Here is a 53,496-nt window from a genome sequence, read left to right as displayed (position 1 = left end):
CAGTGATCGACAGCATGTTTACCCTGGAGAAGATAGCTGATGCACACAGACACATAGAAGCCAATAGAAACCAGGGAAAGATTGTCATCAATGTCATGAACCCACAATGATGGGACCTCCAGTGACATCTCTCCATCTACTACCAAACTGAACATAGTTGTTTCACACCAAACGTTACATTTGGTTGATCAACTTGGTTGATAATGCACATGACCTGAATGTTATGTGATTCTTATTATGTCGATATTTGTATCACATTCTATTTAGTGTTCTATCAAATTATTCTTATTTCTTTACTTAGTAGGCTGAAACAGAAATAGGTTGTTATTGGTATAATACAAATAGTTTGGCGCATCTGTGTTTTCATAAGGCATCAAGAATAAACTGTATTTTTTTCAACAAGAACAATTAACATTGTTTGTAATAATGTAATGCTGTTACGTGTTCTACTATATGTGTTCCATTTTCCATGTGTCGCGGATAGAAACACAGGACAAAGATTAAATGCATATGGCCGCAATTACATTCCAGTACAACTTAAGCGCGTGTGTGATTTTTATGCGCAAACCCGCCACAAGCGAACCCGGCGACTACAAACCGGAATTGGCAGGCTATAATGAAATGTTCTACTTCCTGAAGTCACCGGCAAGTTTTGTTTTGGGAGATTTTGATTCTGTGAGTCTACACTTGTTATTTTTAATATAATAATAATAATAATTGTGCCACGGACACCAGGAGACTATCGACCCTCGTCGAAACAAAGTGGGTAGAATGTGGCGGTGTGTGATTATTTGTGGGTTATGCACTTGACTTCCTCATGCATAGTTTATCTAACCAACTGAAAGCGTAACTTTCTGACAGTCTGTTTCAGGATCAGTCTTTAATGGCAGATCAATTGTTTTATTTTCTCAAATTAATAAACTACCGAGGTTAATTCAACGAGCATGTGTGAATGGTTATGCTGTAGGTCAGTACTGGGTGCGTTAGAGATGTCGACGATGAATATCAAGTGTTTGTTCGCTAACGCCCAGGAAGATCCTATTCAAACTCCCATCAGACTGCTCTACAAGCATTATAATGTCAAAAGCAGTGGTGTAGGCAGAAATTCGTTAATGTCAGGGCCAGCAAAAATATAGGTGTGCCGAAATGTGGACACTCAAATTATCATAAAAGCATAGGCCACGCTATACTCTACTGTAATCGATCGCACCCAACAAACCATCTAAAATGTGATTTCGCATTACAGACCAATAGTCTTGTAGGCCTACGTAAATCCACTACTCTTACAAAACATGCGACTCACATAGACCTACACATAATACGCCATAGGCCTATAATTAATGAGAATAGAACATAATACCCTGATGTAACAGTAATAATCACAATAGGCTTGGCAATCTCTTACAGGCTCAACCAGGAGATAGTTGGCTAGGCAGCCACAAATGTAACCATTTAACACTAGGAGAGCTGAGAGCATCATATTGACTTTAAGTACTCTGCCATTTTAAAGTTATGTCCTCCCTGTCCTTGACTTTTCCTAAATATGTCTAACACACTATCTTTGTTAGAATCTTAATATCACAAGCAATTTATGTTATAAGCAGTTTAAGAAGTCATGTTACCCCCCCCCCCCCCCCCTCCCCCCAATGGGGTCCATTTCACGCCATATGTATTGAATTCAAAATAAAATACATCGTTAACATGAAAAACAAAGTTGAGAATGTAAACATTTTTGTGGATGGGTGAAATAATGGATGTTGAAATCAAAAACCAAACAACTGAAAGCAAAATGTATAGAATTGTAAACAAAAGTAAGACCTCAAAAGCAAAAACCCCAAATTTTTAAGCAAATAATTTTAAATGTCATGTTTAAAAATATATATATTTGAAAACGAATGCAAAAATCGTTTTCGGTTAAACTTTCCCAGCAACCAATCCTATTGAATACATTTTGCCTACGCTTTTGCCCGCATGAACTACTTCTTGATTACGCTACTCGTATCTTTGCTTTCACTGCCAGTGTTTTAGATTTGCGATTTTTGGCATTATTTTTCCGTGAAGTTCGGGGTTTAGAGGGAGGTGTAGAAAATGAGTTTCCATTGGTCCGCTAGTTTTGGAGTGACGGTTCGCCTTAACCCAATCAATGATTTATTGTGTCACTGGCTCTGACCCTTCTAACTACTTAGGTAAACATATGAATGACCTGTTGCACAACGTTCGGCGCAGGTGTGGGTAACTGGTTCGCCATTGTTTAGAACGGGGGGATTCTCTCCTGTCTGAGGCAACACTGATTGCTACGCAAATGGTTGTCGCACCTCAATTTAGCAAGGAACACAGCCGCCAGAGGAAAATGAAGATATTCCATGATGAGATCTCTCAAGATGAGACAGCTCGGGACAGTGCAGCAACGATGTTTTGGGAACACAGTGTTTTTTTTTTACTGCTATGGACAACATCATAAGTGACTTGGACACTAGGTTCCACACCACTGCAAAAATTGTAGAATAATTTTCTGCTGTTCTGAAAGTTGGGCAGATTAGTGAGGATAAAGTCCATTCTGTGTACCAACCACTGATCATGGAGTATTCCAGAGATCTTACACCACAGTTTCAAAATGAAGTAAGACACCTGGACACTGTAAATGCTGCCACTTTCCCCCCCTAACTTGTCCCCTCTTGGTCACCTGAATACAATTTGTAAGATGCAGCTGTAAAGCATTTTTGGAGAAGTGTGCATTGCTTTACGTATATTTTGCACACTGCCTGTGACTGTTGCGGATAGAGCTTTCAGTAAGCTAAAACTGATGAACTATTTGAGGTCCCAGGACAGGCTTTGCAGTCTTGCCATGATGTCCATTGAAAGTCAGTTAGCTAGAAAGCTGGACTTCAAAGACTTAATCAGTGACTTTGCTAGCAAGAAGGCTTTTTTTGGGGCGCTGGGTTAACGCTGAGCAAAGGCCAGTGGTTAACTGTTAAATGGCATGGCTATGGATATTGGATCACTACACACATGATGCCCACAGGCTGAGAACAAGACTGAGAACAGACTGAGAACAAGATGTATCTCAAAGTAATGGCTAGATTGCCATAAAATTAGTTATGCACAATCAAGACCCCAAGTGGAAGAAAACAATTGATTTGGTGACCTCTTGACCTTTCCTCTAGCGCCACCATCAGGCATTTTCACTTCCATTTTGTTTTCCATTTCCACTTTTACAGCTGCTTATTTTCTAGTTGGTATGTAATACTTAGTTCAAAAATCTGCTGCTGATTTTATTATTTTGTTTGTCATGTCATTCTATAGATTATGATGTTAATTTATTTTAATTGAAGAGGTTAATGTATATTTAAGTTATATTTATTTTAAGTTATTCATTCATTTTAAGAGAATTTTCCATTCAAGAATTTTACAATTTAGACTGTAAAAAATGGCCTTTAGCACATTTCTTATAGAGGGTATCAGTCTTGCATCAAATAGTGAATTCCACTTTATGCAGAATGTTGCATGCATGTCTGCACAGTGTTATATTTTCACAGCTCACTGTCAGTAAATATCGTACAATAAATATTGGACTACAAGAGAGTTGCAAGCCTGCAAAGGTAGAGTTATTTAAAGCTTTGACTGGGTCGATTGGGTTCTGGAGGTGTGTGGTTACAGCAATTGCGCAGGGTTGGTGTGGCCTTTGGTGGTGGGGCCCAATGTGATATCTTTTCATGGGGCCCAAAATCCCTCGTGGCGTGCCCCTGACTACACCAAAACTATATTGAAACTAATTTCACACGTACACTGAGATTACATAACATTAAGAACACCTGTTCTTTCCATGACATAGCCTATCCTTGCCAAACAACTCTTAAAAATGAACCCTTGAGGTCTATTTCAAAATATATATTTTTGGGGGCTGAATTACTTACTCAAAATATGCCATTCTGTTCCTTTGAAATGCATTTTCTTAAATTCATAAATGAAATCCCAAAGACCTGCCCTTAACAAAGTAATAAATAATGATCTTTGTGATGGTGTTTATTTAAAGTAATACTTCTGGATTTTGGCAACGAGGCCCTTTATCTACTTCCCCAGAGTCAGATTAACTAGTGGAGACCTTTTTTATGTCTTTGTGTCCAGTATGAAGGAAGTTAAGAGAGAAGAGTCAGGCCATGCTTTTATCATCAACATCTCTAACACACACGGTGGGGTTAATGTGTAATTGATGGGGTCGAATGCAGGCTGGTGACAGACAGAAACATAATGTGGCACATTTTTTGCATCCTTGTGTCATGAGCTAAAACACAAGCAAAGCCTATGATCTTTCACTATATCCTCATGGCATACCAGTCATAGCTGTTGTATTTATCATTGTTGCAGATCTAAAACATGGCGGAACCAAACCAAAGGCCTCAACGTAAGATGTCCACCACAGGTGACAGTCTATACAATATACTTGAACTGGAGAAAGGAGCATCCGCAGGAGAAATAAAGAAGGCATACAGGTATAAACGGGTGAAAGTAGATCACATTTTTTCCTGGTACGAGACCTCCTATATGTGCAGCAAAACATTTTATGGGCCTAATCATGGAACTACATATAGAGTCCCTGTTAATTCAATAGGATCTCTGTGGGCCTAGTCGTAAAGATTTGTCATTTAACTTTTAAAATGTATTACCTTTTATTGTGTCATAAACACAACCAGTCATGATGCTTTTTATCTGATTGTCAAACGATCACTTCAAAGGGCTCCTTTACTAGGCTACTCGCAACTCATCCACTCGCAACACATTTCCAGCCTCCAAACAGTGGTGAATGGAAAGAGGCGATTGTCATTAGGCCGCACGCGCCCCTCTGTCTCGCCCATCATCTCTGCCTTGGCAAAATGTCAGTGTTCTTGTCACATTATAGTGTAGGCTATACCACCTGTTGTCATTAGCTCATTTGTCATGCCTCTGACATACGGTAATAATAAATAGTGGTGTAATAGCCTACAGTTTCCTTGACATTTCTATTTAATTATTGTGATGTTTTACTGGTACGGCATACACCCACTATTTATTTTGCCGGACCATACCGCCTTACTTTCACCCCTGGTTATAAAACTCTCAACCACAGACAAATGCTTTGAGAAAGACTACAGAACAGTTAAAAACACGTATGTTTTCTTAATGAAAGCACCATTAAGTGAAACTATAGCATAGGCTGTCCTTACTCTTTTTGGAAGATTTCTAGTAGATATAAAACAAAAGACATATTTGCATACTATTAACCTGATTACCTGCTCTGTGTTTTTTGCAAATAAGGTCAAATGATTCTCCTATTATATTTCCTAACTCAAACTTTCCCATGACTTACTCATGTGAATAAAAGCAGAGCACGACTTTAAGTTTCCCTGTGACAATATAAATAAAAGTCCTCCTCCTCCCAGGAAACTAGCACTGAGGAATCATCCTGACAAGAACCCAGACAATCCAGAGGCAGCTGAGAAGTTTAAAGAGATCAACAATGCCAACTCCATCCTTAACGACGAGACCAAGAGGAAGGTCTACGATGAGTACGGCTCCATGGGCCTCTATGTGGCCGAGCAGTTTGGAGACGAGAGCGTTAAATATTACTTCCTCATTCACAAGTGCTGGTTTAAGGTGAGAAGTCTTTTAGGGCTTACACATTTTCATATGTATACACTTTGCAGACGCTTCTACCCAAAAGTGACTTATTGTACAGTGAGTGCATACTGTACATTTTTACTAAGCGTATGTGATCCCGTTAGAAATTAACTCACGACCTTGGCGTTGCTAAATTGTACTGCATGTTAATCATTAAGGTCATTATAGTTTTCTAACACTTACAAGTGTATGCATGACAACTTATGTCAATTATGCCCTGTGTGAAACAAATCCCTTCTTTATTTCCCAGACCCTGATGGTGTGCTGTGGGATCTTCACCCTCTGCTGCTGCTGTTGCTGCTGCTTTTTCTGCTGTGGCAGGTGCAAGCCACTGGAGGAGGAGCACGGATACGTAGACCCAGACGACCTGGAGGCTCAGATCAGAGCTGAGCAGGACAGGGGTGAGTGTGGGCAAGGCCTGGGGGGAGGCGAGGCCTGGGGGGAGGCGAGGTCTGGGGGGAACTAGATAGTCCTTTAAGTATTAGGCAGAGGCTGCGGATTCATATAGGTAACCGCACCGCCCCTTGGATCCATTTTCCCAGAACTGAAGATACGATTCATGTTCTGCGCATAAGTGTTTCATTACCTCTACTTTACACAAATATTTGTTTTGGTTACCCTCCCTTCACATTTCTCACTGTCAATCGTGAATTATAATTATAAAGTTCTACCGGTGAAACGTCCATGCAGAATCTACATACCAACCATTTGATCTTAGTCAGTTTTAGGGGATATGCATTTAGATCTTGAGTTATACAGTGTTGTTTTGAATGATGTAGAGTGAATGAGCAAACTGTAGCATAACCTACCTGTGATTAACGCACATATTTTGCTACTGGGGCATGCTGTTGAGTTTTGGCCACATGAGAAAAATGCGACCAATCGCACAACCATCCTAAAATCTCATAAGAAATTAGGTGGTGTTTTTTGTCTTACAGTAACGTTACACTATGCTTATGTCGTGTCTTTACTATCATTAAACTGAAGACTTTGTTTTTATCAAAGATTTTCTGTAATTAGTTACTCAATTAAACTGAATAATCATGTAACTGTAATTAACTAGGAAGTTGGGGCACCAAGGAAAGTATTCAGATTACAAAGTTATAATTTCCCAATATAACCTTTCAGATATTTTCATATCTGATCAATAGTCTTCTGATTAATGATTTATTTATTTTACCTCACGTTAGTCTCATTCCAAACGTTGTAAATTGTTGGTTATCTGCACGAATCCAGTCTTCACTATGAGTCATCCATACATCAATTGTCTTAAATAATTTATTTATTACTAACTAAGTAATTCACAGAAATGCATAAACAAACAGTAAATATGCTTACATGAAATGATAGAATGTGCCCTAGTGGGCTGAACCGGCATGGCGGCTTGTTAGACAAAGGGGCAATGGGGGGTCGACTAAGAAGTCCCTACAGAGTTAATTATAACAATTAAAATGCTAATCCCTTACACATGAACGCTCAATAATTCGGGAACAATTGCAATCAATATATATATTTACGCTCAGTGTGTCGTCTTGATCGCTGGTGAAAAGTCTTTATTTTGTAGAATTGTCCGTCTCTCTCTCTCTCTCTCTCTTATTCTGTCGGTAACGATAGTCTTAAGAGTTTAACCACGTGGTATGGTTAAAAGATTCTACAACCTTTAGCCATCTCGTAATTGAGGTAAGCTTGGTCTACAACCTTTGTCCCCCTCCTAATGGAGAAAAACATGGTCTGCTGATAATTTCTCAAAGTTGGGTTTAATTCAGAATGGCAGAAAAGGGCTGTCCCAGGATGTCTGCCTCTAACTGGGCTCAGGGGCGGTCCTCTGATTTAGTTCAAATCCAATTAGGAATTGTATTTTTCTTCATTAAACAGTCCACAATCATATTACACCATCATCCAAACAGTATCATACTCACTCATTCATCTTCTGAGGCTATTATATAAACAGTGTTATGGTAATGTTGCCACACTGTCTCTCTTGAGCTTCCCAAGTTGTGACAAACGCACCAGTTCGTAGCTGGATTCTTCACCGATCTTTTACACTTTCTCTGGAACATGAAATTTGTTCGTACCTCAAGTTCTGTGAGGTGGAAGGATTTACCCTCTCTCTAATAATGTGTGGCCTTGAGGCAGGGTCTTCTGAGGAATTTACGACCTCTGACCACAGTAGTCTGGTTGTAGAAGCAGAGAGCGGGGGATGGTGCTCGCTGTACTCATAGTGGCCAACGTCATGACACTTATTATATTTGTATAATACGTCATGACACTTATATATTTCTGTTATGTTATGTAGAATACTATCAATGTGATTTTGCAGACATGTATTTTTTGCAACTGTAGCCACAAGTAATGCGTAAAGTAGAGAATCCTGCATAACCTTTGTGGCCTTTAGCCATTTTGGGGCAGGAGGTAGCCTAGTTGGTGGATCGAATCCCCGAGCTGCCAAGGTAAAAATCTGTAATTCTGCTCCTGAACAAGGCAGTTAACCCACTAGGCCATCATTGTAAATAAGAATTTGTTCTAACTGACTTGCCTAGTTAAGTAAAATAAATAAATACAAATTGGGAAGAGGGGTTCAGAAAAGTCCGATCTGCAGCCACTCCATAAGTATGATGTCTGTGTGGGTCAAACAATACATCTTTAGAAGCTAGCCTCTTTGTTTAGAGCAACCAGGACATCACTTTTAAGATGGTCCAGCGCACACTGAAGTAGGAGTCTGAAAATGTTTTTAAAATGTCACAGCCGGTGGCGAGACTTTAATAATAATGGCTCAGCCAGGCCCTAGGGCAACCTCTGGCAACTCAGTTGAAACTCCAAACTGCGTCGGCTTTAACACTCTTTGTATACTGTATATCGTGCTTACTGCTTACGCCCATTGATTAGTGCTATTGTGGGCCAGCAGCTTATGCTTTTCACCATATGCTTTTGGCAATTGGAAATTGAGCTCCGAATGTGCTCACTAACTCTAACTATGCCAGTGTGCTTATCACTGTGATTACTTTTGTTGTTGGTACCTTTCTTTAGTCTTTCATGCTACAGCTCTATCTAAAAAGCTTGTCGTGTTCCTTCACACCACTAGCTGAACTAATTCCAATTCCAATACTTTCCCCCATTGCCAACCATGCGTTCTTTGTGATGTTGACATGATTAAGGTCATGCTTTAATGTTGTTCTGTTAATCAATGGCTGTTTACACAGGCAGCCCAATTATTGTCAAAAAAAGCTGATCTGATTGGTCAAAAGACCAATTAGTGGAAAAATAATGCAGCCTATGTTTATGTAACAGTATAGACTTTACGTCCGTCCCCTCGCCCCGACCTGGGCGCGAACCAGGGACGCTCTGGACACGTCAACAGTCACCCTCGAAGCATCGTTACCCATCGCTCCACAAAAGCCTTGGCCCTTGCAGAGCAAAGGGAACAACTACTTCAAGGTCTCAGAGCGAGTGACGTCACCGATTGAAACGCTACCAGCGCGCACCACCGCTCACTAGCTAGCCATTTCACATCGGCTACATTTACAAAACATGTTTATTATCATTACTAATAGGAAGGGTTGGTTCATAAAAGCAGAATACACATTTTTATTTCACATGGACTAATAAAAGTATATTTTTCTAATAGGTCATTTCTGCCTGCTTGTGTCCTGGCTTGAAGAGCTCAGTGAATTAACAGTACATCTCTGTTCTCCCTGCAGGGGAACAAGAACCCATTGTGATCCAGCCTCATGCTGCTGCTAATGAGAAGACCGAGTTCGATCACGACCAATCTGCAGCCAAACCACTCTGACCCTATACTCACCACAGCGGACCAGTAAGAACCTGTCAGCGAGACGTCTTCCCATAGCTTGGTCCCAGATCTGTTTGTGCTGTCTTGCCAACTCGTATGGTCATTAGGACTTGGCAAGACAGCACAAACTGATATGGGACCAGGCTGGTCTACCCACTCTAGTTACTCCCAACTAGGGTTGTAAACTTTCCCAAAATTCACAGGTTTTCCCGAAATAAGGAGGGAATAAGCAGGAAATCTGGAATCCTCCATCCAGGATTTCTGGAAAACCAGGAAATGTGACATTACTGTGATCAGTTTCTGTGGTTCGTTTTTTAATCTGTGGCTGGTGCTTAAATCATGCAGTCGACCCACCGTACTATATGTGGCCAAAGCCTTATATTTGGATATATATTTTTATGTCTCAATATAAGGGTCTGTATGTGGCTCATTTGAATTATAAATTGGGGTCTATGTTTACAAGAATCGTACATTCTTATGATTGTGCCAAATGCCAAGTTTACCTTAATGCTGAGGCGATCTTTCTTTGTAGATTGAAAAATATAGCATTTTTTAATAGTACAGAACAATATGTGCAGAGTAATGGCTTCTATGCATGCTCAATGGAGAGTGTAGGGAAGGTGTTTGAATAGAAACTGATGTGCCTCCCAAATGACACCATAGTCCCTATGTGTAACACACTACTTTTGACCAGAGCTATGTAGTGCACTACTTTTGACCAGGGCCCATAGGTCTCTGGTCCAAAGTAGTGCACTATATATAGGGAATAGGAAGCTATTTGTGAAGAAAGGGAAGGGAAAGCGCAGCCTGAGTCTAAAGTTGCAAACGAATGTGCACTTTAAACGCCTTGTGGGTCGTTCAACAAAATGTGTCAATTTTGGGTAGGGTAACTTGGTAAAAACGTTCACATAATTCTGTCATAAAGAGCACATGTTCAACTTAATAAAAAACACATTTTCCCGGTTCAAGGTTAAATGGGTTCAAATCTTCCTAGAAGTCACAGAGGGTGCACAAAGGGACATGCCAAAATGCTGAATCTTTGCACTTTAGAAAGTCTTTATTAATATGAATAAACAGCTGTATTGAAAGTTGTGGTCTACATTAAATGGCACTTATTGGTGCACAATTTCTACTTTAAATATTAAAGGAATGCAGAAGGGACTCATTTTGTGGAACGACCCTTCTAAGCATAATGATCCAGTTATAATAAGGGTCTGCTGTGGACTGCCACTACCCCTTGTGTGGGAGCCAATAGCTGCAGCTTTAACCTATGAACCAATGTGAATCGACGCCAAAAGTTTAAATGTGTTTATATGTTTGTTTTTAGGCAATATTTTTGTACTGTCAAGCTTTATTTTCAATTTTCCAAAACTTATGATTCCATACATGTGCTCACTTTTTTCATTTTCTCATATGCCTCTCTTATACCTCCCTCTCTACATGGAATAATATCGGAGTTCTTGTAATTTAAACATGTCTACCTGACCCATATGACTTCCCATTTCTTCTGATGATGTCTGTCCTCTTGTGTGACCTGGATTCAGTGTCAAATTCTGTTTCTGTGCAGTATAGTGTACATTATATTGAGCATTTCCTGAGCACACCTGCTCAACTTTTTAAACACTTGGACACCAAATAATGCAATTTGTTGAAAGCCATTGTCTCACATACCAGCAATTCTCAGATTTTTAAAGTGGGTTTCTTTTGTAGTTCAGCAGGATCACATTCAGTGAAAACTGGGGAAAAAAAAGATATATAACGCAGTTAAAACATTGCTGTGATTATTTGTCCATTGACTTTAATTTATCTCACTGAGGATTTAACTGTGGTGGCTTTGTGTCAAATGCTGTTGATATATTTAATCCATAACTCTTTAATTTCCCCAACCTAATATGCAGGATTCGTCAAAGGCTTTATTTTTGAATTAATGTGTTACTATCATTCTCCTTTTAATAAAAATGTTTCCCTTTTGTTTTGATCCTACTTTCTACTTTATATACTGTTAATACTGTAAAATATTTATATAAATGTATATTGAATAAATTGGGGGTTATGTAAAGAATTGTCTGCCTATTCTGCTCATTTATTTCTCACAGAAATTCTACATAAACTTATTTTTCAGGAAAATACAATACTTCTACAGTATATGTACGTATGTAAAGTTCCTTGTAGAAAACCACACCTGATGAACAGGTGGCAGGTTTTTAACAGACGCAGGCATGAATCAGACCAACGTTAAGAGACTGGCATTGTTCATTTGGAGATTTGTGTTGTAAACTTAGAGGCAGCAATGCCATAAGGACAGTGGTGTTTCCTTTTAGTTTAAGCAGGCACTTTTTAGCCTGTTTGATTCTTTCTAAACTTTCAGTAGCTGTTTTAGGAGGATAATTAAATGTTCTGATGATTGATTTGAGAAACACCATCTTATTGAGGATGATACTACACACTCAATTACATTACTGGGGTATGTAGCACTGGCTTACCGGACCCCCCGCAATGAGGGGAGCCCACAAGCTCTGGGGGCCCATGCGCCTGTCACGATGTCTATTTTTATTTAATAAACCGTTTTGACAGTAACCCTCAAAAGTAATTCAGAAACCTTTGTAATTTCCATATGTAATAGGAAGATAAGTGTTTGTTTCTTGGGCTTGAAGAATGGAACTAAAAAATAAACTAATTGAAAGTACAGTATGAGTGGATGTCAGTGAACAAACGTGGCCAACGCTACCACGGGGCCATTGCAATGAGTGGAGCTTACTCCGGTGTTCAAAAACACAGCCTAATGCTTCTTAGGTAGTTTTTTGAGTTTTACTTTAGAAAACGATCTCTCCGCAGATGTGACAGTTTCAGGTGTGGTAAAAACAGCTTGATTGCTGTAGCAACAACAGGGAAACTGGGCAGAAGGGAGTTGTTCTGTAACATCTTTAATTGAGGCGCTCATTCTCCTTAATTGCCGGCCTCGACACGTTACGGAAAGAGTAACTGTATAGGACGCTCTGTGGACAGATTGTCTGGATACTGGACAGCCAATAAATTGGCAGATGCAAACCGGTTATCTTTAGCAGAAAACAGTTCTTGAGGACTTGAACATAAAAAGATGTTTGCGATTTCTTTCAAACTGGTGAACTGCCGTAAGAGTTGTGTAGATGCAATATCAACAGTCTCTTATCTCTGGTATATCTTGTCATGCATCATTCAAGACTAAGTTTAAATTGTGTGCAGCGCAATGGACATATAGTGCATTCTGAAAGTATTCCAGTCAAAATGAGCAATCGGAGGAGAAGGGCCTTGGTCAGGGAGGTGACCAAGAACCCGATGGTCACTCTGACAGAGCTCCAGAGTACCTCTGGGGATGGGATAACCTTCCAGAATCAAATCATCAAAACAAATTGTCACATGCGCCGAATACAACAGGTGAAATGCTTACTTATACAAGCCCTTAACCAACAATGCTTTAAGATGTTAAGTAAAAAATTTAAAATAAAAGTAACATAATTCAACATTAGCAGTAAAATATCAAGCAAGGCTATATATAGGGGGTACAAGTACAGAGTCAATGTGCGGGGCAACCGGTTAGTTGAGGTAATTGAGGTAATATGTACACGTAGGTAGAGTTAAAGTGACTATGCATATATTATAAACAGAAAGAAGCAGCAATGTAAAAGAGGGGTCTGGGAAGCCCTTTGATTAGATGTTCAGGAGTCTTATGGCTTGGAGGTAGAAGCTGTTAAGAAGCCTTTTGGACCTAGACTTGGTGCTCCGGTAACGCTTGCGGTGCGGTAGCAGAGAGAACAGTCTATGACTAGGGTGGCTGGAGTCTGACAATTTTTAGGGCCTTCCTCTGACACCACCTGATATAGAGGTCCTTGATGGCAGGAAGCTTGGCCCCAGTGATGTACTGGGCCGTATGCACCACCCTCTGTAGTGCCTTGTGATCGGAGGCCAAGCAGTTGCCATACCAGGCAGTGATGCAACCAGTCAGGATGCTCTCGATGGTGCAGCTGTAGAACCTTTTGAGGATCTGAGGACCCATGCCAAATATTTTCAGTCTCCTGAGGGGGAATGAGAAGGACAGCCATCTCTGCTGCACAACACCAATCAGGCATTTATGGTAGAGTGGCCAGATAGAAGCCACTCCTCAGTAAAAGGCACATGACAGCCTCCTTGGAGTTTGCCAAAAGGCACCTAAAGGACTCTCAGACCATGAGAAACAAGATTCTCTGGCCTGATGAAACCAAGATTGAACTCTTTGACCTGAATTCCAAGCGTCACATCTGGAGGAAACTGGCACCATCCCTACGGTGAAGCATGGTGTTGGCAGCATCATGCTGTAGGGATGTTTTTCAGTGGCAGGGACTGGGAGACTTGTCAGGATAGAGGGAAAGATGAACGGAGCAAAGTACAGCGAGATACTTGATGAAGATCTGCACCAGAGCGCTCAGGACCTCAGACTGGGGCGAAGGTTCACCTTCCAACAGGACAACAACCCTAAGCACACAGCCAAGACAATGCAGGAGTGGCTTCGGGACAAGTCTCAATGTCCTTGAGTGGCCCAGCCAGAGCCCAGACTTGGACATATATTTTATGTTACACTAAAATACCAATTATACTTATTTTATGACATAGGAAAATCAGAAGAAAGATATCACATTGTTTCAGGTTACATCAACATGTCAAGAGTCCTTCAGTTTTAATACAGTGAAGAAAACATGTTTAAATGTCCTTTTGTACTCTTGATGCCATTTTATCTTCATTACAAAGAGTAACAATTCCTGACTGTCCTCTTGGGATACATGCAGATCACCAGGTGGTCTGCTGACTTGCAGAAGGGTCTGGTTTATGTTTTCTGACGTACTCAGGGCCATTCAGAGTTGTAAAGTGATAAAGGGAGAGCAGTTTATTGGTCTTGTTGAAAGGGGGTGGTGTCAATTACAGAACTGTACATCTTGGCCTGGAATGTGGTACTCTGTCCACTCATTACAACAACACTTTCTAACTGGGTTAAAATTAGACTGTAGTATTTTTTTCATAACACCCGCAACCCATTAAAAACTTCCTGCGACCCAAATTAGGGTCGCAACCCACCCGTTGAGAATTGCTAGTTTACTGCATGTAGTACCAGGAACCCATGGACTGACACCACTATCACTATGAGGGTTGAGACTGAACTAAAGGGACCACTATGGGGGAATGACAACGCATTATGGGTTCTGTCATAGGGAGATCTTACTGCTGTACTCAACATGAACCCAGAACAAAATCTAGCTTGTACTGGCTAGCTGCTTGAATAACATTTATGTTAACAGTGAGTGACAAGTTACTCTCTAATACTTGTCACTATACTCCTGATTGTAAAATATACAATTCAATCTCTGTAAAATTGCTGTTTTAAAGCAGGAACATTTCTGAACGACCACCATAATTTGGTTTTATGTAGCAAAATTTGAAATGTTTTATTTTTTTTTTACATTGGATAAAAGTTGTGACTCAGAGCTAGAAAATTGTATATCATACACTGCAGTTGAAGAACAATAGGAAAGTAATTCTGCTTTGAAAGTTGATAAACTTCGAATCCCACTTGAGAAAATGGCCCTTGAATGTTTTGGTACCCCTACTAGAGCGCTCTTCTTTGTTTACACCCATTCAAAATTAGAAACGTATAATATCTGAAAATATAGCTAGACTCTTGCCCTTATACATGGATGAACGCTTCATGACAGACTGGAAACATTTAACTAACATTTAACAGCTACATCTTGTTTTGCCAGCGTTGTGTCAAGTTACTCCAGAAAGTAGCAAATCACTTTTTTCTAACTGATCTGTCGATGGCGCCTGCTAAATTCAGGGCATCAATGTTGTTGAGAAAACCCTTGTAGTTCTCAATGGCTAACGTTATAGATTTCAAAAACTGTGTGGTAGAAATTACTATCAACACATACAGAGCAGCTCACGTCATAAACAGAAGCATGCTACATGGTAGACCAATCCAAACTCATCTCCCGGCATGTCCAGACCATCCATTATCTCAGCCAATCATGGCTAGCGGGAAGGTTCCGGTCTTTCCGTCACTAAACTAACTAGGCTTGTAATTTAACAATTTCCGGATGGAATACAAGTTTGTTATTAAGGCACATGAAAGTTCACATGTTCCAGAAGGCATTTCTGCCCCAAAAAAGTATATTCAAATGACTCTCCTGTGAAGTAGTGACGTGCGACATACACCTAGTTTCCTGAAACGAGTCACATTTGTCCGTAAAGAATGTCGTGCTACTGTAATTTAATGAAAAAGCCATTGCTGTGTTTCTATGGTTTTCTCCAGGTTATGCTATAAGGTAGTGTTCCTGGTGTAGCACTTCTGTGGGAAAGCTCCTGTTTCTTTCAATACCTTTTTTCCTATTAAGATAACAGACAGGGTCTACCAAAACTAAATATATTGTCTGGTGTCGTTGTAACACATAATTTACATGTAGCACAAGGAATGTAGCACAAGAAATCTGATCATATTTATTTAAAGAAATACATTTGTCATATTTATTTAGCTTGTTACATAACAGATGTTGGATATGAACATAAAAACTGTTTTTTAAACTCTACACCTCAACTCCTAGGCATACACAGTCCAAAAGCAGCTCTAACTTGAAAGTCTTTATAAATGCTGTTCAGTTTGCAGGCCTTTCGGTTGCCTTATTTCCCTCTACATCCTTGCTGATATAACACCAAGGTGACACAGTGGTGACTTTCAGGAACTTCACCCAAGAGGGTGAGATTCAATCCAAGGCCTCTTATAGAGCAGAGCACTGGACAGCTGACCATTGAAAGGAAATTTCCCTGACGCTCGCGGAGATCACATTCATGGTAAACACTGTGCATGTCAGCTCCCCGGGCCCCGAAGACGTGGATGCCGATTATGGCAGCCCCCCCCCCGCACCTCTCTGATTCAGAGGGGTTGGGTTAAATGCGGAAGACACATTTCAGTTGAATGTATTCAGTTGTACAACTGACTAAGTATCCCCCTTTCCCTTAAGCGTAAATTACCTTTAAAAAGGTCAAGAGCCATGCACTACTATGTAACATGCCTTGGATTGAAACCCAGACTTGGTTGTTCAGGCTCTGAGTAATGTCTTGAGCCTAGGGAACAGGCGCAGGGCATTCTGTGTCGTCACCTCCATCACCGTTTCCAAGGGAACCCCTTTGATTTTACTGATGTACTCAGCACAGACAGAGATATTCTTTGGCTCATTTCTCACCTATGTTTAAGATGCAAAAGCATGACTAGTGTTAGTAATACCATCTCTAAAATATATTCTTAGATGCATCAATCACTTTCAAACATTACTTGATGTACAACCACTTTCAAACCAGGATAAAGTCAATGGCATATGGATTTCAATCTACACTGAACAAAAATATAAACGCAACAGGCAACAATTTCTAATATTTTACTGAGTTATAGTTCATATAAGTAAATCAGTCAATTGAAATAAATTCATTAGGCCATAATCTACGTGACTGTGAATACAGATATGCATCCGTTGGTCACAGATAACTTTAAAAAACGGTAGGGGCGTGGATCAGAAAATCAGTCACTGTCTGGTGTGACCTCTCATTTTCATAGAATTGATCAGGCTGTTGACAGTGGCCTGTGGAATGTTGTCTCACTCCTCTTCAATGGCTGTGCGAAGTTGCTGGATATTGGCGGGAACTGGAACACGCTGTCGTACACGTCGATCCGGAGCATCCCAAACATGCTCAATGGGTGACATGTCTGCTGAGCATGCAAGCCTTGGAAGAACTGGGACATTTTCAGCTTCCAGGAATTGTGTACAGATCCTTGCGACATGGGGCTCTGCATTATCATGCTGAAACATGAGGTGATGGCAGCGGATGAATGGCACGACACTGGGCCTCAGGATCTAGTCACGGTATCTCTGTGCATTCAAATAGCCTTTGACAAAATGCAATTGTGTTTGTTGTCCGTAGCTTACAGTGCATTTGGAAAGTATTCAAGCCCCTTGAATTTTTCCACATTTTGTTACATTACGGCCTTAATCTAAAATCGATTAAATTGTTTGTTTTTCTTCTCATCAATCTACACACAATACCCCATAATGACAAAGTAAAAACAGGTTTTATAAATGTTTGCAAATGTATAAAATATAAAACCCTGAAATATCACATTTACACAATTATTCAGACCCTTTACGCATTTATAGCCTCAAGTCTTCTTGGGTATGATGCTACAAGCTTTGCACACCTGCATTTTAATATACATTTACCCGATTTCACTTTGTCATTATGGGATATTGTGTGCAAATTAAAGAGGATAAAAAAATATATATATATTTTAGAATAAGACAAACGTAACAAAATGCGGAAAAAGTCAAGGGGTCTGAATACTTTCCGAATGCACTGTATGCCTGCCCATACCATAACCCCACCGCCACCATGGGGCACTCTGTTCACAATTTTCACATCAGCAAACCTCTTGCCCACACAACGCCATACACGTGGTCTGCGGATGTGAGGCCAGTTGAACCTACTGCCAAATGGTAGAGAAATTAACATTGAATGATCTGGCAACAGCTCTGCAGTCAGTATGTCAATTGCACGCTCCCTCAAAACTTGAGACATCCGTGGCATTGTGTTCATTGTTTTGTGTGACAAAACTGCACATTTTAGAGATGCCTTTTATTGTACCCAGCACAAGATGCAACTGTGCAATGATCATGCTGTTTAATCCGCTTCTTGATCTGCCACACCTGTCCTGTGGATGTATTATCTTGGCAAAGGAGAAATGCTCACTAACAGGGATGTAAAAACATTTGTGCACAACAATTGAGAGAAATATAATTTTAGTGTGGTTGGAGGGTTGGATCTTTTTAGTTCAGCTCATGAAATATGAGGTCACTTAGAAATGTCCTTGTTTTACATGTTGCGTTTATATTTTTGTTCAGTATATATACTGTGTTATGTTTTATATACACTAACGTTCAAAAGTTTGGGGTCACTTAGAAATGTCCTTGTTTTTGAAAGAAACGCTACATTTTTGTCCATTAAAATAGCATCCCGGAGTCTATTTACTACTACTAATGAAGCTGCCAGTTGAGGATTTGTGAAGCGTCTGTTTCTCAAACTAGACACTAATGTACTTGTCCTCTTGCTCAGAGTGGGGGCCTCCCACTCCTCTTTCTATTCTGGTTAGAGACAGTTTGCTTTGTTCTGTGAAGGGAGTAGTACAAAGAGTTGTACAAGATCTTCAGTTGCTTGGCAATTTCTCGCATGGAATAGCCTTCATTTCTCAGAACAAGAATAGCCTGACAAGTTTCAGATCTTTGTTTCTGGCCATTTGGAGCCTGTAATCGAGCCCACAAATGCTGATGCTCCAGATACTCAACTTGTCTAAAGAAGGCCAGTTTTATTGTTTTTTTATATCAGGACAACCGTTTTCAGCTGTGCTAACATAATTGAAAAAGGGTTTTCTAATGATCAATTAGACTTTTAAATTGATGAACTTGGATTAGCTAACACAACGTGCCATTGGAACACAGGAGAAATGGTTGCTGATAATGGACCTCTGTATGCCTGTGTAGATATTCCATTTAAAAAAGAAATCTGCCGTTTCAAGCTAAAATAGTAACTTACAACATTAATTAACAATGTCTACACTGTATTTCTGATCAATTTGATGTTATTTAATGGACAAAAATGTGCTTTTCTTTCAAAACAAGGACATTTCTAAGTGACCCCAAACTTTTGAACGGTAGTGTATATTGCGTTTTGTTTTTGAGTGTAAATAAATAAGTTAGCAATCCTACCTGTTTCTCTGGACCCAAGGCAGGTGAATCGGTTTCTAGACACATGCTCTCCAACGGCAGCTGTTTCACTAGCTTCTGCTTCTTGTGAGAAAACATTATTTTTTTTTAAGTAAGAGACATAAATTCAAATTAGCACATTAAGTGACATAGTTCAGACTGTACAAGACTCACATCGGTTCAGATAAAATGCATCAACCTTTTTTTTTTTTTTTAAACAACGAGCAAACAAGTGCTGTAGTGTTAGTACTACTTAGTGTGAGAATACAAATCAAATCCCAATTCATTTCAAGTGAATTTAACAAAAGCCTTAATACACTTACAGAAAAATAAAGTTATAATTATAAAACTCTTTACCTGTTCACTTCTTACTATAGATGGAGGAATGGAGAAGAAATACCCAGCCTTCACTCCCTCCATGGCAACTGAGGGTTTCCCATCAAAAGCATGAAGAAGAGCTTTCTCAACACCTAGTGGAAAGTCAAAGTCAATCACATTTATTTATAAAGCCCTTCTTACATCGGCTGATGTCAAAGTGCTGTACAGAATTCAAACCTAAAACCCCAAACAGCAAGCAATGCAGGTGTAGAAGCACGATGGCAAGGAAACACTCCCTAGAAAGGCCAGAACCTAGGAAGAAACCTAGAGAGGAACCAGGCTATGAGGTGGGTGGCCAGTCCTCTTCTGGCTGTGCCGGTTGGAGATTATAACAGAACATAGCCAAGATGTTCAAATGTTCATAGATGATCAGCAGGGTCAAATAATAATAATCACAGTGGTTGTGCAACAGGACAGCACCTCAGGAGTAAATGTCAGTTGGCTTTTCATAGCCAATCATTCAGAGTATCTCTACCGCTCCTGCTGTCTCTAGATAGTTGAAAACAGCAGGTGTGGGACAGGACAGGGTTCCGTAGGCGCAGGCAGAACATTTGAAACTGGAGCAGCAGCATGGCCAGGTGGAGTGGGGACAGCTAGGAGTCATCAGGCCAGGTAGTCCTGAGACATGCATTGTTTACTATATGAATTAACTTGGCAGATTCCGTGCCTTCAGAAAGTATTCACACCCTTTGACTTTTTACACATTTTGTTGTGTTACAAGGTGGGATTAAAATGGGTTTGTCATTTTTTGTCAACGATCTACACAAAATACTCTATCAAAGTGGAAGAACAATTTGAGCCTTTGTAAAAAAATAAAACACTAATATATTACATATGGATTCAACCCCTGAGTCAATACATGTTAGACACCTTTGGCAGTGATTACAGCTGCGAGTATTTCTGGGTAAGTCTAAAAGCCTAGCACACCTGGATTGTACAATATTTGCAAATCACTATTTTAAAAAATTATTCAAACTCTGAAGTTGGTGGTTGATCATTGCTATTCGGCCATTTTCAAGTCTTGCCATAGATTTTCAAGCCAATTTAAGTCAAAACTGTAGCTAGGCCACTCAGGAATATTCAACTTCGGCTTGCTTGGTAAGCAACTCCCAGGGTCTGTTGGAAAGCAGACTGAACCTGTTTTTTTTCTTGGATTTTGCATGTGCTTAGTTCTATTCCATTTCGTTTCATCCCAAAAAACTCCCTAGTCCTTGCCGATGACAAGCATACCCATAACATTATTCAGCCACCATCATGCTTGAAAATATGATGAGCCCTACTCTGTGATGCGTTGCGTTGTATTTGCCCCAAACATAACCCTTTGTATTCAGGACATGAAGTTCATTTTTTGCAGTATTACTTACATGCCTTGTTGCAAACAGAATGTATGTTGTGGAATATTTTTACTCTGTACAGGTTTCCTTCTTTTCACTCTGTCATTTAAGTTAGTTTTGTGGAGTAACTACAATGTTGTTGATCCATCCTCAGTTTTCTATCACCGCTATTAAACTCTAACTGTTTTAAAGTCACCATTGGTGAATTTTGAAGTGTCTGTCCTATGTCTACAGTATTTTCAGAAAGTATTCAGACTCCTTGACTTTTTCCACATTTTGTTTCATTACAGCCTTATTTTAAAATGCCTCAAGTCTATGACGTGACAAGCTTGGCCCACCTGTAATTAGGGACTTTCTCCCATTCTTCTCAGCAGATCCTCTCAAGCTCTGTCAGGTTGGACATGGAGCATCGCTGCACAGCTATTTTCAGGTCTCTCCAGAGATGTTCAATTGGGTTCAAGTCTGGGCACTGTCTGGGCCACTTAAGGACATTCAGAGACTTGTCCCAAAGCCACTCCTGCATCGTCTTGGCTGTGTGCTTAGGGTCGTTGTTCTGTTGGAAGTTGAACCTTCGCCCCAGTCTGAGATCCCGAGCACTCTGGAGTAGGTTTTCATCAAGAATATCTCTGTACTTTGCTCTGTTCATCTTTCCCTTGATCCTGATTAGTCTCCGAGTCCCTGCAGCAGAAAAACATCCCCACAACATGATGCTGCCACCACCAAGTGGGCTGTCATGTGCCTTTTACTGAGGAGTGGCTACTCTACCATAAAGGCCTGATTGGTGGAGTGATGATTGTTCTTCTGGAAGGTTCTCCCATCTCCACTTAGGAACTCTAGAGCTCTGTCAGACTGACCATCGGGGTCTTGGTCACCTACCTGACCAAGGCTCTTCTCCCCCGATTGCTCAGTCTTGGTGGTTCCAAACTTATTCCATTTAAGAATACAGGCCACTGTGTTCTTGGGGACCTTCATGCTGCAGAAATGTTTTGGTACCCTTCCCCAGATACGTGCCTCAACATAATGCCGCCTCGGAGCTCTACGGACAATTGCTCTGACATGCGCCGTCAACTGTGGGACCTTATATAGACAGGTGTGTGCCTTTCCAAATCATGTCCAATCAATTGAATTTACCACAGGTGGACTCCAATCAAGTTGTAGAAACATCTCAAGGATGATCAATGTAAACAGGATGCACCAGAGCTCAATTTCGAGTCTCATAGCAAAGGGTCTTAATACTTATGTAAATAAGGTATTTCAATTTCTTATTTTTTATACATTTGCAAAAAATTACAAAAAACGGTTCTCGCTTTGTTATTGTGTGTAGATTGATGAGGGGAAAAAACGATGTAATACATTTTAGAATAAGGCTGTAACGTAACAACATTTCTGGTGGGAAATCTTTTATTTTTTTTTAAGGAAGAGAAGTTCAAATTTGCACATTAAGTGACATAGTTCAGACAATACAAGCCTCACATCTGTTCAGATAAAATGCGTAAACATTATTTTTTTTACACAACGAGCAAACAAGTGTTGTAGTGTTAGTACTACGTAGTGTGAAACGTAATAAACGTAACAAAATGTGGAAAAAGTCAAGTGGTCTGAATACTTTCCGAATGCACTGTATACAAAAGTATGTGGACACTCCTTCCAATTAGTGGATTCGGTTACTTAAATCACACCTGTTGCTAACAGGTGTCGAGCACACAGCCATGCAATCTCCATAGACAAACATTGGCATTAGAATGGCTTTACTGAAGAGCTCAGTGACTTTCAGAAAGCGAAGAAACACCAGGAGAAGAGTTCCAGTAAGGAGGGGGGGTGGTCAACTATGCCTGTAAATTGATTTAGGAGTTGCCCTAAACTGTTTATTTGGAGTATCATGTTGATTTTGGAGGTCTACACACTGGGAAGCATATTGTAATTTAAATTCAAATGCATTGAGATACCAATCAGTAATTAACATGCCACTCGCGACAGTTTAACAGATACAAATGGGGGCTGTAAATGAGAAAAGTTAATACTGGTAATATAAGTAGTATAAACTGTATATATATAAGTAGTATAAACTGTATATATATATATATAAGTAGTATAAACTGATATATATATATATATATATATATATATATATATATATATATATATATGGTCCCCTGTTTGTAAATGTACATTCTAACTGTGTCGGCGTGTGCTAAATCGAGGGTCTTGAATTTCAGTGATAGACTCAACGTGAAACACTAAGGACTGTCATTCTAAATTTGGGTTGTATAACCATGATGGGTTTTATAACCAATGATAGTAGGGGTTTTGTTTTACTATGTTATCAGGATTCTAATGTTAAAGCGCATCAATACATATGGCTTTCTGGATGATATATTAACATTAATATGAGCATGTTTTAGTATATTTTTAACTATATAAGTGGACTAGCAGTAGTGACTAGCATGTTATGGGTTAGATGGAATGATTTATGTGCAACTGCATGTAGCCAGAGGTTAAGTACATACAGGGCATGTGTTTGAGACAGAACGTTTGCTGCACAAGGGTGTTAGTTGTAGATTCTAGCAGAGATAGTGTTTTCATTTCAGACATTATTGTCAACTTTCAGTGAGGGGTTTGCCAAAGAATGTACAATGCTTGAAATAGCCAAAGATACCTGTATACAGGAAGCCATCTTACCAGAAGGGAAGTTCGCTGTAGTAGTAGCATCACAACTTCTGTGCCGAAGGATAAGTGACCATTGCTGTACATTCATACCCCAGGGTGAGGATAACTTGACTATTGTAAGTGGAACATCTGAAAGAGCTCATCAGTGATCTCGCAAACAAACACCAAACGAAGCAATTGCCTTACGTGTGGTGATGAAGCGTGTACCGATGTTTAATTCTTATGTTATTTTTCCCCTTCTGAGAATGAATTGCACTATGTGAAGGTTTGAAACTCAATGACAAAGGAGGTCATTTACGATTGTAATGTACTAAGTCTAAGAAAGTCTTCAATTTTTCCTCTTTCCCCTCATGTTAATGCTTGTTTGATGAAAATGCTTGTAAGTAATTTTCTATTAGGTTGAGACAGTCTCAAAAGGGAGGACTGTGGTGGAAAATTACTTTTAGATATCATATGCTGTTTTTTCTTAAGAGAATTGTGCATTGTTACATGTTAGTGTTTTTTTGCTGACGCAGGCTTGTCTTGTGTGAATTAGTCATAAGTCTGGGTGTACAGATAAGAACCGGGTGCGACCACCGTATGTGACATCCCATTTGTACGATCTGTAGGAACTCATCTGCGTGGAAACTTGCAGGAAGGAACAGACAATGGTGGCAACGTCAGCTATCAATTTGCACAGACAAGCAAAACACCTTTTATACACTATGTTCCCCACCCGTTTGCACATACAGTGGGGCAAAAAAGTATTTAGTCAGCCACCAATTGTGCAAGTTCTCCCACTTAAAAAGATGAGAGAGGCCTGTCATTTTCATCATAGGTACACTTCAACTATGACAGACAAAATGAAGAAAAAAAATACAGAAAATCACATTGTAGGATTTTTTATGAATTTATTTGCAAATGATGGTGGAAAATAAGTATTTGGTCACCTACAAACAAGCAAGATTTCTGGCTCTCACAGACCTGTAACTTCTTCTTTAAGAGGCTCCTCTGTCATCCACTCGTTACCTGTATTAATGGCACCTGTTTGAACTTGTTATCAGTATAAAAGACACCTGTCCACAACCTCAAAAAGTCACACTCCAAACTCCACTATGGCCAAGACCAAAGAGCTGTCAAAGGACACCAGAAACAAAATTGTAGACCTGCACCAGGCTGGGAAGACTGAATCTGCAATAGGTAAGCAGCTTGGTTTGAAGAAATCAACGGTGGGAGCAATTATTAGGAAATGGAAGACATACCACTGATAGACCACTGATAATCTCCCTCGATCTGGGGCTCCACGCAAGATCTCACCCTGTGGGGTCAAAATGATCACAAGAACGGTGAGCTAAAATCCCAGAACCACACGGGGGGACCTAGTGAATGACCTGCAGAGAGCTGGGACCAAAGTAACAAGGCCTACCATCAGTAACACACTACGCCGCCAGGGACTCAAATCCTGCAGTGCCAGACGTGTCCCCCTGCTTAAGCCAGTACATGTCCAGGCCCGTCTGAAGTTTGCTAGAGAGCATTTGGATGATCCAGAGGAAGATTGGGAGAATGTCATATGGTCAGATGAAACCAAAATATAACTTTTTGGTAAAAACTCAACTCATCGTGTTTGGAGGAAAAATAATGCTGAGTTGCATCCAAACCATACCTACTGGAAAGCATGGGTGTGGAAACATCATGCTTTGGGGCTGTTTTTCTGCAAAGGACCAGGACGACTGATCCGTGTAAAGGAAAGAATGAATGGGGCCATGTATCGTGAGATTTTGAGTAAAAACCTCCTTCCATCAGCAAGGGCATTGAAGATGAAACGTGGCTGGGTCTTTCAGCATGACAATGATCCCAAACACACCGCCCGGGCAACGAAGGAGTGGCTTCGCAAGAAGCATTTCAAGGTCCTGGAGTGGCCTAGCCAGTCTCCAGATCTCAACCCCATAGAAAATCTTTGGAGGGAGTTGAAAGTCCGTGTTGCCCAGCAACAGCCCCAAAACAATCACTGCTCTAGAGGAGATCTGCATGGAGGAATGGGCCAAAATACCAGCAACAGTGTGAAAACTTACAGAAAACGTTTGACCTCTGTCATTGCCAACAAAGGGTATATAACAAAGTATTGAGATAAACTTTTGTTATTGACCAAAAACATATTTTCCACCATAATTTGCAAATAAATTCATGAAAAATCTTACAATGTGATTTTCTGGATTTTTTTTTCTCATTTTGTCTGTCATAGTTGAAGTGTACCTATGATGAAAATGACAGGCCTCTCATCTTTTTAAGTGGGAGAACTTGCACAATTGGTGGCTGACTAAATACTTTTCCCCCCACTGTATCTGCTAACTGCCACATAGACAAAGAGGTTGGACTTTACCATAAAAGCTAAGAGCCATCTTTGTTCGTTGGGCTCTTAATTCTGCACCTTTGAGTGATTGTAAACCGCTCAACTTTTGCAAATCTTATAATAAAGTTGTTGTTTGAAGAAACTAGTCTCTCTTCTTCTGGTTAGAATTTCCACGACAGCTGTTATTGTGAAGTGGTAACGTCAAGGAGCAACAACAGCTCATCTGTGAAGTGCTAGGCCACACAAGCTCACAGAGCGGGACCGCCATGTGCTGATGCGTGTAAAAATCATCTGTCCTCAGGTGCAACACTCACTACTGAGTTCCAAACTGCCTCTGGAAGCAACGTCAGCACAATAACTGTTCATCTGGAGCTTCATGAAATGGGTTTCCATGTGTTTCCAATTCCCCTGTGCACAAAGCGAAGTCCATACAGAATTGGTTTGTTGAGAACGGTGTGGAAGAACTTGACTGGCCGGCACAGAGCATTGACCTCAACCCCATCGAACACCTTTGGGATGAATTGGAACACTGACTGCAAGCCAGGCCTAATTGACAACCTCACTAATGCTCTTGTGGCTGAATGGAAGCAAGTCCCTGCAGCAATGTTCCAACAGTGGAGAGCCTTCCCAGAAGAGTGGAGGCTGTTATAGCAGCAAAGGGGGAACTCCATATTAATGCCCATGATTTTAGAATGAGATGTTCGACGAGCAGGTGTCCACATACTTCTGGTCATGTAGTGTACATAGAAATATATGAAATTACCTTGTTCCTTTAGCAGGTGTATAGTAGGTCTGCCAGCAGATCTTGAATGGACATTTCTAAACAATGGATACACCATGTTACAAAATACATCTGATAAGATATATTGATTAAAACAAATGGACTGTGAGGAAAATGTATCAATGCAAACAACAACGCATGATCAATAATTTTGATTTGGTTTATATTAGTGTAAGACTCACAGCGGAAGGTCCAGTTGTTTTGCAATCTCTGCCTGCCGAATAAGCACCTGTCTTTGACTGTCTTTGTCTGCGTCACCACTGACAAATCTGGGGGTGAAATCCAAGCCTACCTGTAAGTGAAGGCAATGATGACTGATTATCAGTGATGTAAGATCATCAACCAACCACTTAGTTAGTGTGGATCTAACCCCAGCCCCAGGCTTATTACCACATACAGTGCATTGCAAAGGTATTCATACCCCTTGGATTTCTTCAATACAGCGATTACAGCTGTGAGTCACTCCAGTGTAGATTTAGCCTTGTGTTGTAGGTTATTGTCCTGCTGAATGGTGAATTACTCTTCCAGTGTCTGGTGTAAAGCAGACTGAAGTAGGTTCTCCTCTAGGATTTTGCCTGTCTAGCTCCATCCTGTTTCTTTTCACCCTGAAAAACTCTCCAGTCTTAGCCGATGTCAAGCATACCCATACCATGATGCAGCCACCACCATGCTTGAAAATAAGAAGGCAAATAAGAAGGCAGTTACTCAGTGACGTGTTGGATTTGCCCGAAACATAAAAATTTGCATTCAGGCCAAAAAGTGTATTCCTTTGCCGTGTATTTTTTCAGTATTACTTTAGCACCTTGTTGCTTTCAAAATGCATGTTTTTAAATATTTGTATTCTGTATATTTGTATTCTTTCACTCTGTCATTGAAGTCATTATTGTGTAGTCACTACAATGTTGTTGATCCATCCTCAGTTTTTTGACATTAGAGTATTTTTAGTAGATTGTTGACAAAAAAAGACAATTAAATGTATTTTAATCCCACTTTGTAACATGATAAAATGTGAAGAAATCCAAGGGGTAAGAATACTTTTGAAAGGCAGTGTATGTAGAGAGTTTTGCCTGCTGGGTGAGACTAGTGTGGATCTGTATCAATTTGCACACAAAATCAATACAGACTACTTACCTCCCCAATAGCAACAAGATGGTCTTTATATTTCTCTATCAGGGGCAAAGCAGCATCTAAATCCTGCATAGAGAAAATATGACCATTTAACAGACAGTGCGATAGTAGACATGCATTATGATAATGATGGTGGTGGCGATGAAGATTATGATCTTTGTTTGGGGCACATACCTGGAGTACGGCTCCTCTCTGTGGCTCAGGAGCTGTCCCCTGTATAGGATGGACACCTAAACAAGGGAAAATAAAGCCTGGGAACCTCTGTGACAGCTGTATAATCTTTTCAAACTCTCCGACATTTTCTGCTACTGCTAGTAGTGCTAAAAGCCCAGCCTGAAACAAAATTAAGTTTTATTGGTCACGTAAACATATTTTGCAGGTGTAGCGAAATGCTTATGCTCCTAGCTCCAACAGTGCAGTAACACCTAACAATACACACATAAAAAAATGTTCATAGTGTGTATTGACATTATGGACAATATATGAATAGAAAAGGTGTGTACAGCAGTAGTTATATAGAATTAACCTTGACTAGAATACTGTATATACATATGAAGTGGGTAAAACAGTAACGTAAAATTATTAAAGTGACCAGTGTTCAATGACTATGTACATAGTGCAGCAGTCTCTAAGGTGCAGAGTTGAGGACCGGGTGGTAACCGGCTAGTAAAAGTACTCAAGTTCAGGGCAGGGTACTTGGCAGAGGCCGGCTAGTGGTAAAATGTATACTATTAGGACACGCCAATGACTAGGAGACCTCCCCTGGACTACGACATTAGCAACAACAGCTGAACAAGTTACAGTTACCTTTTTAGAATTCTCAATCACATCTTCTATGTCCTGAAAGAAAATACAATACATTGATTAAAGCATTAGACAAAACAGACAGACTGTCATATCTAACGTTAATACAGAACCAACAATTGGTAAAGCCTCAATAAAATATGCGTTACGTAAAAGTCCTACATTGTCGAAATCTCCTGCAGATATGTGACAGTGGCAGTCAATAAAGCCCTTCATGGATAACTTAATTTATTTAAAGTTGGAGAAATTGAGACTAAATAGGCTATAATTTTCATAGAAACATGCTCTGCAAAAGCTCTCCCCAAATTGTCACGTAAACGAAATATTGTGGATTCCACTTCCTGGTTCGTCACCGTTTACATTATCCAATCAGCGTCCAATGAGCGGAATCTATCGTTTTTTAGCAAAGGTGTTCCTGTTTTTCTCATGTGATTCATTTGCGGAAGCATCATGTGATATCGGTAAGCTATTTTAGATGCAAAACTCAACTGAACGCAGCTTTCGGTTACCTGACTTCGTAGGAGTTATGTCTTCTTCAAAGTTAGCCCTCGTTTCTGTCGCACTTCTCCTGATGATTACTGTATGCAGTTGTAAATATGAGCCTACCTGGGAATCCATCGACTCCCGACCTTTGCCAGAGTGGTATGACCAGGCCAAGTTCGGAATATTCATTCACTGGGGAGTGTTTTCTGTTCCAAGCTTTGGTAGCGAGTGGTTCTGGTAAGCTGGTTAGCCTATACTTTTGTACAATACAGAAAGTAATAAGCTGTTTCTTCCTCACTAGTCCTACTTTAAATGCACAATCTACATTTCCTGCTGTGGTCAATTCAATAAATTAGATAAATTACGGAAGAATTTAAATGCTTTGATCAACTGTACCTCACTCCCCAAGCCCATATTTTAAAAAAAATATGTTTTATAATTTGTATGGATGTTTATTCCAGGTGGTTTTGGCAGAAGCAGAAGATAAAGTCCTATGTTGACTTCATGCAGAAGAACTATCCTCCAGACTTCAAGTATCAAGACTTTGCACCACAGTTTACAGCTGAGTTCTTTGATCCCAAAGAATGGACTGACATCTTTGCCTCATCCGGGGCAAAATATATTGTCCTCACCACGAAACACCATGAAGGTGTTTGTTTGTTTGTGTGTGTGTGTGTGTGTTGCTGTAGCCATTTTAATAAAGTAATACATATGATTCCACTAGATTAGGCCTATAAAAATGTATTTGTGGTTTACTGTTATTGTTCTATCTGCAGGCTTCACTCTGTGGGGTTCGGAGAACTCCTGGAACTGGAACGCAGTGGACGTGGGTCCAAAACGTGATCTTGTCGGAGAAATGGCTGGAGCACTCAGAGCCAACAGCGACCTGCGTCTGGGACTGTACCACTCTCTGTTTGAGTGGTTTAACCCGCTTTACGAGCAGGACGCTGCCAACCTGTACACTACCAACCTCTTCCCCACAACTAAGACGCTGCCTGAGCTCTATGAGATCATCAACAAGTACAAGCCGGAGCTGCTGTGGTCCGATGGAGATGGGGATGCACCTGATAAATACTGGAACAGCACCGGATTCCTGGCTTGGCTATACAACGAGAGGTACAGTCATAGAGATAATAGACAGAATCTACCACACTCCCAAAACATATTAGTGAAGGTGCTAGAGGCTAATGGGGCGGCAGGGTAGCCTAGTGGTTAGAGCATTGGACTAGTAACCGGAAGGTTGCAAGTTCAAACCCCCGAGCTGACAAGGTACAATTCTGTCGTTCTGCCCCTGAACAGGCAGTTAACCCACAAAGGTTGAAGGCTCAATGGGCTCTAATTAGCTACCCGTGAATGGGCACTCTTCAAGATGTTGTTGCTAGGAGTTGCCCCCCAAAAGTGTACCATCTGTGGTTGAGTTTACAATAACAGATCAGAAATAGGTCAACATTACTAACTGGGGCCTACCGTATGGGTGTCATCCCAGATTCTAATAATAAAAAATGTGTGCGTTACCCATTATAACAATGTGTACCTCCTTGCCATCCAAGTACATCAGTATCAGTAAGTACAATGTAATTACTAGGTGTTACGCAGGATTTAGCTTCTTAAAAGGAAGTGTATCTTGAGGGATACTTACTTGTCATGAATGTGTACTTATATAGTACATTACCCATCCTGACAACCTGGTCCTTATTTTAAGGCTTCCGGAAGCGCCATCCAAGTTGGAGGATAGACGCACTAGTACACCACAAAGTGCATGTAATATCTACAAAAGTACAATGTAATTACACAGGATTTAGCTAGTTAAAATGAAGTGTATGTTGATGGGTACTTAATGTATACTTATATAGTACATGATCCATCCTGACCCTTATCTTAAGGCTTCCTGAAGCACCATCCAAGTGAGAAAATAAACTCACTAGTACAACACAATGTAATTACTAGGTGTCCTTACTTGTAATTATTGTTTACCTACAAAATAAGTTACCCATTCTGACAATCAGTTTCTAAAAGTGCCATCCAAGTGAAAAAATAAACACAAGTACTGCATAAGTACAAGGTTTTCGTTAGTTCTTACCAGAATTTAGCTATTTAAAGTGAAGTGTAACTTTTTATAGTTATCTATGGGCAATTTCTATATAATTACTCATTACCAAATGAAAAGAACGACCCTGGGTTTATAAGCGCGGAAATCGACTCTGCTGCATGAGCATGCTTTTGCGGGACAGTCGATAGCGCACCGGACCTCGGGCTAGAAGGTCGAGAGTTCGAGACCTGCTCCCTGCCGTTTCATTACAATACCCAGAAACAAAAGATGAGCTTCAACTTTAGTCAACTTAATTGCAACATGTAAAAATACTTGACACTTCTTACAAAATAATAAGGAATTTTATTGTTAGATTAATAATTAGATCAAACAAAGGCATGTTTGTGTGCCTACTCAATAACATAAAAATAACTTCTAATGGTGACTCAAACCTGTAGCCTAGATGGCTAGCTACACTCCCTGCCCACTCCCTACCCTCTCCCTGGGCCTGAGCGTGTATAGCTTACTCCCTGGAACTACAGACCTCCAGGCCTCCACACCTAGTCTCCCTACCCGGTCAACACCCGTCTCCATTGCCTTAGAGTATACCTTACTCCCTGGAATTACTAAAGCGTCTATACTCCCGCTGTCAGGACCCACGTGCACCCGGTAACCAGAAACAGGCTCTGTGCTCCTGGTGACCCGCCCACCTTTTTTCTGCTCACAGTCTAAGTCCCCTCTCCAACCTCCATGGCATGGGTGCTGCCCTCAGCCCCTGAGTCTGGCCGCCCCTGCTCGGACTCGGAGTGCCCGCCGCCTTGATGGAGGCCTCCTTGTGCACCTGGTAATCTGAAACGAGCTCTGTGCACCTGGTGACCTGTCCGCTTTTATCCGCTCAGAAACTCAGAAAGTCCCCAACCTCCACAGCCTGAATGCTGCCCCCAGCCTCTGAGTCTGGCCGCCCCTGCTCGGACTCTGAGTGCCCCCCCCGCCTTGGGGGAGGCCTCCTTGTGCACCTGGTGACCTTTTGCCTTCCACAGTCCCAACCTGACTCACAGTCCCACCAGAGGACAGGCCTGGGCGGATGGATGTTCACCACCTAGCCCCCTAACTATCCAGAGCCCAATGTCTTATGCCTTCTACCCGCCTGCCTAGGCTCTCTCACACTCTGTGTCTGGCCCTTGGCCCTTCTCCGTGCACCTGGTAACCCGTAAGTAAAGAAGGCGGATGTTGGAGGAAGACGCCTTCTTTCCCAGACAAAAGCTTGGATCAAGAGAGGGGCAGCAAGCTCAACAGGGTCTTCTTTCCCCGCTGATTCCGTCAAGCCCGTTCCCTTGGCTGTGGTTTCAACAGATGGTAGGTAGGGACAGTAGGAATCTCATTCAGCCATTCATGCTCGTCACTAATTAGATGACAATGAATTTGGATGCCTCGAGGCTTAATTATCTCCTGCAGTTTACCCCAGCTTCATCGAATTTCCTCACTTTGACATGAGGGGGTCACAGCCATGCCGTGAGTGCGACCACGAAGGGTAGCAAGCTACGGTCAGATATCATAAAATTGACATCCATTTGAGTCACGCCCGGTGTTATCAGAGGCTTTTCTGTCTTACAAACTGGACATCAGTTGCAGCTACTAACCTTCAGCAGACTTTAACTGTGTTTTTACACCCAATCGATATCAAGTGCCAGCGCAGTACTTATAGGCTTGAGAACCAAATACCCAATGCAGTATCTAGCTGCACCATCGACCGGGTGCCGGAAGAAGCAACAGAGAATAATCATCCCCTTTCCTCACTTTGACATGAGGGGGTCACGGGTGATTTGAGTGCGACCGCGGCAGGTGGGTACGCACCGTTAAATTTCATCAAGTTGACATTCAGTGATCCGTGCCCAGTGGGAACCTAGGCTTCTTCCGTCTGTTTTATGGTTCCGCAGCAAATAAATGGGCGTGGATGGTACTACCCACATCAGATGTAGGCCTCCTTCCCCAGACAAGCTGGAGATACCTCTCCCCACTTCGTAGGGCATGAGACAGATCCATGCAATGCCCTGTCACTGCGGGGCCAATGGGTTTAGTCTCAAGTCTAGTGAGCGTAGAGGAGACCTCCCCGGCGAGCACCGTAGCTGGGGAGATCCACGAGAAGGGCCCGGGCGCGTGTCCAGAGTTGCCGCCGCCGGTCCCAACCCCCCCCCCCCCCCCCCCCCCCCCCACCGGTCTGCCTTCGGCCCGCCGACGGACACCTCCCCGACGAACCCCAGCACGCAGCCCCTTGCGAGACCACGCACGAGAAACCGCAAGATTGGCCGCAGAACGAACTTCCAGTGGTTGCGAGGACAATGGAGCAACTGCTCCCACAGCCGCGGCTCGAGCCCAGCCCGACCGACCCAGCCCTTAGAGCCAATCCTTATCCCGAAGTTACGGATTTGTTTTGACAACTTCTCTTAAAACTACATTATTATAACATGCCATAGGTTGTTCACCTTGGAGACCTGCTGCGGATATGGGTACGGCCCGGCGTGAGATTTACACTCTCACCCGGGATTTTCAAGGGCCAGGGAAAGCTCACCGGACGCCGCCGAAACCGCAACGCTTTCCAGGGCTTGGGCCCCTCTCTCGGGCCGAACCCATTCCAGAGTGCCTTGTCCTTCACAAATAAAAAATAACTCTCCCGGGGCTCCCGCCAGCTTCTCCGGGATCAGTTGCGTTACCTCACTGGATGCCTCGTGGCGCCCGTCTCCACCAATCCGTGGACATTCTGAAAGTAGTTTGAGGTCAGTCGGTCTCATTACCAAGGAGCTATTGAAATTATAAAGTTTGAAAAATGAATGTAAAATCGTGTGAGATGAAAATTGACAAACTAAAGGGTGTGCAATATAGAGGGTAGTCAGTGGACATTCTGAACCTTGTTTGAAGTCAGTAGGTCACATGACCAAGGAGCTATTGAAATGTAAAAGTTTAAATAAATAATTTTAAATAGTGTGAGATGTATATTGACAGGAAAAAAAGTGTGCAATGTTTGTTTATGCCATCGGGTTGCCTAGAACCAGTTTTTAACGTTTTTTGGGTTTTTTTTTTAGGAGTGAAGGTTAGAGCTATTGACATTTGATTTGTCACTATGTTGTCGGTCCCTAACTGCTGTTGGTGGACGTAAGGAAAACTACAGGCGAATATCCAACCTGAATCTGTCTTTACCTCTGTAGCTAACTACCAATGTTAAATCGTCTAGCACAATCAATGTTTCCAAAAATGAAAAACAAATTGCATGGGAAGTTCTCTCTCTCCTGTGTTTGTTTTTGACCTACAACGCATGTTTCTTTCAAGGCAATCTTTCATGACTGGATTTTGCACACTGACCATCTACTCGACCGCCTTTCTTTTCGCACTGTTACATGTCAGTGTCAACACATGTAGACACGTTCAAGGTCGTCGTTATTTTGAGCGTGTTGCGCAAATGGGCAGATGCCTTAATTCATGGTATAAATAAATTGAACCAATGCATCCCATCCAAAGTGAGTGCTCCTCATCAGTGAAACCCTTGAAAGGTTAAATGATGGAATAAAAGTTTGTCTTATGACCATTTTTAAATGCATTTATAAACCATTATTCAACCAGGCTTACAATTTGGCAAGCACGAATGACTATCTCACAATTTGAACCCTAGCTCTTTATTAATGTGTCTAAAAATGGTTAATTGATGGTTAAAGTAATTGACCCATTGTCAGTTGCACCACTAAATTATATCACTTTTTATTTGTTTGTTGTGAACCCGTTTTTTGCCATTGGGGCCTGGGCATCAGACTCCAGATCGTAATTGCAGAGTTGTCAATGAGGTGGTCGGTTCTCAATTGGCTTACACTTATCACGTTTTTTACGTAGGCTGAAATATGGTGCATTGGGATCGGAAACTTTAACTACTCACTCCTGTAATTACAGACTGCATTTAACACCAGTTACATGTTATTACAGTGTACCTACAAATCATTACAGTAGTGTCCAGGGAAACTGGCCGTATATGTATACAAATCTACACCAATGTCTTTTTTAAGTTTATAGGTCTATTTAATGTGTCAGTTAAGGCTATGGAGTATGATGTATGCGCCAACTGTATAAACATCACATGCGTCATGATATGATTTCATTTAATGTGCCCCCCCCCAAAGCCCAGTGCGAGAGACCGTGGTGACCAATGATCGTTGGGGCTACGGCAGCATCTGTACCCATGGAGGCTACTACACCTGCGATGATCGCTACCAGCCCGGACACCTGCTCAAACACAAATGGGAGAACTGCTTTTCGATAGACAAAGGTTCCTGGGGTTACAGGAGAAACGCCCAGCTTAAAGACTACTTCACTATCGAGCAGCTTGTGGCGGTCAGTTTTAAATGGTTCTGGAAAAGCACTTTATTTTATGGTAAACCGGAGATTTAGACCCTTAAGCTCTCTTACTACCCAATAAAACGTCTTCCACTACCATAAACTTTTTGTAGCTGAATCGGTCATAATCCTGTTTGCATATGTATGACTCATAAACAGCATAATTTAACTGTAAAGTGCACTCAGTCTAAAGTCTTTTGACTTGTTTTTGAAATGCTGCTGGTCCTGTTCTGTCCATGTTTCTTGTATAACACTTCACCACTGTTTTTTGGGTAAGCTAAATGCTCAACTCTACAGCATGACTTGTTTGGCTTCATTCTTCTCTCCTAGACTAATATATGTACGAAACTAGTAGAAATGTATTTTTGTTATAGGGGAGACTGAAATTTGGTTACTTTTCCAGCCCCACACAACTAAACTATGCAACAAAATGTTGCTGGGAGCAGTGCAGGGTCGGCTGCATTCCTGCCTATGGAAGATGTTATAATATTTCATATAGCTGTCATAAAGGCTTTATGACTGCATACTTGTGTATTGCGTGATTCAGACATTGGTGGAGACCGTGTCCTGTGGAGGGAATCTGCTGCTGAACGTCGGACCTACACATGACGGACGCATCGCCCCCATCTTTGAGGAGCGTCTGAGGCAGATGGGTCAGTGGCTGGGGGTCAATGGAGAGGCCATCTACAACACCACCGCATGGAGGGCCCAGAATGACAGCATCATACCTGGCATCTGGTAAGTTCATGATGATAGCAACTAGAATTTTTTTTTTTTTTCATGAAGAAAATGTTTTGACTTTCTTCAACTGTCCAGAAGTAGTTTTATGTTTAGTGGAAGAAGTTTAAATTGTTAGAGGCTATTTTAGTAATTTTTTTAATGTCTGTAATATCACGTGTTATTACAAAAAGAAACTGGAAGCGGTTTAATATTCAAGGTTTTTTACATTGATATATTTAGCATTGAATGGAATAGAATGGAATTAATCCCTGATGTTGAACTAGCCTATTCTTACTTCCACAACGCATTCCAGGATGTACGCAATAGGCATGCCCCTTTTTAAAAATTCAGGATTAAGGGCAGAGAGAACCCTTGGTTTACTAAGGAACTTAAAAAAATCATAAGGGAACGAAATGCTATGTGGGCTAAAGCAATAGGGACTGGTTTGGCAGATGATTGGATGGCTTTTAAACGTCTTCGAAATATGGGTGTGGCTATGCTCCGTAAATTGAAAGCAGACCACTACCTGAAATCTACCTCACAAAATGTAAATAATCCATCCAAATTTTGGCAAGTAGTGAAAGGTTTGGAGTGCAGATAAGATACGCAGCTTCCTAAACAATTGTTGGTCGACACACAGATTGTAACTGAGAGAACCTCCATTCTGAAAGCCTTGAACCAGCATTTTTTAGATGCAGGCTGTTTATTTGAAAAGTTCAAAGGTATAATTGAGCCCCCTATAAATTTACCTGACACCCCTGTGCACTCCTTCACCAGGTTATCCTTTTCATCCTTCTCTGTTTCAAAAGTGTGTAAAGCCCTGAAAGAAATTAATTTTAAAAAATCCCCTGGCCCTGATGAACTAGAACCCTGCCTCCTACACCTAGCCGCAGACATCATTGCTCCCCCTTAACATGTATTTTTAACTTTATGCTTGATGTTAAGGAATTCCCCCACTTATGGAAATATGCTTTTGTACTGCCTCTCCTGAAAGGTGGAGATCCCTCGCTACTTGACAACTATCGACCCATATCAAAACTGTCTGTACTGTCAAAGGTACCGGAGTCCTTAGTTAGTAGGCAGCTAAAGACCTACTTCCAAGAAAACAACATCTTAAATGGAATGCAATCGGGTTTTAGGTCTGGCCACAGCACTGTTTCAGCAACATTGAAGGTTTTAAATGACATCCACTGTGCTCTTGATAAGAAGTTACATTGTGTCTCTGTTTTTTTTTATTTGTCGAAGGCTTTTGACTCCGTGGACCATGCTGTGTTAGTGCAAAGGTTAAAATGTTGTGGAATTACTGGTCATGCTCTAGATTGGTTTATAAATTACCTATCAAATCGTACATAATGTGTAATGGCGGGTGGTTGAGTCCATAGAGGTGTGCTCAGGTGTTCCGCAGGGTTCTATTTTGGGCCCACTGTTGTTCATTTTGTATATCAACAACATTGGGGATCTTATTGAAACAGCGGATGTTCATTTTTATACAGATGATACTGTTCTTTATTCAAGTGGTAGTAGTTTCTTTAGCTTTTGAAAATGCTCAAAGAGCATTTAACATCATACAATAGAATTTGTATGATTTAAAGCTGATTCTAAATTCGGATAAAACAAAATGCATGGTATTTTCAAATGCCAGGCATGTTACAAATCACATCATTGCTACATTGGCTGGACATACTATAGAGCAAGTTAAAGTGTACAAATATTTGGGTGTGTGGGTTGATGATAAGCTGAGCTTCACTGTGCATGTAGATAACTTGATAAGGAAGCTGAAGCTGAAAATAGGATTTTATTACCGGCATAAGGCTTGTTTTTCTTTTGAGGCCAGGAAGGAGATGGTACGATGTACATTACTGTCGGTTTTAGATTTTAGTGATGTTATATATCTGCTTTTTCCACCACAGATTTAACCCTTGCTTTAGAATAATTTAAGGAGACAAGCTCCTGTAGTTTCAAGTTTTGTAGCTCTTTCCACGTAGAGGGTGGGGGGGGGGGGGGGGGGGGGGGGCAGAGTACTAAAACGCTTTTTTTTTTACCCAGCTCTGTCGTCAAAGAGATACAGTCCTGTGAGCGTAGGCGATAATTATCAGACAATTACTTTGTCTCAGAAGTGGTAAGGAAGGCCAGCCCACTCCCGAATATAGGGTGCCGTGATGGGTGAGAGCTTTGGCGTTTGTAACAAGCCTCAGTGCCCCATGGTACAGTGTCCAGCATACGTAATGACACATGACTTATTTCGAAAATAAAAACCCAACTTGAGATTGAGCTTTTTCACACGACCTAAAGGTGACAGTCATGTAACAAGAAACCCAGGTAAGTTTCTATGTGCTTGCCCTGCCTGGTGACTGACTATACATGGAAGAATCTGAGGTTTCATCTTAAATTTCCTGAAAACCATTAACTTTTTTTATTTTTTTATCAGCGTTTAAAAGCGACTTTAGCTGACAACTGAGCCTGGACAATAGTAAAGGCCTTATTCAGTGTTGCTGCACAACAATACATTCCAAAAATTAAAGTTTGGGTTAGGTCACGGCACGATAAAATGGTGAATTTGACTTACGAACACTGGACTACAAACACTACCACAGACAAAGCCTGACATGCTGCCATCTTGGTTTCTCAGTCTACTGTATGTAGATTGAGTGTAATATTAGTGACAGTTACTGTTGGTGGGTTCTACAATCCTGACAAGTTTTTTTTTAATCAAGTTTGACAAATTGGAAATGGCCGTTGTTGCCCTAAATGGAGTGTCAATTTGACCGCAATGACTATTCTTTCAAACTGTCAGACTAGTAAAGAGACTGTCTGAAATCTGTCATGCCTACTACATACTGTGTACTAATCGTACTACATACTATTTACAACGTACTGTTTAGTAAAATGTGCTAGGACCGGTGCTAGGACCCTTAATTAAAGCTTTATCAGCATTTCAGGATTCTAGAACAAGGCCAGAGCCCCACATTGTTATGTTTAGTCTTAAATACTTTTTAATGATCTGAAATATATGAGGAAACATGTTTACTAACAAGAGGGGTAGATTCTCACGTTAAGTTGGCAAACAAGCAGGCATTGTGGAGCTTGTGATGAGGATGCTTAAAGCCACACTCCTTAATCTGTCAGTACCCTCAGACTGGGCCACCAACAAAAATGTAAACAATGGAGCAAATGCATTCTATTACATTTTCTCATGTAAATGGGACTTGACTTACGTGACACATCTGTAGTTCTTAAGTAATTACTCCGTAGCAAAAGGAGAGTTCATCAGAGCAGCTAGCACGCAGGCTCTTTCAACGTGATGACAAATTCAACACATGATGCTTACCTCCAACAGAAGCACTGTGCTCAGTGAAACCCCAAAAAATCCATGCAAGGTGGAAAGGGTTAAAAACATTCATGTTCTGAGAGATATATGAGGAAACAAAGGTTTACTAAAAATAGAGGAATAGATTACTAAAATAATACTAACACGCTGTATCTCCTGATTTGGTAGAATATATTTATATTATGATTGCTTATTTTGTAAAGCAGAGAAGTAGACTAATATGTCATACTGTCTAAGTTGTTGGAAAAGTGGTCACATTTTCAGTTGTCTTTTAAAGTTGAGAGAAAGTAGTTGACGCCTTTACTAAAACAGCTGTATCGTTTGATTGGTAGAATATATTTCTGTTATAATTTTAAGGTTTGAATAGCAGAGAATATAACTATACCAAGTTTTACCTTACATTTTATGTTTTTTTTTTCTAGCTTTTGGGGAGTGGTCAAAGTAGCTGATTTGTGTCAAGTCAGTTTACAGTGAATGGAATGTTGGAAGTCACATCTTAAGAAGGGGAGTTTTTAACAATGGGAGCTTTAGAATGCTGAAGAAATCCCATCACTCACTCCTGCAAAAAGTATAAATGCTACCAAAAAGTTGTAAACAAGCAACCTAGTCCTGACCAACCCTCCAGGCAAGCTTCAATGCCATTCAACTCTCCTTCCGTGGCCTCCAATTGCTCTTAAATACAAGTAAAACTAAATGCATGCTCTTCAACCGATCGCTACCTGCACCTGCCCGCCTGTCCAACATCACTACTCTGGACGGCTCTGACTTAGAATACGTGGACAACTACAAATACTTAGGTGTCTGGTTAGACTGTAAACTCTCCTTCCAGACCCATATCAAACATCTCCAATCCAAAGTTAAATCTAGAATTGGCTTCCTATTTCACAACAAAGCATCCTTCACTCATGCTGCCAAACATACACTTGTAAAACTGACCATCCTACCATACCTCGACTTCGGCGATGTCATTTACAAAATAGCCTCCAATACCCTACTCAACAAATTGGATGCAGTCTATCACAGTGCAATCCGTTTTGTCACCAAAGCCCCATATACTACCCACCATTGCGACCTGTACGCTCTCGTTGGCTGGCCCTCGCTTCATACTTGTCGCCAAACCCACTGGCTCCATGTCATCTACAAGACCCTGCTAGGTAAAGTCCCCCCTTAACTCAGCTCGCTGGTCACCATAGCATCTCCCACCTGTAGCACACGCTCCAGCAGGTATATCTCTCTAGTCACCCCCAAAACCAATTCTTTCTTTGGCCGCCTCTCCTTCCTGTTCTCTGCTGCCAATGACTGGAACGAACTACAAAAATCTCTGAAACTGGAAACACTTATCTCCCTCACTAGCTTTAAGCACCAACTGTCAGAGCAGCTCACAGATTACTGCACCTGTACATAGCCCACCTATAATTTAGCCCAAACAACTACCTCTTTCCCTACTGTATTTATTTATTTATTTATTTTGCTCCTTTGCACCCCATTATTTTTATTTCTACTTTGCACATTCTTCCACTGCAAATCTACCATTCCAGTGTTTTACTTTATATATTGTATTTACTTTGCCACCATGGCCTTTTTGCCTTTACCTCCCTTATCTCACCTCATTTGCTCACATCGTATATAGACTTGTTTATACTGTATTATTGACTGTATGTTTGTTTTACTCCATGTGTAACTCTGTGTCGTTGTATGTGTCGAACTGCTTTGCTTTATCTTGGCTAGGTCGCAATTGTAAATGAGAACTTGTTCTCAACTTGCCTACCTGGTTAAATAAAGGTGAAATAAAAAAATATGTTCTATGGTCACAGTAAGCCTACCAGACGCTCTCATGACAGGCTTTCGATATAAGCCCACAAAAGGAACCATATGTTCCAAAACTTGTTTGTCCTCTAGTTTAAATCAAAGTTAACATTTCTTATAAAAAAGGCACAGCTTTTCACTAATAAACGGCTCATTATTGCTTTTGACTGTGTTCCAATAGGTACACTGCTAAACCACAGGACAATGCCATCTATGCAATTCTCCTGGACTGGCCTCCAAGTGGATATGTTGTTCTGAATGAACCTATTGTTTCTACAGGAAAGACTCAGGTAAGCTACAGGATCACACAGCTACTTTCTGTATACATTTTCACATGTAGAATGGGTAATTAGATTGAAAATATTGTATTATCAATTGCAAAAAGAAAATGTATGATACACTGACAATTTCCATTTAAATATATACAACCAGGTAGTGTTGGTTGACAGTTGGTGAAAGGGACCAATGCACCAGGTTTTTTTTTTCTGGGGAAAACAGGACAGACTGGTAGAACAAACAAGCTACCAAATCTGCATTTCCACTCTGATCACCTGTTATTTGCACAGGTGGTGCTGCTTGGTCACAAGCCACTGTACTGGGAGCCGGTGAAGCCTCGTGGTCTGAAGGTGTTTCTGCCTCAACTGTCTTACAGTCAGATGCCATGTCACTGGGCCTGGACCCTACGCCTGACCGGTGCCGCATAGGAAAGAATGCAGGGTTGTGTTTATTAGCAAAAAAAAATCGAAAACAAAAACAAGTGCTTCTTATTGAACAAGTTCAGATAGTTTGTTTGTCCTTTTTCTTCTGTTCTGTGCCTACTGAATATGACCTGGTTTTAAGCAGAGGGGTGCAGTGCTAGGCCACTGCAGACATGGCTGGAGGGCCTCAATGTTGGACTAGCTGTTTTTTCTCGCTTCTCAACTATGGGTGTGTTTGTTTTGCATTGCCTGGTGAGTTTGCACATTTTAGACCATTCCAATGGTCCTGAAGTGAAACCTCCACCCACCTGGGGCACCGGGCAATTCAAATGAGCACACCCAGTTTATATAATTGTGAGGAAGTAAAATAGCTTGCAGATCATGTGCCACTCCTTTACAGAAGGGAGTGCTTAGACCATGGTATCAACCATTGGTCTAAAATGGCTAGCTGCTAGCTTTTATCATAGGCCAACCCAACCTAGCCAATTGGCCATTTTAGACCGATTGTTTAAACCATGGTGTAACCAAAAGTTCACAATGACCCCAGAGTTTTGTTTTTAAGTGTGTGGGGAGGACCTTTCTTTGTGGAGAACTGATGGTAATTCTAAAACTTAGAGGCCAGTATGGAACCTGAATGTACACAATTGTTTCATATGTTTTTTTATTTTAGTTCATTAAGAAGACTAATGAAATTGATTTTAAATTACGTGAATAATTCTTGTGATTGGTGTTTCATAATGATTTTTGCACTTTTTCTATAAGGGATTGATACTGTATGCACTGAAATTGAACATGTGAATTTCAAAGGCTTTTATCAGATTTGTATATTGTTTTCAGGATTGTGAATGACCATCACAGCAACTTCTTAAACTAATGCCAATCCATATGTAATTTTTATTAGGAATTGAATGCATTTGATACGTTTTAATTGTTGTATGGCTTTACAAATTACATACATACAATTTATTTGAATTGAATAAACCTTTAACTGTTATAAAATATTTTGGCCAACAGAATTGTATCCATAAATGCCACAGGTTATTGTAAAACAGTATCGTGATACATAGCATAGCCTCTTCAAGTTTCGGGAGAGAACAACGTTTATCGTCGGTCAAATGCTTGGCCGATTAGCGGTACGCGAGCCCCCTCTACTGCCTACGGTCTGCACTATCAAGCAACATGTCTTAACGCACCGACGCATGTCACAATTCGACAGACCAGCGCGTTCAGCTATAGAGAATTGAGGCAAATATCCACTGCATTTCTCTCCGAATGTTAACGCAACCTTGAATAGGATACGATTAGAACTAGTGTAGAACGAGTCAAGCACACATGATTCCAACACAGGTCATGTATTCTGATTTGCGGTATAGGCTATGCGGTCTTTTTTTGTTGGGGTCAGCATGCGCTTCATTTCAAACGTCAGTCGTTGTAGCCTACTTTTTAATTTAATTTCCAGAAGTAAAATGGACAATTTCTTAATTCGAAGCCTTCAAGTGTGAACCATACCTATATGTCCAATCTGTGTGAGCATTGCAACGTGTCTCAATGTTGTCTGTCTACTCCTATCTGTAATGCACGCGCTTGGCCTGTGCATTGTGGAGAGGGGAGATTTTCCGGAATTGTTACGAAAAAGTTCCATGACGTGAAATAGGGGGTGAGCAAGGGGTTCTCATGTTCCATCGGTCTATTTCTCAGGATAGGATACTTAGACCTTAGGAGACACCAGTTCCGCAAGAGAAAGCACACTGCTAATGTATCTTAGACTGGTCATATCTGTTATTTCTCTTATCATGGAGAGAAGGACATTTGATTCCAGCCAGGATGCCAAGAGAAGAAAGCAAGCCATCTTGGAATGTCAGTGCAATTTCATGTGGTTTTCACTGATCAAGCCATATCTTGAAAGTGGACATGAAGAGATTTATTCATTCATATTTCAAATTTTAAAAAAGGCTTTTTTTCTGTTGAGGAACCCTTATGGATATATGTAGAATCCTTTTTAGGAACTTTTTTTTTAATCCAGAGAAGGTTCCAAAGAACCCTCTCAGATGAAAATGTACAGTTGAAGTCAGAAGTTTACATACTTAGGTTGGAGTCATTAAAACTCCTTTTTCAACCACTCCACAAATTTTTGGTTAACAAACTATAGTTCTGGTAGGTCGGTTAGGACATCTACTTTGTGCATGACACAAGTCATTTTTACAACAATTGTTTACAGACAGATTATTACACTTATAATTCACTGTATCACAATTCCAGTGGGTCAGAAGTTTACATACACTAAATTGAACAGCTTTAAACAGCTTGGAAAATTCCAGAAAATTAGGTCATGGCTTTAGAAGCTTCTGATAGGCTAATTGACCTCCTTTTGAGTCAATTAGAGGTGTGGCTGTATTTCAAGGCCTACCTTCAAACTCAGTGCCTCAGTGCTTGACATCATGGGAAAATCAAAATAAATCAGCCAAGACCTCAGAAAAAACATTGTAGACCTCCACAAGTCTGAGTCGTCCTTGGGAGCAATTTCCAAATTCCTCAAGGTACCACGTTTATCTGTACAAACAATAGTTCACAAGTATAAACACCATGGAACCACGCAGCCGTCATACCGCTCAGGAAGGAGACGTGTTCTGTCTCCTAGAGATGAACGTACTTTGGTGCGTTCACAAGGACCTTGTGAAGATGCTGGAGGAAACCGGAACAGAAGTATCTATATCAACAGTAAAACGAGTCCTATATCGACATAACCTAAAAGGCCGCTCAGCAAAGAAGAAGCCACTGCTCCAAAACCGCCATAAATAAACCAGACTACGGCTTTCCACTGCACATGGGGACAAAGATCATACTTTTTGGAAACATGTCCTCTGGTCTGATGAAACAAATGTAGAACTGTTTGGCCATAATGACCATCGTTATGTTTGGGGGAAGAAGAGGGATGCTTGCAAGCCGAAGAACACCACCCCCAACTGTGAAGCACGGGGGTGGCAGCATCATGTTGTGGGGGTGCTTTGCTGCAGGAGGGACTGGTGCACTTCACAAAATAGATGAAATCATGAGGATGGAAAGTTAGGTGGATATATTGATGCAAAATCTCAAGACATCAGTCAGGAAGTTAAAGCTTGGTCGCAAATGGGTTTTCCAAATGGACAATGACCTCAAGCATACTTCCAAAGTTGTGGTAAAATGGCTTAAGGACAACAAAGTCAAGGTATTGGAGTGACCATAACAAAGCCCTGACCTCAATCCCATAGAACATTTGTGAGCAGAACTGAAAAAGTGTGTGCAAGTAAGGAGGCCTACAAACCTGACTGAGTTACACTAGTCTGTCAGGAGGAATAGGCCAAAATTCACCCAACTTATTGTGGGAAGCTTGTGGAAGGCTACCCAAAAAGTTTGACCCAAGTTAAACAATTTAAAGGCAATGCTACCAAATACTAATTGGGTGTATGTAAACTTCTGACCAACTGGGAATGTGATGAAATAAATAAAAGCTGAAATAAATAATTCTCTCTACTATTATTCTGACATTTCACATTCTTAAAATAAGTGGTGATCCTAACCGACCTAAAACAGGGAATTTTTACGAGGATTAAATGTCAGGAATTAAGAAACCTGAGTTTAAATGTATTTGGCTAAGGTGTATGTTAACCTCCGACTTCAACTGTACATGTAGAACACACAGAGCCTGGCTGTCACTGCTCTGTTTCCTGCTCCTACAGACACCGGCAACAGAGCACAAACACCTTGGCTCCCAGGCTAGGAGAAATTGTTAACAAGATGAGGAACCTTAGCAGAGATGAGCATTTTGTTGCCATGGGAATCCCAGTGAAACATCTTTTCTCCTTTTCTTTCAGACCCCTCCCTTTTTCATAATTTTTCTCCCATTGCAGGCGTATGGATTAAATAAGTATTCCTCCTCAATCTACACACAATACCCCATAATGACAAAGTGAAAACAGGTTTAGAATGTTTTTTAGCAAATGTATTAAAATAAAAAAACACCTTATTCAAAACTATTCAGACTCTTTTGCGATTAGACTCGGAATTGAGTTCAGGTGCATCTTTTGGTAAATTCAATGGATGGACATGATTTGGAAAGGTACACACCTGTCTATATAAGGGACTCTAACCCGGAAGCTTATAAGAAATCCTGCTATGCCCTCCAAAGAACAATCAAACAGGCAAAGCGTCAATAAAGGACTAAGATCGAATCGTACTACACCGGCTCTGACGTTCGTCGGATGTGGCAGGGCTTGCAAACTATTACAGACTACAAAGGGAAGCACAGCCGAGAGCTGCCCAGTGTCACGAGCCTACCAGACGAGCTAAACTACTTCTATGCTCGCTTCGAGGCAAATAACACTGAAACATGCATGAGCGCACCAGCTGTTTCGAAAAACTGATCACGCTATCCGCAGCCGATGTGAGTAGACCTTTTAAACAGGTCAACATTCACAAGGCCGCAGGGCCAGACGGATTACCAGGACGTGTACTGCGAGCATGAGCTGACCAACTGGCAAGTGTCTTCAATGACATTTTCAAACTCTCCCTGTCTGAGTGTAATACCAACATGTTTTAAGCAGACCATTATAGTCCCTGGGCCCAAGAACAGTAAGGTAACCTGCCTAAGTGACTACCGACCCGTAGCACTCACGTCTGTAGCCATGAAGTGCTTTGAAAGGCTGGTCATGGCTCACATCAACACCATCATCCCAGAAACCCTAGACCCACTCCAATTTGCACACTGCCCCAACATATCCACAGACGATGCAATCTCCATTGCACTCCACACTGCCCTTTCACACCTGGACAAAAGGAACACCTATGTGAGAATGCTATTCATTGACTACAGCTCAGCGGTCAACTCCATAGTGCCATCAAAGCTCATCAATAAGCTAAGGACCCTGGGACTAAACACCTCCCTCTGCAACTGGATCCTGGGCCGACCCTAGGTGGTAAGGGCAGGTAACAACACATCTGCCACGCTGGTCCTCAACACGGGACCCCTCAGGGGTGTGTGCTCAGTCCCCTCCTGAACTCCTTGTTCACTCATGACTGCACGGCCAGGCACGACTCCAACACCATCACTAAATTTGCAGATGACACAACAGTATAAACACCATGGTTCCAGATGATTGTGGACTACACAAAAAAAGAGGACAGAGCATCGATGGGGTTGCAGTGGAGCAGGTGGAGCAGGTTGAGAGCTTCATGTTCCTTGGTGTCCACATCAGCAACAAACTAACATGGTCCAAGCACATCAAGACAGTCGTGAAGAGGGCACGACAAAACCTATTCCCCCTCAGGAGACCGCAAAGATTTGGCATGGGTACTCGGGTTTTCAGATCCTCAAAAGGTTCTACAGCTGCACCATCGAGAGCATGGTTGCATCAATGCCTGGTATGGCAACTGCTCAGCATGCAACCACAAGGCACTACAGAGGGTAGTGCGTATGACCCAGTACATCACTGGGGCCAAGCTTCCTGTCATCCAGGACCTCTACACCTGGCGGTGTCAGAGGAAGGCACTAAAAATGGTCAAACACTCCAGCCACATTAGTCATAAACTGTTCTCTCTGCTACCGCACGGCCAGCGGCACCAGAGTGCCAAGTCTAGGTTCAAGAGGGTTCTAAAACAGCTTCTACCCCCAAGCCATAAGACTCATGAACATTTAGTCAAATGGATACCCAGACTATTTGCAGTGCCCCTCCCCTCACACCACTCTTTACACCACTGCTACTCTCTGTTGTCATCTATGCAGTCACTTTAATAACTCTACCTACATGTACATACTACCTCAAATAACCTGTGCCCCTACACATTGACTCTGTATCGGTACCCCTCCTGTATATAGTCTCGCTATTGTTATTTCACTGCTGCTCTTTACTTGTTACTTTTATCTCTTATTCTTATCCGTATTTCTTTTAACTGCATTGTTGGTTAGTGGCTCGTAAGTAAGCATTTCACTGTTCTGTTCTATTCAGCCCATGTGACTAATACAATTTTATTTGATATGGTCCCACAGTTGACAGTGCATGTCAGAGCAAAAACCAAGAGCCATGAGGTCGAAGGAATTGTTTGGAGAGCGAAGAGACAGACAGAATTGTGTCGAGGCACAGATCTGGGAAGGGTATCAAAACATTTTTACAGCATTGAAGGTCCCCAAGAACACATTGGCCTCCATCAGTCTTAAATGGAAGAAGTTTGGAACCACCAAGACTCTTCCTAAAGCTGGCCGCCCAGCCAAACTGAGCAATCGGGGAGAAGGGCCTTGGTCAGGGAGGTGACCAAGAACTCAATGGTCACTCTGACAGAGCTCCAGAGTTCCTCTGTGGAGATGGGAGAACCTTCGAGAAGGACAACCATCTCTGCAGCACTCTACCAATCAGGTCTTTATGGTAGAGTAGCCAGACAGAAACCACTCCTCAGTAAAAGGCACATGACAGCCTGCTTGGAGTTTTCCAAAAGGCACCTAAAGGACTCTGAGACCATGAGAAACAAGATTCTCTGGTCTGATGAAAACAAGATTGAACTCTTTACCCTGAATGCAAAGCGTCACGTCTGGAGGAAACCTGGCACCATCCCTACGGTGAAGCATGGTGGTGACAGCATCATGCTGTGGAGATGTTTTTCAGCTGCAGGAACTGGGAGACTTGTCAGAATCGAGAGAAGTTTAACGGAGCAAAGTACAGAGAGATCCTTAATGAAAACCAGCTCCAGAATGCTCAGGACATCAGACTGGGTCGAAGGTTCACCTCTCAACAGGACAACGACCCTAAGCACACAGCCAAGACAGCACAGGAGTGGCTTCAGGACAAGTCTCTGAATGTCCTTGAGTGGCCTAGCCAGTGCTTGGAACATGTCTGGAGAGTCCTGAAAATAGTTGTGCAGAGACTCTCCCCATCCAACCTGACAGAGCTTGAGAGGATCTGCAAAGAATAGGAGAAACTCCCCAAATACATGTGTGCCAAGATTGTAGCGTCATACCCAAGAAGCCTCGAGGCTGTAATCACTGCCAAAGGTGCTTCAGCAAAGTCTGAGTAAAGGGTCTGAATACTTATGTAAATGTGATATTTCTGTTTTTTAAATTATTTTTATTATACATTTGTATAATTTTCTAGAAACCTGTTTTTGCTTTGTCATTATGGGGTATTGTGTGTTGATTGATGAGGGGGGAAAACTATTGAATCAATTTTAGAATAAGGCCGTATTGTAACAAAATGTGTAAAAAGTAAAAGGGTCTGAATACAAATGCACTGTATGACATATCCTTATTGGCTCACTACTAGAGGGTGGTGTGTGTGTGTGTGTGTGTGTGTTTGGTTTCACTATCCTTGTGGGAACCAGAAATCCTCACAAGGATTGTAATTGGGACATTTTACCAGTCTCCACAAGGAAAAAGGTTTTTAGTCTTAGGGTTTGGGTTAAAATTAGGGTTAGGCATTTGGTGTTAAGGTTTAGGGAAAATAGGATTTTGAATGGGAATCAATTGAAACAAACGTGTGTGTGTGTGTGTGCACAGAGCACAGATATTGGGAATGCCAAGCAGTGTGTGTGGGAGGTCTAAGGGACAGACCATGGGTGCGTCCCAACTGGTACCCTATTCCCTATATGGGTCCTGGTCAAAAGTAGTGCACATTATAGGGAATAGGGTGCCATTTGTGACAGAGCATTATATTTATAGATTGGCAACTTGACCTTCACTGCACAGTATCAGCCATTTTAGTGTCGCTCCTCCAGATACTGAATACAGACAGGTAGCATAATGGATTTAGCTGCAATGCAGTGCACTCATGTTTAGCTTCAAGCCTAAATTATTATCCCTATATGTACTAGTACTACACTTAGTAAAGCAGTCCCATATACTGTATATCGGCGCTTTTTCTTCTTGATATGTTGCATTTTGATTAACTTCGTTTAGAGTAAATGTAAGTTGCACTTTGGGTATGTTTTAAAAGAGGAATTTAATGCAAACACCACAGGCCTAATATCTGGACAGAACTGTGAAGTTTATGTATAACGATAAGGGCATTTATATTATTTTCACATAACTGTTACATAAGTTTAGTAAGCAACCCTTTGTTATGCTGTGTAGGTTTTATGTTAACAATAAGCCTCTCCTAAAATGTTTTTAACTACAGTACATAAATGGTGCAAACCCTACCAAGGACTCCTTTTCATAGCAGCATCCAGTTGTTCTCACCCAATAACACCTACTGAAACTGAAGAGGGGGATTGTCACAACTTCTGCCGAAGTCGATGCCTCTCCTTGTTCGGGCAGTGCTCGGCGATCGATGTCACCGGTCTTCTAGCCATCATTGATCTATGTTTTATTTTCCATTGGTTTTGTCTGGTCTTCTTACACACCTGGGAGTCATGGCAGTTATTAATAGTTGTGTTAATTGTATTGTATTAAAAGGGCAAGATTCACACAAATGACAGAGATGCACATATTGTATCCATAGTTATGTTACATGTAATGATTTGTGCACAGTAGTTCAAATACACTATATATACAAAAGTATGTGGACACCCATTCAAATTAGTGGATTCAGCTATTTCAGCCACAACTATTGCTGACAAGTGTATAAAATCGATCGCACAACCATGCAATCTCCATAGACAAACATTGGCAGTTGAGTGGCCGTATTGAAGATTGGCAGATTTCAGGAGAACGCTATCTGCCCCAATGCATAGTGCCAACTGTAAAGTTTGGTGGATGAGGATTAATGGTCTGTGGCTGTTTATCATGGGTCGAGCTAAGCCCCTTAGTTCCAGTGAAGGGAAATCTTAATGCTACAGTATTCTAGATTATTATGTGCTTCCAACTTTGTGGCAACAGTTTGGGAAAGGCCCCTTCCTGTTTCAGCATGACAATGCCCTGTGCACAAAGCTTGGTCCATACAGAAATGGTTTGTCGAGATTGGTGTGGAAGAACTTGACTGGCCTGCACAGAGCCTTGACCTCAACCCCATCAAACTCTTTTTTTTTTGGAGGAATTGGAGCGCCGACTGCGAGCCAGGCCTAATTGCCCAACATCAGTGCCCGACTTCACTAATGCTGTTGTGGCTGAATGGAAGCAAGTCCCCACAGCAATGTTCCAACATCTAGTGGAAAGCCTTCCCGGAAGAGTGGAGGCTGTTATAGCAGCAAAGGGGGTTACAAACTCCATATTAATGTCCATGATTTTGGACGAAGATGTTCAATGAGAAGGCGTCCACATACTTTTGGTCATGTAGTGTAGATCAAATTCAGTTTAAATTATAACCTTTTTTTAAAGATGAAAGAAATAATTGTAATTACGTTCATAAACAATTAATGCTTAAAAATGACTGTGGGTGTAGATGTGACTGCAGTAGTATAAAGGCTGCACAGTATACAGCCAGCTCAGACTGAACAAAGCATTGATAAGGGAACAGAACGGAACAGAGTTTTATTGCCCAACCAAAAATGGAAAAGTTCCTTTGGCATCACCTTACAAGCTGTAGGCTGCACTTCTATGTAATAAGACAGTTTGCTCTCCTGCGGTTGGTGTCCTAATTTTAGCCAACAAATTATGCTTTGGGACATTTTCACCGTCATTGGTCCACTTCTGAATTCAAACAGTTTAACCGGCAGGTTCGGAAGATAGAGAGAGCATGGCATAGGAGCTAACCAGACCGTGGAAGAGTGGTGTTAGGCTATAGTGATTCAATCTCATTCAAATTGCAACCCCCTCTTTATACTGTACAAGTGCATACCTATATATGATGAGGATATACAGTACCAGTCAAATGTTTGGACACACCTACTAATTCAAGGGTTTATCTTTATTTTTACTATTTTCTACATAGAATAACAGTGAAAACATCAAAACTATGAAATAACACACATGGAATCATGTAGTAACCAAAAAAGTGTTAAACAAATCAAAATATATTTTATATGAGATTCTTCAAAGTAGCTACCCTTTCCACACTCTTGGAATAATCTCAACCAGCTTTATGAGGTAGTCACCTGGAAAGCATTTCAATTAACAAGTGTGCCTTGTTAAAAGTGAATTTGTGGAATTTCTTTCCTTCTTAATGCGTTTGAGCCAATCAGTTGTTGTGACAAGGTAGGGGTGGTATACAGAAGATTGGTCAAATTTGGTCCAAGACCAAGTCCATATTATGGCAAGAACAGCTCAAATAAGCAAAGAGAAATGACAGTCCATCAATACTTTAAGACATGAAGGTCAGTCAATCCGGAACATTTCAATAACTTTTTTTTGCAGTCGCAAAAACTCAAGTGCTGTGATGAAACTGGCTCTCATGAGGACTGCCACAGGAAAGGAAGATCCAGAGATATCTCTGCTGCAGAGGATAAGTTCATTTGAGTTAACTGCACTTCAGATTGCAGCACAAAAAAATGCTTCACGGAGTTCAAGTAAGAGACACATCTCAACATTAACTGTCCAGAGAAGACTGCGTGAATCAGGCCTTTATGGTCAAATTGCTGCAAAGAAACCACTAGTAAAGGACACCAATAATAAGAAGAGACTTGCTTGGGCCAAGAAACATGAGCAATGGACATTAGACCGGTGGAAATCTGTCCTTTGGTCTGAGGAGTCCAAATTAGTATTTTTGGTTCCAACCGCCGTATCATTTTGAGATGCAGAGTAGGTGAATGGATGATCTCTGCAATTGTGGTTCCCACCGTAAAGCATGGATGAGGAGGTGTGATGGTGTGGGGGTGCTTTGCTGGTGACACTGTCTGTGATTTATTTATAATTCAAGGCACTCTTGACCAGCATGCCTACCACAGCATTCTGCAGTGATACACCATCCCATCTAGTTTGCGCTTAGTGGGACTATCATTTGATTTTCAACAGGACAATGACCCAACACACCTCCAGGCTGTGTAAGGGCTATTTGACCAAGAAGGAGAGGGATGGAGTGCTGCATCAGATGACCTGGCCTCCACAATCACCCAACCTCAACCCAATTGAGATGGTTTGGGATGAGTTGGACTGCAGAGTGAAGGAAAAGCAGCCAACAAGTGCTCAGCATATGTGGGAACTCCTTCAAGACTGTTGGAAAAGCATTCCAGGTGAAGCTGGATGAGAGAATCTCAAGAGTGTGCAAAGCTGTCATTGAGGCAAAAGGTGGCTACTTTGAAGAATCTAAAATCTATTTTGATTTAACCCTTTTTTGGGTTACTACATGATTCTGTATGTGTTATTTCATAATTTTGATGTCTTCACTATTATTCTACAATGTAGAAAATAGTCAAAATAAAGAAAACCCTTGAATGAGTAGGTGTGTTCAAACTTTTGACTGGTACTGTATATCTTTGTAGTTGTCAGTGATCACAGTGAATTGTTTCCCATCACCCAGAGGGGAAGTAAGTGTCTGCTGTG

At 41.2% G+C, this 53,496-nt stretch overlaps 3 protein-coding genes across 5 annotated transcripts; 2 read left to right on the top strand and 1 right to left on the bottom strand.

Annotated features, from left to right (window-relative positions):
- The first annotated feature begins 577 nt into the window (after positions 1-577).
- On the top strand, positions 578-11,507 carry LOC139374970 (dnaJ homolog subfamily C member 5B-like). 2 transcript variants are annotated; one of them, XM_071116257.1, is made up of 5 exons: positions 578-675; positions 4,366-4,490; positions 5,418-5,631; positions 5,906-6,056; positions 9,354-11,507. In XM_071116257.1, the coding sequence occupies exons 2-5, from the start codon at positions 4,375-4,377 to the stop codon at positions 9,443-9,445; spliced, it is 573 nt and encodes a 190-aa protein (XP_070972358.1). In that variant the 5' UTR covers positions 578-675; positions 4,366-4,374; the 3' UTR covers positions 9,446-11,507. The 2 variants fall into 2 exon arrangements, with proteins under 2 accessions (XP_070972358.1, XP_070972357.1); XM_071116256.1 differs by having other exon boundaries at positions 609-762.
- Positions 11,508-15,926: 4,419 nt separating this feature from the next.
- LOC139374969 (putative deoxyribonuclease TATDN3) lies at positions 15,927-29,029 on the bottom strand. 2 transcript variants are annotated; one of them, XM_071116254.1, is made up of 9 exons: positions 28,841-29,029; positions 28,682-28,714; positions 28,049-28,207; positions 27,878-27,940; positions 26,929-27,038; positions 26,729-26,784; positions 19,615-19,727; positions 19,261-19,341; positions 15,927-16,692 (listed from the first exon to the last, which is right to left on the bottom strand). In XM_071116254.1, exons 1-9 carry the CDS (start codon positions 28,892-28,894, stop codon positions 16,549-16,551), a joined length of 813 nt encoding a protein of 270 aa, XP_070972355.1. In that variant the 5' UTR covers positions 28,895-29,029; the 3' UTR covers positions 15,927-16,548. The 2 variants fall into 2 exon arrangements, with proteins under 2 accessions (XP_070972355.1, XP_070972356.1); XM_071116255.1 differs by having other exon boundaries at positions 19,261-19,338; positions 28,841-29,014.
- A 12-nt stretch (positions 29,030-29,041) lies between these two features.
- On the top strand, positions 29,042-42,175 carry LOC139374967 (alpha-L-fucosidase 2). The gene is made up of 7 exons (XM_071116253.1): positions 29,042-29,398; positions 29,623-29,810; positions 29,938-30,277; positions 35,354-35,564; positions 36,115-36,305; positions 41,603-41,711; positions 41,988-42,175. Exons 1-7 carry the CDS (start codon positions 29,154-29,156, stop codon positions 42,123-42,125), a joined length of 1,422 nt encoding a protein of 473 aa, XP_070972354.1. The 5' UTR covers positions 29,042-29,153; the 3' UTR covers positions 42,126-42,175.
- The last annotated feature ends 11,321 nt before the right edge of the window (positions 42,176-53,496 follow it).

The sequence above is a fragment of the Oncorhynchus clarkii genome, chromosome 19, assembly GCF_045791955.1.
Source record: "Oncorhynchus clarkii lewisi isolate Uvic-CL-2024 chromosome 19, UVic_Ocla_1.0, whole genome shotgun sequence".
In the NCBI taxonomy this organism is placed as follows: Eukaryota; Metazoa; Chordata; class Actinopteri; order Salmoniformes; family Salmonidae; genus Oncorhynchus; species Oncorhynchus clarkii.
This window is presented reverse-complemented; position numbering and strand designations above follow the sequence as displayed.

Coding starts and splice junctions, on each gene's coding strand:
- LOC139374970 (XM_071116257.1), top strand. CDS start 4,375: ATGGCGGAACCAAACCAAAGGCCTCAACGTAAGATGTCCACCACAGGT. Junction 4,491..5,417: donor GAAATAAAGAAGGCATACAG/GTATAAACGGGT, acceptor TCCTCCTCCCAG/GAAACTAGCACTGAGGAATC. Junction 5,632..5,905: donor TTCACAAGTGCTGGTTTAAG/GTGAGAAGTCTT, acceptor TTTATTTCCCAG/ACCCTGATGGTGTGCTGTGG.
- LOC139374967 (XM_071116253.1), top strand. CDS start 29,154: ATGCAAAACTCAACTGAACGCAGCTTTCGGTTACCTGACTTCGTAGGA. Junction 29,399..29,622: donor TTTGGTAGCGAGTGGTTCTG/GTAAGCTGGTTA, acceptor TGTTTATTCCAG/GTGGTTTTGGCAGAAGCAGA. Junction 30,278..35,353: donor GCTTGGCTATACAACGAGAG/GTACAGTCATAG, acceptor CCCCCCCCAAAG/CCCAGTGCGAGAGACCGTGG.
- LOC139374969 (XM_071116254.1), bottom strand. CDS start 28,894: ATGAAGGGCTTTATTGACTGCCACTGTCACATATCTGCAGGAGATTTC. Junction 28,715..28,840: donor CTGCAGGAGATTTCGACAAT/GTAGGACTTTTA, acceptor ATTTTCTTTCAG/GACATAGAAGATGTGATTGA. Junction 16,693..19,260: donor CCTTGGGTCCAGAGAAACAG/GTAGGATTGCTA, acceptor TCTTAAACATAG/GTGAGAAATGAGCCAAAGAA.